The sequence below is a fragment of the Physcomitrium patens genome, chromosome 4 (genome assembly GCF_059467195.1).
Source record: "Physcomitrium patens ecotype Gransden chromosome 4, ASM5946719v1, whole genome shotgun sequence".
Taxonomy (NCBI): Eukaryota; Viridiplantae; Streptophyta; class Bryopsida; order Funariales; family Funariaceae; genus Physcomitrium; species Physcomitrium patens.
The window spans coordinates 8,458,207-8,530,295 of NC_143413.1; the positions used below are offsets into that span (position 1 = coordinate 8,458,207).

At 33.8% G+C, this 72,089-nt stretch overlaps 4 protein-coding genes across 4 annotated transcripts; 3 read left to right on the forward strand and 1 right to left on the reverse strand.

Annotated features, from left to right (window-relative positions):
* Positions 1-24,009: 24,009 nt before the first annotated feature.
* On the forward strand, positions 24,010-27,042 carry LOC112280964 (glucan endo-1,3-beta-glucosidase GI). The gene is made up of 2 exons (XM_024516961.3): positions 24,010-24,625; positions 25,459-27,042. The coding sequence occupies exons 1-2, from the start codon at positions 24,508-24,510 to the stop codon at positions 26,442-26,444; spliced, it is 1,104 nt and encodes a 367-aa protein (XP_024372729.1). The 5' UTR covers positions 24,010-24,507; the 3' UTR covers positions 26,445-27,042.
* A 581-nt stretch (positions 27,043-27,623) lies between these two features.
* LOC112281032 (uncharacterized) lies at positions 27,624-29,218 on the forward strand. Its single transcript, XM_024517163.3, has one exon. It carries the CDS (start codon positions 28,411-28,413, stop codon positions 29,038-29,040), a length of 630 nt encoding a protein of 209 aa, XP_024372931.1. The 5' UTR covers positions 27,624-28,410; the 3' UTR covers positions 29,041-29,218.
* Positions 29,219-30,103: 885 nt separating this feature from the next.
* Positions 30,104-32,748, forward strand: LOC112281033 (photosystem I chlorophyll a/b-binding protein 5, chloroplastic). The gene is made up of 6 exons (XM_024517164.3): positions 30,104-30,392; positions 30,982-31,114; positions 31,432-31,544; positions 31,779-31,883; positions 32,058-32,146; positions 32,331-32,748. Exons 1-6 carry the CDS (start codon positions 30,130-30,132, stop codon positions 32,462-32,464), a joined length of 837 nt encoding a protein of 278 aa, XP_024372932.1. The 5' UTR covers positions 30,104-30,129; the 3' UTR covers positions 32,465-32,748.
* Positions 32,749-33,961: 1,213 nt separating this feature from the next.
* On the reverse strand, positions 33,962-37,709 carry LOC112281031 (pyruvate kinase isozyme A, chloroplastic). Its single transcript, XM_024517162.3, has 7 exons — positions 36,871-37,709; positions 36,289-36,376; positions 35,922-36,115; positions 35,582-35,703; positions 35,227-35,470; positions 34,879-35,113; positions 33,962-34,782 (listed from the first exon to the last, which is right to left on the reverse strand). Exons 1-7 carry the CDS (start codon positions 37,522-37,524, stop codon positions 34,466-34,468), a joined length of 1,854 nt encoding a protein of 617 aa, XP_024372930.1. The 5' UTR covers positions 37,525-37,709; the 3' UTR covers positions 33,962-34,465.
* Between the last annotated feature and the right edge of the window lie 34,380 nt (positions 37,710-72,089).

Genomic DNA, 72,089 nt, shown 5'->3' on the forward strand with positions numbered 1-72,089 from the left:
TATCACTTATGATTATAATCTTTTTTTAAATAAAATAATTAGTTTTAAATGTATCTTAATTGGTTGACATGTTTTTGTTGTAGTCTGAGTTCGTAATCTATTTACTTAACATGTTAGGATAAACATCTTATAAGACCATGACGAGAAAATAATATAAAACATTATCAACTTTAGCTTTTTAGAATTTATTTTTCTTCTATTAACAATTGCAAGACAAATTATTAAAATTTTTACACTTGAAGAAAATCAACCTTTTAACTTTTATATGGCTAGTCTCTCCAATTATATATATATATATATATATATATACTTAAAACATCATATAACAATTGTTTTATTACAAAACTTCATATGAGCTACTTCATAAATTTAGTTTTCAAAAGAAAAAAAATTAAATATTCAAATGATAGTAGTAGGCTCTCTAACGAGATTATTGAAACATCTCTAAGTATTACTATATCATCTCTAGATGCAAATATATCTATAAAATCCTATATTTTAATTATGTATTAAAATTCTTTAAACTATTGGACTTTTATGAAAAATAAATTTTACACAAGGAAGAATTTTTTGTCTTGTAGATGCCAGAAGAGATTTTTCATTCTTCAACCAATATATTGTAAGACTTAAATGTAAACATTGAGAATTGACCATATAAGTGCAAATAATGCAAAATATGGTTTATTGTATATTTATTTTATTTATTTATCTTTACAAATATTGCAATGACTTTTGTATTACCAATATTTTCTACCATGAAGAAAATTATAATTTATCTATTAAATTTTAAGGATTCTTATTGTATTAGTATTTTGTGCCAATGCAAAAGTTAATCAGCTCTTTTTTACTTCTCTTAACACTCTCTTGTTTTAAAATTACTATGTACAGCACACACACATACACTGACACACATATTTTTTATACTCTCAACATACCTATGGAAATCATTCTTGCTTTTTTATTTTTATAAATCAATTTGAATACAACAAAATATAAAATTATAAGTTTTTATGAATTGAATTCTTTATATATTAATGCTAGTCTAAATTACTGTATAATTTTTTAAAAAATAAAATTCATATAAATATCAAGATTCCATGCTTTAAAATATATTTTTTAAAATCTTAACTGTGCTACACCTTATCAAGTTAAAAATTTATTTTCATTTAAAAAAAATAAAAAATCTTCAAATCACTATATAATAATATATTTTAAATAATAAAAATCACAGTTTTAACTTCTTATAGCAGGAAACTACTCTAATTGCCTTCATTATTTTGTAAAATCTAAAATCCAACTTCTTCATAGACCAAAATACAATAAAAAACTAATGCAATTAGTACATCTTTTTATTTCTCTAAGTTACTTTGATACCTTCAAAATCTTTTAATCACTTCATAATATTTTCTTCTATATTTTAACATATGAATCAAATTTAATATCTTATTTTTTCAACTCTACTTCTTTTAATTTTCTTTTTTCTTTTTTCATCCATTAATTAATAAGAGGTTTTAAACTCGAAATTCAAGATACTCCTCAGCAACTAAGATTTAATTGCTACCGTTACTGTTGCTATTTGTTCTAACTATTATTCATCTTATTTATGTTTATTCTTAAAAAACTTCTGAAAAAGTAGATTTTATATCAATTAAAAAAGACAGCCTCTTAATTTAAGATTTTTATTTTTTATTTTATTTTTTTATGTTATCTCTATTATCTAATTTAGATCTATCTTAATTAATAAATTCAATAATTATTCAATATTTAAATTATTGAATAAATATAGAAAGTGATATTTAAATTTTATATATATATATATATATATATATATATATATTATAACTTTTAAATTTTTTAAAGATAATGCATTTTATTTTTTGGATTAGAAAGATGCATAAATAATATTTATGAATTTGTGTATTATTGGTTATATACTATTATGTCTTTTTATCAAAGTTACTTAATTAGATAACACATTCTACAATCTTTGTTCTTTTTTGATCAAGTAATAAAAAAAACACAACCTAAGATAGTCACATGTTTAAGCAAGATTATTATTATTTTATAATATAGCTCTAAAGATATTATAAATTTTATTATTCTTATTTATTATTATTATTATTCAAAGTCTTTAAATGAACATTTTGGTTTTTAAGAATAATTTATAAGAGAGATTTTTTATTTTTTATTATTTATTTATTTTTTATTATATATATCTCATTATAATTTCAACTTGAAAATAAATTTTTGGAATGGAATATAATTTTATCAAACAGTTGTCTTATATTTTATTTTCCCATAGTAGTTCCATAGTAGTTCCATACAGAATGGAATATAATTTTTGGAATGGAATATAATTTTATTTAGTATGGAACTACTATGGGAAAATAAAATATAAGACACTAGTTTCTATAGAGAATATATTAACTAAAATAAGATAAAATAAGATAAAATAAGATTAGAAAAAAAAAATTATAATCTTCAAAAATGTTTAATCACACCAAATTCATATTTTAATTTATCTTTATATATATACTTTGTATAAGAAGCAACCCTTGAAAAAAGCTTCTTGATAATTATTCTGAAAAAATTGAATTTTTTGCATAATACATTAAATTTCATATGTCTCTTATAGAAGTGCTACATAACTACATAGATTATCTTTAGATCAAATTTAGATCATAAGTTAGATTATATTTCTAAATTAATATAATATGTTAATTTAATAAATGTTATTTTATAATATATATATATATATATATATATATATATATTCTTTTTACCTTAAATTTTTTTCACATTATATTTTTATTATTTTTTTCTTCCTCTATTGTATGTTTTGAAAAATGATTTATCTTTGAATTGCTACCTTTTTAACATAAAAGCATATCCAATTTAGAGTCATAATTATAATACCACTACTTTTATATAGTTGTTATAATAAATAAATAAATAAAGCATGGTTGTAGTCTACTTAGAAAGCCATTTATACTACTTAGTTTATTCTCTTGATAAATTAGTCAATAATTTAAAAAAAATCTTAATAGAATCAAAATAAAGAAACGAATATTCAGTAAATTCCAAAGCTTTGAACAATAACTGAAAATTCATAAATCAAAGTGAGAAGTGTGGTGTTTTAGATCTATTTCTTTGAAGTATTAATGAAGTAAATAGTATCACATACATCTATATAATGTAGCTTAGTACGTTTGCAGTAATATGCATAGAAAAAAATAAATATTAACATCATTATTAAAAGAACTTGAAAGTAGGTACGAACTTACAAGTGATGCTACATGCTTCTAGTGCTTCTGAATTTCATTTAAGCTTCTAAAATCATACATTAAGTCAAAAAGTCTAGAAACGTCTTTGCAGAAAGACTTGGAAGTCAATTTGATATCTAATAACTTTTAATAGATGAGAATGTAAGTTTACAACCAAAATTAAATTATTTATTTTAAAAAATAATCAACTATCTTTAGCATAAGAATATTGTAAATTTGTAATTTCTGATAGATTATTTAAATTTACATTTTTTTATTATCTCATTGCTGGTATTACAATTTTATAGCTATGATTGAAATGGTTGATACTAAAATATTCTATCTATTGTTTGATAGTTCAAAATCTTTTTTATTTTTATTTTTTTTTAATTTTTTTATAGAGAATAAAGAAAGAAAGTGAAAATATTAAGATTCAATAGATTTCTTATTACAAATATAAATTATAAGATAATAAAGATATTGCAAGTGCATAGTATTTTAATGTATACCTAAGTAGTCATGGCTATATAATACATAAATATAAAAGAAATTTAACCCTCCATGAATTTTAATCAATATAAATAATTATATATAATATCATTAAAACTAAATATTGATGTATTATTTGAGAAAAAAATTGATTTAAAAAAAGAAAAAGAAAAAACCTGAAAGAATTTAAATTAATATACTATTAAATGATATAATCTTAACTAATGGCTTCATTACAAAAGACTTAGATTAACACCCGAAATTTTTCAAATAAAATTCAAAGCATAATATGCCTAATAATTTTTGCAATGTATAATTTATAAGAAAAATCTATTATTTTTTATTTTAAACTTGTAAAATTCTTATAGTGATTTTTATCAAAAATAAACTTTATATGAAAGATTTTTTTTTCCTATTTTTATTAGAGTATTAAAAATATTTTTTATTATATATAATACTTTCTAGTGATTTTTTGAAGCAAAATTTATATTTCCAATAACTTTTTTAGTTGGTAGATCTTATTTGATACTAAAAAAAGAAAAAATATTACTATACAATATATTTAATTTTTATTTGTAAAGATTTTAATCACTTAATATAATGACTTCTTAATTCAAGAGATATTCACTATAAAAAATTTAAACTTAAAAATATCTATAAAAACTATAGAAAAATTTATTTTTCAAATAATGATATGTAATACTTGACTCTTTGAAGGACATCAAGAATAAAAATTTGGTTTAAAAGAAAAAAAAATCAAGTAATGACCATGACTTCTAAATATTCAAAAATCTATTTAAAAAGACTAAACTTATGTAAATTTATACAACTTAATTTGATATATATATATATATATATATATATATATATATATATATATATATATATATATATATATATATATATATAAAATCAAATTTTATTTTAAAAATATTTTAATATGTTTTATTAAAGCAAGTTCTAAGAGATAAGACTTATGCATCAAATCAACTAGATTCTAACTATAAAATATAAGATAAAATAAAATAAAAAATATTTAATATCAATAAAAACCTTATTATATATTTTTTTATTAATTATAACTATTATACACAAGTCTCATGTCACCAAAAGATTATATACTTATCAAGAATATGAATCTTAAAAAACTAAAAGCTCAATATACTCTTATGGCTAATTTATTGGCCAAATTTTTAACCTACTAATCAACTATAAACATGTATAAAGTCAAATACACATTATCAAAGACATGAATCTCAAAGAACCAAAAATTTAATATACTCTAGTACAACTTAAAATGAATAGATATTTACTCAAAACTAATATAGTATTGAAATTGAAATAACTATTGCTAAAAATAAAAAAATAAAAAAATCTTGAAACAAGACTAAGAATGAAAAAGATGTTGATAAGAGTGAAGAAGGCTTCACTCTTGCCTCTACATATACTATCTAATTAGAAGTTATATGACAACATTCTATAAGATTTTTAACACATATTCAATTTTCAAGAATTATGTCTTAACTTATAAGACAAGTTTTTTATATGTGCACCACATCATTAACTTGTACTAGAAGCTATCAATATAAGTAATACATGGTTAACTTATTGGCCAAGTTTTTAACCTACCAATGATCCATATATACATATAAAAGTGAAACCATGTCTATGAAGCTTCTAGAAAGCTTCTCTATAAGTTATTATCAAATTAGTCTACTTTTATCTATTCATAATATCTATATAATTATTAGAATAAATATGTATGTTTGTAATATGTATCTATGAGGCTTCTAAGATTCTTTGCTATATGATAATATCAAATCTCTCTCTCTCTCTCTCTCTCTCTCTTATATATATATATATATATATATATATATATATATATATATATATATATATATATATATATATTTTACTTAATACTTCTTATCTAAATAAATATGTATATTTGTAACATAAACATTTCTTTTGGGAATAAGTTCTATAAGATATGATTATCATATGTTGGATAAATCAAAGATGTGATAAATTGTATTTGCTACATACTTTGATCTTTGTTCTCTTTGGAGGTGGTTGATAGGTCTTCTCAACCATCAATAATATTCCATTTTAAGGTAAGAAGTCCATGATGTTATTTGGTTGTTGTTGAAGCCTTTGTAACTTCCTTCAAATAAAATATTTGTAAGACTAATAGAAATTATTTTTACTTCCAATAAAATTATAAGATATTAAAAATCTATTATAAAGTCTTGATATCAAATGTATTGTATTTTGCCATCTATTTGAAAAAGAGCTTGTTATTCTTAAAGGTCTCCATGTCAATTACGCTGTCCTAAAGGATGTGACAATTGCAATATCTCATTTGATAAGTCAATAAACAATAGCTCTTAAGTTGAATTTGTTGGTTGTTGGTTCTCCATCTACTTAGCACCTCAAATATACAAACAAAGATAGAAAGTAAACTGAAATCTTTCTTGAAATATATATTTTTTTTATAACAAAGATTTGATATTATTCATCTTGATTTTAATAAATGTTGTCAATAAATAGTAAAATCTTGTTTGTTGTATTTAAAATATTTTTAGCTAATTTTTATGTGTATTCATTAATATCATATCTATGCTAATAAATAAAATATTTTAATCTATTTTAGAGCCACTTTGAGTCTAAAACTTCTTTCATCTTGAATTCTTGATTATTATCTACTTCTAGGGAAGAAACATTTTTTTTTCAAGATATTCATTGCCTTATATGCCTCAAAAAGAGACATGTAAAACATAAAGATGGATTTTTATAGACTTTAATAGATATAATTAATAAAAATTAAATTTATTTACTAACAAATAGGAAATAATCCAAGCCTATGATATCAAGAAAGTAAGCCTCCTTAGGAAAGCACAAGGTCTTTGATTATAAGTGGATTGCAACAAAGCACAATGTTGTCTCAAATAAATTCAAATATAAAATAGTAATTCAATTGTTGAATACAATTTTTAGATTAATTCCTTTGTTGTACTAAGATGCAATCAATTCTTAATTCTAATGTCAAATCCAAACCTCCTATCACTAAAATATCTATAGCTTATTTGTTATTTATTCAATTTAATCAAAATTTAATTCAATTAATTTAAATTAAGCTATAAACTTCAAAATATCAAAATTAATAAACAAATTTTAGAGAAAAAAGAGCCAAATCAAGAAAAAAAATATAGCTGCTTGTTGTAGCTACAACCTTCAAAATTTCTATCAACGAATTAACTTGGATCTTTCTTGTTACAACTTCCTTTCTTATATACAAAGGCTTATTAAAAAAATAAAAATAAGATCTAACTTCTTTCAAAATCTCAAAAATAAAAAGATAAAAATTTAATAAACAACATGAAAAACTTAAATCAATTTTCAATCTCATTGTCTAAATATTTTTAGTGACTTCTTTGTAAAAAATTTGCATGGATCTCCTTTGTCATTGATTTTTTTCTTGTATGAAAAGGCTTATTGAAAAACTATCAACAAGATCTAGCTTCCTTCAAAATCTCAAAAAAAAAAAATATAAAAATCTAGTACATGGCATGGAAAACTTTAATTAGTCTTGAATCTTGATGTCTAAATGTTTTTAGCAATCCTCTCATCTATAAATTTGTATAGATCTCACTTATCACAATAGCCTAAAGAAGACCTACTTGATGCCAAAACTTTGCCCTAATCTTCTCCTAATATCCGTCTTGAATCACTATAAAGTCGAATATATATCTTAAAAGATAATATCCTCAAAGCTTGAATAATCTATTGAAGGCAACAATTTCCTATTCTAAATTCCATTAAAATTTATAAATATATTAGTATTATATTCTTCCTTCTTACAAATAATACTAATTATCCTCCAAATAATTTTAATGTATTTAAATTATGTATATCAAGACAATGATAATTCTAATTGTCAAAAAGGCAACTAATTTGATATTGTGACAAAATTACCATACATTGTTGTTAACATGGAATTGAGGTTGTTCTTTGTAATAGGTATTTATATTGATCTTTTGTTGTTCTTGTGATTCTTTTAGTTGTGCCTTTATTGTTGCATATAGTTTTAATAAATAATTTGGCAATAACTTCTCTTACAAGAGTATTATTTTTTGAAAAGTCAAAAGTATTAAATTATGGATGATAACCATAATTGACAAAAAAAGATGTTTGTTGAATAAAAGAATGTATTGTATTATTATATGCAAATTTTTCCAATGATAAAAGAGTTGTTTAATCACCTTATTGATAATTGATGATACACTTCAAATACCACTCCGAAACTTGATTCATTTGCTCCATTTGACCAATAGTTTGCAAATTAAAAACCAAAGATAATTTTATATTTATCTCCAAAATTTTAAAAAGAATTTTTAAAATCTTAATATAATAGAAGTTTTCTTATCTGATATAATATCTATTGGCAATCTATTATAGCAACAGATATTATAAAAGAAAAGCTTAATTATTTCTTCACTTGTAATAGATTTTGTACATAGTTCAAAATATACCAACATCATGAATTGATCTACTATTACAAAAATATGGTAAAAAGAACTTGAGATTGAAAGATCCATGATAAAATCTATAGAAAAAAAAGACTATAATTATTTTAAAATAGATAATAGTTGGAAAAATCCATGAAGTCAATGATAAGGAGTTTTTGATCTTGAAGAAATGTTACATGATTGCACAAAGACTTTGACTGCTTTCTACATTTGAAGCCTCTAAAAATCTCTTAATATTAGTTTCAAAATTTTATTGTATCTAAAATATTTGATTACTGAAAATTCATGACAAATTTAAGAATACTTAATCATATTTTATCTTTTGGAATGTATAATCATCTCTTGAAATAGATTAGATTATTCTTGAATTTAAACTTAAAAGTATCATGAAAAGAATTATTCTTAATATCATGAATAAAAGAATCAAATGATATACTCAATTAAACTTGTTCGAAAAAAATTAAATTAGAAATCAATGTTGATTTCATTGCTTAAAGATGAAAATGCTCTGATTTTAAGAGAATTATTTTTTATTAATCAAAAGCTATATTTTCTTCTTTTGGTAGAAAATAAGAATGTTTAAGAAGGGTGTTTGACAAACCTTGTTGTTTTTTGGATTAATAAGTCACCTTGAAATTAAATCTTGATAAAGACATGTTCCAACAAGCTTAGCAACAATTCAAAAGACATGTCAATATAAAATACTTGAGGTTCTTATAATTTGTATATATGGTGATTGAACTAAAAGTGCATTCTTATCTTGTATCAACTAATTGCTAAAATATTGCTTGTTTTTTTCTTTTATTATTTTTGAGATCTTTCAATCTATAATAATTTGAATCTTTTTAAGATCCATCATAAAGTCATCAATTGAAATGATGTATTCCAAGAAGTCAATTTGAGTAAAACAAATCCATAAGTCAAACAAATCCATAAGTCAAATTAGAGGGAGATTTTGTACAACTTGTAATATCAAATAAAAATTTCTAAAAAATGAGATTTTTTTTAAAGGAAAAAATTAGTTTTAAAAAATTAAATACTAAGTTTTAGATGGATAATCTATAACCTTCAAATATAAAAAAATTGAAATAATCTATTTAATTTTTAAATCCAATCAAAAATAATAAATTAACATTCTTGTCAAACTATCAAGGACATGAAGTTTAAAAAATTAAAAGATTAATTCACTCTTGTGTTACTCAAAAAGATTAAAAAATCATTCAAAGGTGATGTAATATTAAATTAAAATGGCTATTGCCAAAGATAATAAGACTAAAAACTCTTAAAACAAATCTAAGAATTAGAAAGGTATTGAAAAGAGTAAAGAAGTTTCTACTCTTGCCTCTATATATACTATCAACTAGAAGCTATGTAGGAACTGCTATAAGACTTCCAATATATATTTAATTTAAAAATATATATATCTTAATTTATAAAATAAGTTTTTTTATATGTATGCCACATTATTAAATTATATTACAAGCTATCTAAATCATATAGATAATTATTGGTTTATATGTATAAGTCTGTGATGGTAGATAATTTAATTCCATAATATCTTCCAAACAAATTTCTTAGAAGCTTTTTAGAAGCTTCATATATAGTGCTTTGACTTTATAGGTGACTTTAATTGACTTTTTAGATTAAAAAAATGGTCAAAAAATTGACCATGTGCCATACATGCCGGTAGTTTAAAGAACAAGCTAATTATGTGACCCACACACAGAAAACTTGCCTTGTAAGTTAAGATATGTATCCTGTAAAGTCAACACATATTAGAAGTCCTATAGAACATCGTCACATAGTTCTTAGTTAGATAGTATATATAGGGACAAGAGTGAAGTCCACTTTACTCTTATCAAGTTCTTTCTTGCTTCTAGTCTAGACTTAAGAGTCTCTAGTTTTTTGTCTTTTGGCAATAGCTATTCCAATTTCTTTTTATTATACATACTACTTTATTACTATTTTATCATTTTTTTCTTTTAATATAGATTTTCTAAGCTTGTACATCTTCTTCTAGTTCATGTCTTTGATAGTTGTCACGGCCATAATCATGTAAGCTAATAATTACATATACAAATAGGTAGAAGTAAGTAAAAGTAGGTAAAAGTAAGTTAATTCTATAATATTTAATATGGAAGCTTTTTAGAAGCTTCCTAGACGCTGCTTTGACTTCATAGGTATCTTTAATTGACTTTTTGGATTAAAAACGTGGTCAACAAGTTGGCCATGTGCCACACATGTTGTTAGCTTGAAGATAAAGCTAACTATGTGGCCCACACGTAGAAAAACTTGCCTTGTTAGTCAAGGCATGTGTCCTACAAAGTCAACACATATTGGAGGTCTTATAGAACATTGCCACATAGCCCCTAGTTAGATAGTATATATAGAGACAAGAGTGAAGGCTTCTTCACTCTTGTCAACTCCTTTCTTGCTTCTAGTCTAGTTTCAAGGGTCTCTAGTTTTCTTGTCTTTTGGCAATAGCCATTCTAGTTTCTCTTTCAATATATATACTTGTTTATATATATTTTGTTACCTCTCTTTGAGTGAAGGCTCACTTGTCTGAATTGTTTTTTCATCGAGTACTTGTCCTTGACAGATTGACAAGAGTACACTTATAATATCAGAGCTTTGTCTAATCTTGTTTAAGAGTGGATTACCCCTTTTTCTTGATAAGATATAAGCTTATTAGAAGTTAGGGATTACCCTCTTCTAAACTAATATTGTCCTTAGTATTTTCTTTGTCCACAAGTCCTCTCTTCTATTTGTCTTGAGCGATATTAGACATCTTCTCTCTTCTAAGTGTTATCATGGCAGAACTTCTTGAAATGAAGAGTGCAATGGCACAAATGAAAGAACAATTGAGGGAATTAATGCTTGCAATGCATCAACTCAATTTACCACCACAAGGAGCAACAAGATTGGTAGGAAGTGAAGATATAGAAATGGTTGGAGCTGCTTCAACATCTGCACCAAACCATGTTCTTTCTCCTATGGTGGAACGCCCTTCAAATGTTAGAGAACCAAAAATTGCCCTACCTGAGAAGTTTGATGGCACCAGATCCAAATTTCGAGGATTTATCAATCAAGTGCAACTTGTGATTGAACTTCAACTCCAAAGCTATCCAACTCCAGGATCATAAGTTAGATTCATTGGTACGCTTCTTTCAGGTTCGGTACTATCGTGGTTTTCATCTTTTCTTGAACGACGAGATCCAATATTGAATAATTTAGAGGCTTTTTTAGCGGAGTTTCGATCTATGTATGGAGAACATGATGCAATTCGTGTTGCAACCAATAAGATCCGTATTTTACGACAAGGCAATCGATCAGTAACGTTATATGCTTCATAATTTTGACAACTTGCAACTGATATCAAGTGGGATGATGCTGCACTTATTAGCCAATTTCTCTACAGATTACAATATGAGGTAAAAAAATTAATGCTCAACTTACTTGATCCTCAAACATTGAGTCAAGCAATTGACTTTGCTGTGAAGTGCCACAATCGCCTTTTTGAATTCCGATCTGAGAACTGTACAAGTGGACCTCAACGTTACTATTATTCAATGGTAATACCAACATCTCTTCAACACATACATTCGAAAGTAGAGGATATGCAAATTGATGCAGTACGTTTCAAACCTCTAATTGAGCAAGAAAAGACTCGTCGTCCTCAAGAAGGATTATGTTTATATTGTGGAGAACCAAAGCACACTACTCAACATTGTCCAAAGAAACGACGCAATCACAAAATGAGGAGTATGGCTGTGAAAGAAGATAATATGTCAAAAAATGAGTTTGTCCAGCTACAATAGGGACCGTGCGGCTGGAACCTTGCACAACTTCTAGTAAAGGTCCTATTCTCTCCTCAGAGCCCTCTCCTTGTTTTACATTAAATGTTATTTTAGGACCTAAACATTATAAAGTCTCTGCCTTGTTAGATTCAGGAGCCTCAGCGTATTTTTTAGATGAAGAATTTACTAAAAGACATAGCATATCTTTAATAAAGAAAACTAAACCTGTTCATGTAGAAGTCATAGATGGTCGTCCATTGTCTTCTGGAGATATTACTCACAAAACCCTTCCTATAGAAGTAATAATCAATAGTCATAATAGTTTTGTAGTATTTAATATCATTAGATCTTCCTCTAATCCAGTCATTTTAGGTTTATCGTGGTTAGAAAAATACAACCTTCAAATAGACTAGATTTTTCGAACTCTCACTTTCTCTGAAAGTATAACTAATAGTGTAGTTAAGCAAGTAGAGAGTCATAAGTCCAGTTCAATTAAACCCATATTTATAGGTGCAAAAGCTTTCTTGCATGCTGCTATGAAAGAATCACCATATATTATTTATGCTACACCTGTTTCTACTGGTGAAAAGACTTCAAGTGGCATTCCAAGCCAATATCAAGAATTTCAAGATGTATTCGAAAAAAAGAATGTGGATACACTCCCGGAACATCGTCCCTATGATTGCTCAATTGACCTTCAAGAAGGAGCACAACCGCCATTCGGACCAATCTATAGTTTATCACAAAATGAGTTGGCTAAACTCTAGGAGTATATTGAAGAAAATCTAGCCAAGAATTTCATACACCATTCTAAATCTCCGGCAGGAGCTCCAATTCTATTTGTGAAGAAAAAAGATGGATCATTGCGGATGTGTGTTGATTATCGAGGACTCAACAAGATTACCATCAAAAATAGGTATCCACTACCTTTAATATTCGGACTTCTTGATCAGTTGAATCAAGCTAAGATCTATACAAAAATAGATCTTCGAGGAGCATACAATCTAGTACGCATGAAAGAAGGAGATGAATAGAAGACTGCGTTTCGAACTAGGTATGGACATTTTGAATACAACATCATGCCTTTTGGACTTACAAATGCACCAGCAGCTTTTCAACATCTAATGAATGATGTTTTTCGAGAGTTTTTGGACGATTTTGTGGTATGTTATCTAGACGACATCTTGATCTATTCTAAGAATCCAAAAGAACATGAACTTCATGTTCATCGTGTGTTACAAAAATTAAGAGATGGAGGACTCTATGCCAAGATAGAAAAGTGTGTATTCCACACTACTCAAGTCGATTTCTTAGGTTACATCATTTCAAATGATGGACTTATGATGAATCCTAAGAAAGTTCAAACTATTATAGACTGGAAGATCCCAAAAATGGTAAGAGATGTCCAATGTTTTTTGGGATTTGCCAACTGCTATCGGATCTTCATCAAAGACTTCTCTCGAGTTGCAGCTCCACTTACACGTTTGACTTGTAAAGACAAACTCCAATGGAATCAAGAAGCAGAAGTTGCTTTTGAATCTTTGAAGACAGCGTTTGTTTCTACACCAATCTTGTATCGTGTTGATTTTTCTAAAGTATTGTTTATGGAAACAGATGCATCGGACTTTGCTCTGGGTGTGGTTTTATCACAAATGGGAACAGATGACAAACTTCATCCAGTAGCCTTTCATTCAAGAAAATTCTCAGCAGTAAAAATCAATTATGAGTTCCACGACAAAGAACTTCTTGCCATTGTGGATTCTTTTTAAGAATGGCATCATTATCTAGAAGGCGCTTCTAGTCCAGTCACCGTGTATATGAATCACAAGAACCTCGAATATTTTATGTCAGCACGCTTATTAAATCGTCGCCAAGCTCGTTGGAGCATGTCTTTATCAAGATTCGAGTTCATTATCACTTATCGGCCAGGAAAACAACAAGGTTTATTTGATGCCTTGTTTAGACATTCTTATCTTGCACCAAAAGAAGGAGATGCAGCTTTTGAGCAACAAAGAATGGTTCTCTTGAAGCCGAAATAATTTCATCTTCGAGCAATAAAATCAACATTGACTGTTGATTTAACTTTCCTTAAGCAAGTCCAGTTAAGAATGTCTTCAGACCCTCTTGTTCATGATATCAAGAACAATTCTTCTAAATCTCATGTCCATCTAAATTTGAATTCAAGAACAACCTACTCTATTTTGAAGGACGCCTATATGTTCCAGAAGGAGAAGCACATTTACGTGTTTTTCAAGCTCGTCACGACTTTTCAGCAGCAGGACATTTCGGATATAATAAGACTTTGGAGCTAATATCTAGGGATTTTTGGTGGCCTCAAATGTGGAAGGCAGTTAAAGATTTTGTACAATCATGTGATGTTTGCTCGAGATCGAAAACTCCTTGTCATCGACCTTTTGGACTTCTTGAGCCATTACCCATTCCAAAACAACCATGGTCTTCTGTTTCTATGGACTTCATCACGGATCTTCCAATCTCAGGTTCTTATGACTCTATATTCGTGATAGTAGATCGTTTTACCAAGATGGTATATTTTGTAGCATGTACAAAATCTATCACATGTGAAGAAACAACTAAGCTCTTTCTTGACAATATCTATCGCTATCATGGATTACCCAAGGATATTATATCAGATAGGAGAACTCAATTTGTATCAAGATTTTGGCGGACTCTTTTCAAGATTCTTAAAGTGGATATAAAACTATCTTCGGCATTCCATCCTCAAACTGATGGACAAATGGAACATGTTAATCAAGTTTTGGAGCAATATTTAAGATGTATCATTAATTACCAATAAGATGATTGGACAACTCTTTTGCCATTGGCAAAGTTTGCTTACAATAACACGGTACACTCTTCTACAAAACAAATACCTTTCTTTGCTAATTATGGTTATCATCCACGACTTGATACTTTTGACTTTTCAAAAGTTGATAATCCTGCTGCGAAAGATTTAGCAATTCATTTATCAGAGCTACATGCAACGATGAAGGCGCAGTTAAAAGAGGCTCAAGAACAACAAAAGGCCAATGCGGATGTCTATCGAAAGGAACAACCATCATTCATCTTGGGTGATAAGGTATGGCTACTTCGTCGCAATATCAAGACCACTCGTCCTTGTGACAAGTTGGACTATCGAAGGCTGGGACCATTTTCTATTTCTGCACAAATCAATCCAGTTGCATATCGTTTACATCTACCAGAGTCAATGAAAATCCATTCAGTATTCCACATGTCTCTTCTTGAACCATACAAGACAGTGGATATACCAAGAAGACGACAAGCTCTACTTCCTCCTATAGAAGTGGACAATAATAAAGAGTTTGAAGTAGAAGAAGTCTTAGATTCAAGGCGACGCCAAAATAAATTAGAATATCTTGTCCATTGGCGTGGATATGGTATTAGTGAATGCACATAGAAGCTAACAAAGAATCTTACAAATGCAGCAAAGACGGTGGAGGCTTTTCATCGATGACATCTATGAAAATCAAGATGAAAACCTTCTTTATAAAAAAAACAACATCTAGGCAAGATAACATTCTACTTTCAATTCTTGTTCGTAGCTTCGTTGTAGTACTGGCGCTTAGGAGATGGAGAACCAATAACCAGTGGATTCAACTCAAGAGCCTTCATTTGCTGACCTGCCGGACGAGACATTACGATTGTCACAACCTTCAAGACGACGCAATCGAGATGAAGATCTTCAAGAACGACATGTTCTTCCTCGAATAGATGGTGAGATACAACGCGTCTGGTATCACGATTTGGGAAGGGACTCCCGATGTTTGGTGATTTTGCTAGAGGTAGGAATAACTCTTAATGGTGTTCCAAATATTCTATTCGAAGGAAGTTACGAAGGCCTCAACAATGATCAAGTAACTGGGTGGTCTTTTTGCCCTGATATGGGACACTACCAATGGTTGAGAAGCCCTATCAATCATCTTCAAAGAGAATAGAGATTAGAGTATGTGGCGAATACAATTCGTCGCATCATAGATTTTCTCAACATATGATGACCGCTCCTCGTGGAACTCGTCCCTAGAAGGGGAGTAATGTCACCACCATAATCATGTAAGCTAATAATTACATATAGAAATAAGTGGAAGTAAGTAAAAGTAGGTAAAAGTAACTTAATTCTATAATATTTAATATGGAAGCTTTTTAAAAGCTTTCTAGACACTGCTTTGACTTCATAGGTGTCTTTAATTGACTTTTTGGATTAAAAACGTGGTCAACAAGTTGGCCATGTGCCACACATGTTGTTAGCTTGAAGATAAAGCTAACTATGTAGCCCACATGTAGAAAAACTTGCCTTGTAAGTCAAGGCATGTGTCCTACAAAGTCAACACATATTGGAGGTCCTATAGAACATTGCCACATAGCCTCTAGTTAGATAGTATATATAGAGACAAGAGTGAAGGCTTCTTCACTCTTGTCAACTCCTTTCTTGCTTCTAGTCTAGTTTCAAGGGTTTCTAGTTTTCTTATCTTTTGGCAATAGCCATTCTAGTTTCTCTTTCAATATATATACTTGTTTATATATATTTTGTTACCTCTCTTTGAGTGAAGGCTCACTTGTCTGAATTGTTTTTTCATCGAGTTCTTATCCTTAATAATAGCTTCTCACGCAACAAATGAGTAACTTATTGGTCAAGTTTTTAATCTATTAATCAATTATAAATATATAAAAAGTTAAATATGCATCTATGAGGCTTTGCCATAAGACAATATCAAATCTATCTATATTTATTTTCTATCTAGCACTTCTAATCTAAATAAATATATATATATGTTTGTAACTATATTTTTGATAATTTTTTTAATATTCTATTAAAACTTAAAATTTAAAATTTCAGTTCAAGTATTATTATCTTGTAATATAATTATTACATAAAAGAGATTAAAAAAATATTATATCATAAAAATATTTATTAAAAATTTCACATCTACACCAAATAGAACATTTATTTTGTTGATTGAAAAAAAGAATTTGTGTGAAGACTTCATACATGTTTGTTGGATAGTGGTTTTGAGATATTTAGATACAAATTGATTTTTGATAGCTTTGCAAAGTTATGATTATTTTAGATGACTTTGATTTTTTTATTATATATATATATATAGATATATTTGTGTATGTGTATATATATGTATATATATTTTGTGTGAATTTAAAAGCAAATATATATATATATATATATATATATATATATAAATATAAAATTTTGTAATTTTATAAATATAATTGTATTAAATATCCATTGTAAATCTATTTACTCTTAAATTATTGGATTCAAAGTAATTGAGTTTAAGTAACTTAGAATCATAGAAATTAGAATTTGAAGGGTATTGAAGTTTTTTAGATTTTAATCAATCTATCAATTAGATTGAAATAATTTCTTTTATAATGAAAGTTGACTAATGTGTTTATATTCTTGCAAAACTTAAGACAAAATTAATAAATTAAGAGAAAGATATAGAAGCTAAAAGTTTTAATTTAAGCTTAAAAAAAGAAGATAGCCAACATCCAAACAAATTAGAAAAAATTTCTTCAAATTTTAAAATTCAATTCTATTTAAAAATTTTGTGTTATTTTTTTATTAATCATTTGATGTCTGTAGAACTTTTGAAAAAATATCAATAGTTAATATATTAGTTATTAGGATTTAATATTTATTATAGTATATACTTAAAATTTGAGTACGATCAATCAGACTTTACATGATGTTTAATTAAGGTTTTGAATTTTTTTAGAATTCTATTAGAATTCAGTTAAAGTTTTATTAAGATTTTAACAGAATTATTTTGGAATTCAATTATGGCATATCTATAATATTTTTGTAATTTTTAAAGATTTTTGTGATTTCTTTAAGATTTTACTTAAATATATATATTTATTTATCTATATATTATTTCAATAGAATTTCTTGTGATGTTTTTAAGGATATATATATATATATATATATATCTAGATTTCTTGTGATTTTTTAAAGATTTTATTAAGACTTTTTTTATCATAATTTTAGATTTATTTGAATTTAAATTTATTACTATAAGAATATTTAGGTATTTTAAGATTTTTAAAGTGCTTTTGAATACCTTATTTATTTATTTTTTATTATGAATCTAACTTCAAGGTCAAATCATGCCCTTTTACAATTAGATGCCACATGAATTTCTAAGATGAATTTCACATAACATAACAATACTTTTAGATACAAAGCTATATATTAATCAACCATCTCAATTATAATTTTTTGGACTAAGATATATATATATATATATATATATATATAATCAAATATTATTTTTATTCAAATAGAAGTTATTATAGAATCATTGTAAAGAATTTAAAAAATATCAAGTTTTATTTTTAAAAAAATATTAAAATATTACTATAATATCAATCTTGTGACTATGTATTTAATCTTCAAGAATAAAATCAACCACTATTTGGACCAACTTATAACTTGTCATAGAATTTTTTTTATTTCTTTAATATATTATATTAATAAAAGTCTTATAAAGTACATTGTGTGACATTTAAAATTTCTTGTAAATATTTTAATTATATTTGTGAAGAACAAAGATAGATCTTTGTAAATTTTGTAATCATGATGGATACAAAAAATTAACCATCAATCATTCATATTTTTTGCCTTTGATGTCGGAATTCCTATATCACCTAAGAAAATCTAAGATCTATATTTAGATATATTTATAAAAAACTTATAGTTTAGTACATATTAAAAAATTGGATTAATAAAAGTCTACAATATAAATTAAATATGTTCATTTAAAATATAATTTCATGCCTTGAAGACTTAATAATCCTCTTTCTATTTTTAAATATTTAATAAGTAATATATTTAGTAAATTTCTAAATTATTTTATTTTATTTTATTTAAAAAAATTCTTATATATTTTTAAAATATAAAAAAAAATATACAATATATTTACTTTATATTATAAAAACTTCAAACTGTTAGATCATATACCAAGATGGATAAATGTGTATTTTCATGTACACCAATATTGACATTAATAATTAGGAGGATAAAAAAAATTAGATAGAAATATGTTGAAGTAGATTAATTTAAGAATATTATTATTAACAGCTTCATAGAAACTTTATAGATAGAGGTTTAAATTTAGAAGTATTTATGGGTAATTAATAGGTTGAAAACTTGGCCAACGAATTGGCGATATATTGCACATGTTGGAAACTTACCTTGCAAGTTAGATATATGTCTTGCAAGTTAAACACATATCATATGACCTATAGAACATTGCCATGTAGTTTCTTAATTAGATATGGAAGCAAAAAAGAGACCTTCTTTACTCTTATCAATGTTTTTTTTTTTTTTTTTAATCTAATTTCAAGAATCTATGATCTTCTTCTCTTTGACAATAGTCATTCAAGTTTCTTCTTGAGTATACATTTATATTTGTTTTTATTTACTATTATTTTTTTATCATATTTTTTAATATAATTATATATTATTTAATTAATTTATATTACTTAACTACTTTTTCTTCATAGTATTTTTCACAACTCAAGTAAATTTTTTAAGATATATCATTTCAAAGAAAAATTTACAAATGGATTGTGAGAAGTTACATTCTATTATAGATTGGACAATATTAAGACTTTTATATGATATTCTATATTCTTTAGAATTTATAGATTATAATTTTATATTTACTAAAAATTCTTCTAAAGTTTTTACTTTTCTTGCAATATTAGCTTTTAAAGATGAAATTAAAATGAAATAAAGATGCAAAAGTTGTATTTTAAGATTTAATTTTTTTTATTTTTATTTTCGTTTCTATTTTATATTGCTTGAATATTTTAAATGATTTTTATTTTTATTTTTGTAAAATTACATAGACTAAATTTAGTATTAGATATTATTTTATTATATTAGGTATAGAAGATAGATTTTGTTTTTATTAATTTTTATTTAAAAAAATTCTAATTATTGTAATTCATTATAAAATTTACAACAAAGAACTATTTACTATTATAAATTCATTCTAAGAATATTGTTACTACCAAGAAGATAATTCTCATCTAATTATAATTTATATCAATCATAAGCATCTTAAGCATTTCATGCTAGTACTTAAATTATTGACAAGCCTATTAAAGTATTTTTTCGTTGTAATTTAAAAATTATATCATATATAAACTTAGAATATAAAAAGCTTGTTAGATGCTTTACTAAAAGGTTCTTATTTTTTATATAAAAAAACATATTATGTATGATTAATAATATATATTTTTTGATATTGATGCAACTACGTATTTGAGCCATTAAGTAAAAAATTCTAATTGATTTTTTTTTTTTTTTCTTAAATAGATCAAAAGACATAATAAATTTAATACCATAAACCAAGAAGGTATTAAAAAAAGCTTAGAGATATTATTGGATGATGATACTACAATAAATAGAATGTAAAATATGTTGTTTGAAGGTAGTTACAAAGGCCAAAAAACATATCAAATAAAATGATGGTCTATTTGCCTCAGTTTGGAATATTGATAATGGTTAAAGAAACCTATCAACTACCATCTGTAATGGATGTTTATATTAATTATGTACATAGAAATAAATAGAATATAATAGGAATAGCTAGAAACACTTTTTATATATAATATCTCTAAAGCCTTTATACATACTAACTCCAAAGAAGTCTTGGAAAAGCTTCCTAAAGACTACAAGGCTTGTGGTCCAAGCTGCAAGTTGTAAGTTGCTTTATTAACTATGGAAAAATTTGACCACATTTAATGAAATTTAAGCTTAAAAAAAGAAATAATATAATAAATTCTTATCTTTTTATATATATATATATATATATATATATATATATAAGAGTAGATAGAAATATGTTGGAAAGATGATATCTTTGTTAAGAAGCTTCAAATTTATTTTTAGATATAGATTAGATATTTAGATTTTTGTTAATATACCACATAATTAAAAAGAAATCATATAAATGTTTTGCTTTTAAAGAATTACATTGGAAGAAATCAACAATTTAACAATGCCATGTTGTACATATAGTAGAGTGTAATTAAAAATGCTGTGGAAAATTATTTAAAAAGTAATAATAATGGTCACAGAGGTAATAAAATTAATAAGTGCTAATATTGCTTTTTTACAAAATAGACTTTTACTTATTTTGTACAACCATAAATGAAGCAAATCAAAGTAGAAAAGAAAAAAAGTATTATATAAGTATTATTAAGATGGAATTAAGAGTAGTTTGTAGTAAAAACTATCTTAAGAAATTAAGAATTAATACCCAGAGAGGCATAGTTGTAAACTAGGATTGAAATCAAACCTTAAGGCACAAAATTACACATCCACAATAATTCTAGGATTCTTTGTTTGATTGGAAAGTGGGATTTGATAGTAGGTTAGAGCAAGATTTTTTGAGTAATGATTTTTGAGTGATTTGAGTCTGTAATGACTTTTAGAAGGCTTTGCAAAGTTAAGATTGTTTGGAATGACGATGGTTTTTTTTTGAGAAATATAAAAATTTAATACTTTAAAAAAATTTGTGAGATTAAAATAACACATTTATACTAATAGCAGATTTGGTTTTTAATAGCTATGCAAAATTTGAGAGCAATTGGATGGTGATAACAAGAAATATTGGTATTTGGAAATCAACATTAAGGTTGGAGAAGGAAGCCAATAGATAGTTAAGTGGATTATGAGGTTCATCTTCTATTTGATTAGTTTGATCTTCTTTAAATTATTTATGCTTGATGTCAACTAAGTAATTGAAAATTGTATATTTTTTAAATCATTATTAATGATTAAATTATTAATTATTAAGATTTTAATCTATTATAGGATTTGATTAAGATTTAATTAGAGTTAGGATGTAGGATTTAGGATTTAATTAAGATTTAGATTTAAGATTTAACTAACATTTAAATTTGGGATTTAATTAGGATTTGATCAAGATTTGGTTAGAATTTAGAATTTAGAATTTAACTATATTTTGGAATTTAGGATTGGACTAGGATTTAAGATTTGGTTTGAATTTGGTTAAAACTAGTATTTAAAATTTGATTAGAATTTGTTAAAAATTTCATTACAATTTGATTAGGACTTATTTAGAGTTTTATTAAAATCTACTTAAAATTTATTAAAGGTTGTTTTGAAGTATTATTTTAAAATTAATTAGAATATAATAAGATTTATCTAGGATTTTTAAAATTTTAATTGGATGTATTTAAGATAACTGTAAGCTTATTTGGATTGTTTAAGGATGCCAAAGGATATTTCTAAACAACTTATGCATCATTTTGGATTGTAAATCAAACTTCAAGATAAGTTCAAATTCTTCTACACCTAGATGCCTAGTGCATTCTCAAGTTAGTTTTCACATTATATGACAATGCTTAGACTACAAACCTTGCACTACCTAAATAACTCCTACTAAACCTTCTTTATAACTAGTGTATATGGAAGCAATGATAAGACTACTTCTTAGTCTTGTTAACATCTTTTTTATATTTTAGTCTTAATTGAATATTCTTTGGTTTTTTCATATTGTGGCCATCCTAGTTCTTTTCAATCTCATAACTATTTCTTCTATATTTGTTTGTTTTATTTTTTATTTTTAATGTTACATAAATATATTGTCCTCTAGACTTTGTTTAAGTAAAACATCCTTGATAATAGTATGTACAACATACTATTAAAAAAAAATAGATACAGTAAAAATATGAATAATTTTTTTCATATATATATTCATGTAAAAATTCTTGAAACAAAAATGTATATTGAAAAATCCATATATGCCATGTTCTTTTCAATCTGATATCTTGATAAGGCATCATAAAAGTCATTCATTCATTTTCAAAGATGGTCTATTGTGAGATTGAGTATCAAAACCTTAGACCTTTCTTTTACAAATACTTTCTTGACAACATTGTTGAGATTAATAAAATTAATAAACATAGTTACAAAATTGGTGGTTTGATTAGTCTTGTAACAAAATTAAAATACCTATGCATTAAAATAAAATAAAAATAAGTTTAATATTAAACTCTTATATATATTTAAATAAATAAATAATATAAATATTTAATAAAATATTAAACTCTTATATTTTAAATTTATTTATATTTAATATAAGAGTTTAATAATAAATAATGAATAAATAAATATTTAATAAATGAATTTATTGCTCCCCATGTAAGGATGCATTCCTGGACTAGAATTCAAAGTCTTTGATCTACGTAATGGAGCATTCCTACTCTGCACCTCAATGTTGTCAACCGGAAGCGGGGGGGGGGGGGGGAGACGCCTTTCGGTTCTAAATAACAATTACGATAACAAGAGTGTCATTCTTAATAATGATCAGGTGCTTGGTCTCTGTCGATGGTGTCTGTTGGGTGGAATTGAGTCAAAACATGTTAACGTGGTCTGCCGCACATCCAGTTCCAGGGAAACCAACAGTCAGTTGAGCTGTTACTTTTCAAGTGTGTGCAAATGCCGAGCATGAGTTAACGTTATGTCTCTTGGGGACTACGACGCGCAACTCGCACCTGGCGGTGATGTGCGGGAGTAGAATGCGTGCGCAACGCTGCTGCTGCTGCTGGCTGGGAAGAAACGGAAAGAGCAAGGAAGGAAGGAAACCCCAAAGGCGGCATCGTAAGCTCTCGGGGGTTTCAAACAAGGGCCTGGTAGCATACGGACTGCCTGCAGGCGCCGCGTTTATGCACAAAGATCAGGATTTGCAGGAAATAATATCTCGGGTTTATTAAATCCTGGCAACCAAGGAAGGACCCAACAGTCAGCTCCAACGTCTCTCTTTGCTACTGGTCGATTACCTTCGCAGTTTTCCCCAATTCGCATGAGTCATGATGCCCAGTTCTTCCCCCAGTTCGTCCTGGGCTGTCTCATGCACCCTGTGAAGCTTATAAACGCTGCTCCTCCCACTGCCCTTGTGTACATCACTCCCTCGATTCCTGACCGTGGCCCACTCAGTTTTCACTACCTGGTCGCACTCTAGTTCTAAATTTAGCCGGTTCGGTAGGGTTGTTTGCGGGCCCCAATTTTGGCTTTTTCTGATTATGCACTGCATCATTAGTGTCCATGGTCAAGTGAAGTGAGCGTAACTGGGTCGTGTTTATTAACGCTTCTTGGGAGAGACAGTCTGCTATTGATTTGATTAGTTGTGCATGACGCAGTGCTTGATATTTCTCCTTTCTTGAGTTTGTGTGGCGAGAGTTTTCCAGTTTCTGAGGTTTTTGCTTCCTTCCCGTGATAGCTTCAACTCCTCCATTGTCTTTCAAGAGTCAGTCCGTGTTTCTGGAAGAGGGCGGGTATTATCTCGTAGGGAAGTGCAGAGTTGCTAGAGCTTGAACTCTAGGGGAGTCATTCCCATGGACTCATCCATGAACGAGTACGAGTCGCGGAAATGTTGGTGTGGAGTCCATGCCTACCGGTTGATCATCATTGGAGCCTTGTGCTTTTTACTTAGCGGCTTGGTTGCTGGTACCAGTAAGTTGTTCTGCTCCTCTCATGTTTGAAAATTTGGTGTGTTGTAGTTGAGGTCGATCGGAAAATCTTTTAAACTCACGGCAGATAAGAGACTTTCCTGAAATCTTTATCCTCTTCTTAATCTCGCTTGTCTCTGAGGTCTGTACTCCTTGGTCGTAGGTGCGAAAACATGTTTGATTTTGATTTTGATTTGATTTTTTTGATACACTTATCCCCTCGATTTTGTAACTATGGGGTATGTCTTGCCTCTGCGTCCACTTCTTGGCTGCGAGGAATTGCCTTTGAATTGAAGTGGATTACTTTTAGATTATAGCGGCGCGTGTCAGTTAATGGAGGCACAGTGCTGTATTGTTCTGTCTCCAACTTACCCTACTCCTTGTGCATCGGGAATGCTTTTGGATTGATACAATGAATTTGTCCGTCTGGATACTCCGCGAATGTTGATTCCTAATTCCAGGTATGGTCGATAATGCCTGTAGTTAAGAGCGGCGCGTGTCAATTAATGGCGGCACAGAGGTGAAGACCAGTCTCCATTTCACCCAAAATAATTGTGTATCGTTAGTGGAGTTGGTTTGGTGTAATGGTTGTGCCCATCTGGATGCTCTGGAAATGCCCGTTCCGTGGTCTAGATAATGTAGATGTCACCTGTAGTTTAGAACGGCGCGTGTCAGGTAATGGTGGTACTGTGCCGTTGTTCAGTCTCTTTGCTATTGACAGCTTATGCATCGGTAAAGTTACTGGATCAATATCATGATTGTGCTCGTCTGGATGCTCTGCGTATGCTCATTCTCGTAATCCAGATTATGCTGAAGCAAATTGATGATTTCTTGCAGATGCCGCAACAATCGGAATTGGCTATGGTACGAGTGGAGACAACCTTCCGCCAACCGAGCAAGTGGTGCAGTTCCTCAAAACTCTCAATGTCACTAAAGTGAAAATTTACAACACGGATGCGAACGTTATACGAGCATTTGCGAACTCAGGAATGGACCTCTCCATCACAGTGCCGAATGGAGACATTATTCATATGGCAACAGACATGACGTTCACTCAGAACTGGGTCATCTATAACTTACAACCTTTTGTTCCTGCTACAACCATCACCACCATTGCTGTCGGGAATGAGATCCTTACCAGTGACACAGCTGATACAGATAACCTCGTACCTGCAATGGTGAATCTTCATTCGGCACTCGTAACAGCCGGTCTTGGCGACATCAAAGTCTCAACTCCGCACGCGTTCAGCGTGTTGAACGTATCGTTTCCACCCTCTGCAAGCGTTTTCCGCCCTTCATTTGCAGCCTCGGTAATGAAACCTCTACTGGACTTCCTGAACCAGACAGGCTCCCCGTTCATGGTAAACATATTCCCTTTTTTCAGCTACATGTTCAACTACAACACCATCAACCTTGACTACGCCCTGCTGAACCCTAACGCACCGCCTGTCAACGACCCCGGGAACGGCAAGATATACACAAATCTTTGGGATGCTCAGATCGATGCTATCATCTCTGCCATGGCATCCTTGGGGCACCCCAGCATACCAATCGTGGTGACGGAGTCTGGATGGCCTTCAGTTGGTGATGTTACTCAGGTGGGTCCCAGCGTAGCAAACGCTCAAACCTACAATAACAATCTGGTGAAGCTTGTGCTTGCAGATCCGCCCAAGGGCACTCCTCTGAGACCTGGAGTTGCAACTCCAACCTACATTTTCTCCCTCTTTAATGAGAATCTTAAGACTGGCAAGATTACGGAGAAGAATTGGGGTCTGTTCCACCCCGACATGTCGCCCGTCTACACTGCCAGCTTGTCGACATAAGCTGTGCCAGGCTTCTTCAGGTGAGCCCAGCTATATTTTTCCTACACAAGTATTGCATCGAAGGAGTCAAGATTTTCGGTGAAGATCAGCCTTCAGATATTGCACAACTTGTGCAAGCAGTGATGAGTTAACGATGTCGTCTAGTCTAGACTTAATGCGCAGTCCTTTATTTTGCAATTTTTTGTGTCTTAACGAGTGTTGGTTTGTTACCATCTCATCGTCTATTAGTAACATAATTTGTGCGACCAGCATATGCTCAACACAGTTGAGCTGCTGAGGAGAAGGCCTGATATCATTTTCCACCTGTGGGGTATCCACTGGGTAGTTAGAATGCCAAGCTTGTTTTGTTTTGTTCTGGGCAACCCCAAGAGTAGCAGGATCGTTATAACAGGATATGACACCGTCAGCAACTGGATTGCATTGACTGAGACCTGTAGATATAGTTGTCTATAATGTGGCTTCAGTTGTGTCAACCCATGATTTGATTCGACATGATGAGAAATTGAGCAAGTGCACTACTCAATTGTTATTTCTTTTTTCATTTATATATATATATATATATTGCGCTGTTGATCCAGCCCAAAACTATTCTGTTTTCTCTGCCTTAGTGGAAATAATTTTATGCGTGGTGCAGTCTCTACGATCGGATAATTAAACTAGATCTGCAATCTAAGCATACATACTAACTTAATAATGATGATGATTAGAGAATAATAGTAAAGAAACAGTAAAATTCTGTACAAATACATCTCATGTATAACGTATACTGCCAATGCCACCACAATTTATGTGACTGTTACCACAATCTGCCACGCGCCGAACATATATCTTGACATATCTTATTTTCTTATTCTTTTTTGTAACTAAATTTTTTAAAATCATTCAAATGGTTTGGAAGGTACAGAGAGAACATGGTATGTGGTGGGAGGATATGTTGACGGTACGAAAAAATTATAATCTCATTAGAAACATTCTATATAAAAATACACGTACACAGATAATTTAGAGTTATTTTACTCATTTTCAAAACAATTTCGACACTGTCAAACATTTTTTAGGCCAGGAAGGGCAGAAGTCGCAGACGTATAGATGAGACCGACCTGTCAACGGGTAGATGGGCAGGGCACTCGCCAAAAGAGGGGCTCTGAGCAGAGAGCAGTCGTAGGTCCTATCCGCGGTGTCTTCTCCCTACCTTCGACGGCCCACTCGCTGCCCTCTGCGCCCTCTCTCGCACCCTGTCTCGTTTCCGCTTCTCGCGAGCAGCTCGGCGACATTCCCCGATTGGTCGGACAATTTGTCCACTTCGTTACAAACACAGATTCACTGCGTGCATTCTCGAACGTTCCACCATTATGAGTCGATGCCTGGAGGAATTCTTTTTTTGGCATGTGTGGCGAGAGAGTGCGAGTGAACAAGACAGAATTCAGTTCGTGAGTCTGTATTTTAGTGCGTAGTAGCAGAGGAGGTGAGGAGAGCGTGCTTTTCTGTTTGCAGCGCTTGAGTTTTATTTGACTCAAGAGGATCTCGACTCGGTGTTTTGAAGGAGTGTTGGAGCGATCTTCGGGGATGTGAAGCGGAAGGGTTTTGTTGGTTGGGAGAATCGGGCAATGCTGTTGAACTTGTAGAGAAAGGCGAATCTTGGGGTTTCGTCAGTGCTATGTTTTGTAGTTCTTCCGAGAAGACTAGTTGTCGATGTGGCTCAAGCTTAGATTTGAGGGATGATCATTATAGACCCAGCCAAGATTCATCGAGTTTTTGTCGAACCTAGGGTTGATCTTGTCCTTAGTTCTATGGATTTCAATTTCAGGATTTCTTGACGAATGACTGCGAACGCGGAAGGCTGTGTACGAGAAAGCTAATTTTTCATTTTAGGTGGTGAAGAGCAACAATCGGGGTGAAGCTATTGAAGAAGTGTGAAGGAAAGGACCTGTCTCCCTCGATCAAGGTTAACGAAACTGAGTATGCTATGAATTCGAAGACAGAGATAGCACATCAGAAGTACAGGGCGTCAGAGTATGTCGAGGCACTTAAATTGTACACAGAGGCTCTGAATGCAGCGACTCTACTGAATCACCAAGTCGCTCTTCATAGCAATCGTGCAGCATGTCACCTCAAACTTCAGCAGTACAAGCTGGCAGCGGAGGAATGCAGTGCAGTGCTGGAGCTTGATGTCAAGCACGCGGGAGCGCTGATGCTGCGAGCCCAGACCTTTGTGGCAATGAAAGATAATCACTCCGCCCTGTTTGACGTAAACCGATTGCTCGAAACTAATCCCAATTCTGAAGTTTACCGTAATTTGCGAGAGCGACTGCGGACGCATATAGCCTTGAGTCCTATTCCAGAAGGAGACCATGAGACTCCTCCAGACTCACCCACTCACCAACCAATGCAAAGTAAGTTGCCTGTTCTTGCAGGTCCTCCGAAGCCGGAGGGTTGGGCTGCAATTCCCAAGCCGAAGGGACATACTGGCGTAGATTACTCTCGCTTTGCCAACTTAGGAGACGACATCAGCAGTGACGAAGAGGAAGAGGAGGAGCAGCCTCAATACCGATACCGACTTGGTAAAGTCGGTTTGAGCAACTTCCGAACTGTGTAAGATAGCCACCAGTTTACACTCGAGACTTTCTTAAAGTTAGTGTTCTTCAACCATTTTACAAACCTGAGATTCATATGTAAAGTTACACAGTTCAACTGAGTTTCAAAGATCGCTTAAGATTTTGTACCGTCAATGGGACTTTAAATCATGAAAAGAAGTAGCTCACTTCATTGCCGAAGGTGTCAGTTGAACTTCTGCGCTTTTGTTTGAGGATTCTTGTCCATTCCCTTGTCTTTATTCTTAGAACAGTTAGTTTTAACGCTTCACAACGCTCTGCTAATGTTGAATTTTTAATTGGATTCTATTCACATTCTTAGCATGAAACCTAACAAAGATGCTTCAGTTCAAGCACATCTAAACCGATGATTACTTGGGTATTCTCTCGTGACATTGGCATTGCAAGAAATTGTCTACTTGAGGCGAACCTTGAGCAAGAGTTTTATGGATGGATTTTTGGAGTTGCTAACATGCTTGATCTTTCAGATATTCTTGCCTAGGTTCAACAGCTTGGGATCCGAAGTTCCATTAGTTAGGTTCCTTGCCATATTATATTTATCACTTCAATTTATTTTTAAAATCACTTTGCATCTATTAGAAACTAACCAAAAACTAAAAAGTAACCTCAAAATTCTATTTATGCAAGATTCTACTTGATTATGTTCTAGTTTTTTAATTACTGAAGAAAAAAGGCCATAAATGAGGAAGCCAAGGTTTGTTTGCATCAATATTGCCACTCAACTACTATCTGCACAACAAACACATTGGTTACAACATCAGCACCTTAGAACAAATCTCGAACAGAGAAACATTTTTCACCAGAAAAACTAACTTCCTTCATTGGGAGAACAAAATTACAACAGTGTCGTGGCTGCAGCACTTGGAACAGGTCGGGGACCCAGTTCCGTAGCTATATTATCCACTTTCCACGGCAATAGAGGCGAGTTGGTGGTGGGCCAGCAGCGGGGTTCGAACCCGGGGCGCGATCATGGGGTCCCCTTCCAACTCCAGCTTCCCATTCCCACTAAGTCCCCGGAGGAGGAACCAGGGCCGCACACAACCAGCAACGAATTGTCGAGAGATTGTGCAGCTATGGCGCTGCTCTACTCTGTTGTTGCATCTGCTGCTACCACTCTAACTGCGGCCGCGTCGAGCATTGCGCGCCCGAGTTCGGCTCGGAGACATGGCGAGTTGCGTTTCTGCGCGCCTGGAGCTGGTCGAATTGTGAAGGTGCCGGCCGGGAAATGTAGTGCTGTGGCGCAGGCCGGGACGGCTGGGGAGTCTAGCGCTACGGTTGGTGCGGAGCGGCCCTTGTGGTTGCCAGGAACTACTCCCCCAGCTCACCTCGATGGAACGTAAGTTTTAGATTCCTGAACCCTCTAGCCTTTCAGGTGATGTATTAGAGCCCCGAGGCTCGGATTGTTTGGTTTTTTCTCATCTAGTCACTTTTGCTTTTCGTGCTCTGCTACTGATTCTGCGCAATGCGGTGTTCCGAGAATCTTTTTATTAAGAATTCTTGGAAGGATGCCATTTAGACGTCGCATTGTGCAATTAGTTGGATGTGAGGGATCTGGCGTCATTGTTGTGTATGGTTGTTCAGTTGTCTCAATGCGTGACCTTAATCGTACTGTGATAGCCACACCTCAGTCGCATGATATGATTCTTGCATGATGCTAATCGTGCGAATCGTGCATCTTTGTCTGTGTCTGTTTTAACCTCTCAATGTCAAATGAGAGGTTAAAAGCAGTCTTTCAGGAAGCTCTAATGCTCTTGAGTCGTTCACCTTGTTTCATGAGTCCCATTCTCCAGCAAGAAAATAAGCTCTCTTAGAACCTAAGGATCCTACTATTCCAACTGTGCAATGGAAACTTATTGCTCAGTATTTTGGCCAAGCATGGTAACCAAGTAAATTTACCTTGAACGAACGAATGTGTTGGTGCGCAGATTGGCAGGTGACTTTGGATTTGATCCTTTGGGACTTGGGCAAGACCCACAGGACTTGCGATGGTACGTGCAGGCTGAGCTTGTACACTCTCGCTTTGCCATGGCGGGTGTTGCCGGCATCCTTTTTACTGATGTACGTCTCCCTCCTGAATTTCATGTCCCTAAATTGAACATTCAATCCTTGAGTCGTGAGTTTTACTAGTGTTTATTTAAATGGAAAACGTGTTTTGTCAAATTAGTGGCATTAGTCTCGATTTCGGAGACGTGTTAGGATTTCAATGAAGGTTTGCTAATTAATTGTCTATAATGTTGGCCTAGCATCAAATTTATGCCGAGTGATTGTGAGCAGATTCCCTCTTGCGTAACCTATGTTGCATCTCAAATCGCCGTTATGGTATTGTGGTTCTACCCATTGTTGGCTGTATTTTTACAAAACCATTTTCTGTACAGCTTCTGCGCGCCTCTGGACGCACTGATATTCCAGTATGGTTTGAGGCGGGCGCCACTAAATTTGACTTCGCAGACACCACAACGCTTTTCGTAGTGCAACTTATTCTGATGGGGTAACACTCAGACCTGTGCGATGTTTTCTCCAGATGAATTTCAGTTTATTTAAGTTTTAAACTAAGGTTTCTCTCATTGCAATAAGAGCTTGATCGTCCATTGATTGTCCAACTCTATGTTATGACATAATCTTTCCATGTGGGTTCTTTGAATATATTTGACTGCGTTTACGGACAAGCGCTGGAGTCTTTAGCGGTGAATAGGTTTCTGATCCCTTGTTATCTGTCCTTCAGGTTTGTAGAGACAAAAAGATGGATGGATATCGTTAAACCTGGTTCTCAGGCAGCAGAAGACTCCTTTTTTGGTTTCGAGGCTGCCTTTGAAGGTTTAGAGACTGGGTGAGAACGCGTGGGGATGCAATTGAAATCTACAATTTCGATTGATCCAGTCTTGTGAGGCTTATGCAGAACTAATTACTGCACCGTGCTTGAAGTGGCTGCTCATTATGAATTTTTCTTGGACATGTATAATGTGGAAGTGGAGCCACTGTTTCATCGTTCTGTTCTTTGCAGGTACCCTGGCGGTCCACTTTTCAATCCTTTGGGCTTCGCTAACGACCCTACCAAGCCTCAACCCTTGCGGTGGAAAGAGATTAAGAATGGTAAGTAGTCAGCATTGTCTGCTGCCAGAAAGAGGATCCAGAGCTTAAGTTTTCGTTGTCAGATGGCTGTTGCTAACATGTCTCCTAGTCCCATGATGTGAAGATTTTGTGTAGCATTAGATAGCATAGTCCGCAGTTGATTGGGTGCAAATTATTAACTCTACATGTCTTCACTGATGTGCAGGCCGACTTGCCATGGTAGCGATGGTGGGATTTATGGTTCAAGCTTATGTTACAAAAACAGGCCCCATAGAAAACCTCTTGACTCATCTCTCTGACCCGGTGCATAATACAATCATTCAGAGGATAGCAAATTAATGATTAACGATTACTAGTATAGTTTCAAACTCATTTAGGTCGTCCACACTGCACAATTCACAGTTCAAGGAGAGCAATCCAGTGCGGTCAAGCCCTTAATCTTGCTAATAGTAGACAGCTGCTCTCTTTGAAACAAATGGGGCAAAATTTAGGAAAGTTTCAGGCCTTTTTCGTCTGCCTAGCATTTACCGAAAATCTGCAGAAATATCAAGAGTCGCTATGGTTGACAATCTAGGTACTATTTATTTATTTATTTTATTTATTTATTTTATTTTGAGGAAGAATCTGCTAGCATTTGGTGCCATCCATGATGAATTATAATTAACCAGATGCTACAGTTTACGGGTTAGTTGTAGCAATCTTTTTCTTCTAGGTCCACCCAAAGCTTTGCTGGGAAGATATCAGGTGAAGGTACTACTTTTGTGGATAAACGAAGTGTGTAGCATGTGAAATCACCGGATGATGGAGCGCAGGGATTTTGTTGGTATCTGCCTCTTTTATCTCCACTTTCCTGTTTTTCATTCCTTTCTTCTGTACCTAAAGAAAAATTCAGATTGGGCATCGTTTGTAATCGCTGAAGATATAGGTTTTGCAGTTTTCGTGGATTTGGGTGAAACTCATGATTTGTTTTCCAATTGGAGAGTTTTTGTTTCATAATCTAAGTTCACTTCTTAGATATAAAAATGGCTGTTCCACCGTGAAGTGTACACGTGCGCTTATGCTGAGGTATGGTTTTTGTGTCGTAACCCACATTCACTACTGTCATCATTACTTTTAAACTTATGGGATGTTGTGAAATTGTGTATATATTGTATCGTTGCAATCACGGATAACTTTCTTACTGTCCCACTGATTTATGTACAAACATAAAACTACAAAGTACTATAATTAGTAACAAATATGGAAAATGTCAAAAACTTTTACTGTGAAGGGCTTACATATACTATTGGCTACAAATACATACATCTTGGATAAATTGGAAAATAATACATCTGGGAATAATGAAAATTCAGGGTGCCAACGTGCAGAAGCATAAAACTATAAATGGTACATTATGTACTAATCTAACAGTAAATAAACAGTATAATTTAACCAATGCTATTGGGACAGACAAATAATAAGATGAAAGAAATAACATTATTGTGGTTAAAATGTATAGATAAATAGGTGTGGTTAGAAATGTATTTTTAAATTTAGTGAAACAGATATAGATTGTGTCACATAAAAAATTCATATTTCAATGTTTCGTTTAGTTCCAAAATAGGGTCACTTTAAATTTGAGTTACAATTACAACGGCAGATCCTTCTGTCAACAGATAACTAAGACCACTTCACAGTAGGTGACGAACTAAGAGGGTGCAAAACATCATAGCTACATACCTCGGCGTTGTGGTCGCAAGATAAGAATAGACGTCGAAAGCATGGGCTACAAGCATAAACTACAGAAACTCCCTTCTCCCCTATCGAATGTCAATCAAAAGGCACTTGTAGAGAATGTCATGAGAACTGCTCAAATCGAAACAAGCTGGAATTTCACATTAAAATCGATAAGGACAACATAACAGAAATCCTAATCCAGTGATATTCCTGCCTTGAGCGATCAGCTTGAAGCAGGTGTTGTCTATGCAACAATCAATCGATGTTTGCCGCTTACCACGAAGCTGGTCTCACGCACTTATGGCAACCAGCCAGGAAACCCGCCTATTAATGTTACTACCGCATCTTAACAATTAATTCCAGCTCTATCTCAAGGGAAGCATCACTAAATCCAATCAAGAACTTCACCTGCAGAATATCACAGCTGACTAATTACCTGTTCTCCCTTTCCATGCCTATCAATGCAAAAACCCTTTCTATGAAGGACCCAATTGCAAAACCAGCACAACCCAATACTAGAGTTGGAAGGACCTCTCTGGTCCATCCACCCACATCCAGAAAATTTAGACGTAATATTCCTGATGAGTCTTCTGAAAGTTTGTTGATAAAGTCTGGAGTGAGCTCTCAAGGGATTCTACGGACCTGAATGGATTGCATGAAATCGGAAGTGGAGATGTCAGAGACGGCGACTATGAGGTCGCCCTTCTTCATCATGCCACGCGCTTTCAGAAGCGCAAACGTCCTCCGAAGGTTGCTCTCCATATCCCCGGAGAAGTCCAGCCGGAAGGGAATCAATCCCCATTGCAGGTTCAGCCGTTGCCGCATGGACTTCGTGTCGGTGAAAGCGAAGATGGGACAATCAGGCCTGGCCCTTGACAAAAGAGACGCCATGTAACCGCGTCGGGTGTACACGAAGATGGCGTCGGCTCCCAGTCTGTTGGCTGCATTCGGTGACACCAAAGCTCAACAAACGACCTCGAGTCCTCGGCGGGGAAGGCATGAAAATACGAGTAATTTTGTGAGGATGCGTCGCTTACCCATCTGAGCAGCAGAGCTGCAGATGCTCTCTGAGATACGATCATTGAGAGCTGATGAGAGCTCTGGAAGTCGATCGGATGCGTGCTGTTTGTTCTCACGACACCACTCCTCCATACGAAGACTTACAGTCCGCAGCACGCTGAGCGCCTTCTCTGGAAACAGGCCCATGGCAGACTCTCCAGACAGCATCAAAGCGTCAGCTCGCTGTCTCACAGCCTCTGATACATCTGCCACCTGCAGCACAGTGCTTGCAAAAAATTCAGAATGAAACATTTCAAGCGAACTAGAATACTAACGAACATTTGAAAAGCTTATATTGAATAGAAAGCAGAACACGGTGTTCTTACTTCCGCTCGCGTAGGTGTGGGGTATTCGATCATGGACTCCAAGAGCTGTGACGCTACAATAACTGGCTTGTTAAGCTCCCGGCATAGATTCACAATTCCCTGCTGAACAGACGGCACTTGTTCTAATGGAATTTGGGCACCTAAATCACCTCGAGCCACCATAGCCCCATCAGAGACACGAATAATGTCCTCTACGTTCTTCAAAGAGTCACTGCTTTCAATTTTGGCGAACACTCCAATTGAACTGTTGAGGGATTCATAAACATCAAAGAGTGAGCATGCGGACAAAAGGAGTGCGAAGGAAAGTCACCAAAAATGAGCTAGTTGCCTACAAAAAGCAGTCAATTACTCATACTCGTTAGGTGCTCTTGCATTAATGTAGCTCTTCAAATGCTTGATGACTTCAGATGTCTTAACAAAGGAGACGGCAATAAAATCAACCCCTTCTGCAATTCCGAAGTCGATGTCAATCCAGTCCTGCAAAAATTACAGAAATCCGCCATTTCAGAGACGGCCAGAGCGTAATCTACTTCAAGTTCATTTACAAGCTCAAGAAACCTAAATCTCTCCAGTAGGACCCAAAATAGGAAAACATTCGTGAATTATCAGGAGCATGAATCAGGAGCAAGGAATGATGGAGTTTGAAAAGATCCAAATTGCAGCGTTTAAGATTTTTGGTTTAGGATCCAGCTCACCTTAGATGAAATAGTGGGAAGCATTGCATTGAGATCACGCACCAGCCGCCCTTCCCTCCACATAGTCAGATTTGCACGAGGAAGCAGGAGTCCAGGATCAGTGCACTTGCACTTGACATCAGGACCGATCTTCTCGATCACTTCAAATCGCACCATCCCTCCGTCTACGAGCAATTCATCCCCAACCCTGACATCTGCCAAGAAGCATCGATGATCACAACAATGATTAGGTGCATACAGGATAGCAAGACAAAAGCATGCGAAGGATCCTATACTCAACAATATCGTGTAGAGTTCCAAGTTGCAGCCATCTCTGTCTCATTCGAATGATTGAGAAGAGGGCAAATTGTACACAATGCCAGGATACCTTCAGCAAACCCGTCGTAGTTGACAGTAGTAGTGCGCTCTGGAAGGCTCTCCAGTGTGCGGACAGTGAAGATCCATTCTTGACCATCCTGATCGACAGACATAGAAACAATAAAAACGCACACCATAGTGTAAGAAACTAAAGAAAACTCTGCGCACAAACAGGAAACCTCCAACCTCGAAGTTTCGGTTAAGGAGGAATATCTTCAAACTTATGCTTTGATCCCTCGATCCCCTGTATTCTCGCAGAGCATAAAAGGGAACAGACAAGGTTTCGAAACGAACTTCGCAACAATTCCATTCACGAGCAGAATTCCCTAATCACCAACCGTGTTAACTTCGTCATTGAGTGCGGCGGCAGAAACCCTTGACTCGAAACAACATAAAGAGTTCTTTGAAGATTCCCAGGTTTCACAACTAGATTAAAGCTTTTGCATCACTTGATGAGGTCAACAAGAAAATTGCAAGCATTACGAACTTCGCGATGAATCTTGATTGAAGTTAACATTAGCGAGGACCTTCTCAGCAGAAGACTTCTCAAATCTTTGAGCGCGACGAGTAAAATCCTACTACAATCACGCACCTCGGCCTTGACGGACGGGGCGCCATTGAAGTCCCCCATGTGGATTTCGCTACCTTCGGTATCCATCATGATAGCCACAGAGTAGCCTTTCTCGGAATTCAAACTGCGCACATTGCGAATTACTTGCTTGTGCCAATCCCGGGTGCCATGGCACATGTTCAGGCGGGCCACATTCATACCCCCCATCGCCAACGCCTCCAGCTGCTCCGGCGCGCATGTGGCAGGGCCAATGGTGCACACCAGCTTCGTCCTCCTCGTGCTCCGGAACCCGTTCTCCTTCAATTCAGCTTCCGTCACAGCATCCACCTCCATGGACGGGACCTGCGCTTCCCCCACCGCGCCATGCTTCGCCGACGGCACTCCATTCACCTTCGAATCCGCGACGCCCTTCTTCTCCACGCCCAACGCCGCCTCGATTGTCACGCTCGACACCGCGACCTCCCTCTGCACCTTCACGGAGCCCCCTCTCCCCCCCTCCCTCCTCCTCAGGTTCTCCCTCCTCACGGTCGTCAGAGGCGACGATAGCACCGGCGCGCCACCACGGAACGAAACAGACGAGATCCTGGCCCCGGATGAAGCCAATCCAGCGAAGTTTCCACCACTCACACCGAACGCGACTGAACACGACTGCAGCGCTCCTTGCGCCATCGCCATTGCCACAAACACACACCTGATCCCTGCGCTGGTCCGCTTCACTCCCTCGACTACTCCTCCAACAACAACAACAACAACGTCGCAAAACCCAGAACCAGCGATGGGTCTGAACGCGGCCGAGCGCAACGCAGCGCAACGAAACCACGGCAGTGGAGGCTGCTGCTAGGTTCCCGCGCGCGTGCGAAAGGTCGACGATGCGGGGGCTTTGGCCGGAGGGCAAGAGTTTGGACGCAGCGACCACTCCCCGTTCATTCATCAGTAGCTATGTTCATCTGTTTTGGATGAATTATTCCATCCGTCGACCACGGAAGAACGACCTTTTTATCCTTCTGTTCTGGACCACAGGTCAAGACATCATACTCACGTTTTTATAAAATTGGGAAAGGATAACAGAAGGATAAAATCAAGGTCTATAATTTCAGCTATTCTTTAAATTATGACCTAGATCTATAGTTTATCTTTTGTAAACTAAAATATATGTGTGTATTGAGTACACATCTTAAATTTTACTTCATATTTTATGTTAGATTTAAAGGTATTAAAATTTTAGTACAATAAGTTACTTGTTGATAGCTTGAGGGATTAGAAGAGTCTCAAGCTTGTATAAAGCTCTATCAACTGGATTGAGCTGCAAATTAGTCTATCAATAAATGGCTTAAAGAAAAAGACTTTTAACAAATTTGACTACAAACTGTCACGGACACAGAAATACAGACTCAAGATCTAACAAGAAGTTCAAGAAGAACTGGTAAGAACTAGATTAATCAGATGAATACAAGAACAACACCAAAGAGGTGAGCTAGAGCTCTAAGGGATGTGTTGTCAAGACTGAAAAACTCTTCAGCCTCGATTCCAATATATACTCATGTTTAGGAAGCTTCTAAAGCAACTTCTATCAACTAGGAAGCTTCTAGAAGGTTCCAGAGACTTGTTTCTAGAAGGTTCTAGAAACTTATCTCTAGAAGGTTCTAAGGACTATGTCCCTAACATCTTCTACCAACTAAGAAGCTTCTAGAAGGTTTCAAAGACTTGCTTCTAGAAGGTTCTAGAAACTTGTCTCTAGAAGGTTCTAAGAACTATGTCCCTAACATCACCCCCTCTTTTAGCTTCGAGGTCTCTGAGAAGCAATGTTGTTATTAATCAGTACCAACACAAGAAAATGAAGATCTGTCGCATAACGTCTGTTATGAACTCCAACTGTTGTTCACGAGGCAAGTAGTTCATCGACCCTTGAAGCCAACGGTAGTGGCCCACTCCTTCAACTTTTGACCAAGTATGAACTTCTGTGTCTTCATTGTGAAATTGTCTTGCAAACACGCCTTCTGGCTGACCATCGTAATCAGGCTCGGACTCAAATACAATCACCAGTGATCAGTTACTCGGTATCCTCCCTCGTCGTCGTGGTGTAGGCGGTTCTTCATCTTGGGGTCGCCTTCGTGAGCTAGTCGATTGAGATAATCTGACTGGCATAGTATCTATCTCTTGGCTATCCATATCAAAAGACCAAACTATGGCTACTGAAAAAATTCTATTTTATCTTGGAAAAAATAACTACATCAACTACGAATTTTGGTGGTGCTCTCTCCCTTTCTTATATTCTCGGGTGAGCAAGCTTCAAAAGGAAGCTATCGTCAAACCGGCTTAGGTTTATGAAGATGTTGTTGATAAAACTCTTGTACCTTTTGTGACGAATTGGCGAGATTTTCAGCTGGCTCCCACGTTCACTCATTAATGTCGTAGCCGCACCAATGAACAAGATACTCCAACTTGCCCCACCTTCGCTGTGAATCCAGCACCTTTTCAACCTCGTATTCCTTGTGGTTCTCGATCTCAATACTAGGTGGTAGACATTGCACTCTTCCAGGAAAAGACGACTCTCAATAAGGCTCCAATAGAGAAATATGAAAGACTAGATGTACCTTCATAGAAGCCGGTAATTCCAGACGGTATCCCCACTAGATTGATTTGCTTCTAGATGATAAATGGTCCCAATCTTTGATAGTCCAATTTATCACATGGTCGCTTGGTCTTAATATTCTGTCGAAGAAGCCATGCTTTATCTCCAATTTTGAAAGTAGGTGCTTGATTCCGAAATCTATCTGCAGACGCCTTGTAGGATTCTTGAGCGGATTGTAATTGAAGCTTCAACGTATTTTGAAGCTCTGATAGTTGTTTTGCATATCCTTCAGCTGCTGGATTGTTATTTGTTGACGGATTCAATAAATCAAGCTTCGGATGATACCCGTAGTTGGAAAAGAATGGTGTGTATTGAGTCGACGCATGGAGGGTGTTGTTATATGCAAACTTGACTAGCGACAGATATGTGGTCCAATCGTCTTGCTGATAGTTGATGCTGTATTGTAAGTATTGTTCTAAGACTTAGTTCACCCGTTCTGTTTGGCGATCAATTTGAGGATGAAAAGCCGAAGAAAGCTTGATATCCACCTTTAGTATCTCAAAGAGAGATCTCCAAAATTTTGATACAAACTGGGTTCGTCGATCTGATACGATATCATCTGGTATTCCATGATATCGATACACATTATCGAGAAAGAGCCTTGCTGTGACTTCACTGGACGATGTCTTCTTGCAAGGGACATAGTGCGCCATCTTTGTAAGCCGATCTACTACGACAAAGATGCTGTCAAATGAGTTCGATGATGGCAAGTCCGTGATAAAGTCCATGGAAATTGAAGACCATGATCGACGTGGAATCGGCAATGGCTGTAGGAGTCCATAAGGGCGATGTCGAGGATTCTTGGATCTTGAACAGATGTCGCAGGAGAGGAAAAAATCTTTCACATCCTTCCACATTTGGGGCCACCAAAAATCTCAAGAAATAAGCTGCAAGGTCTTGTTGAATCCAAAATGTCCCATAGCTGAAAAATCATGGCGAGATTGAAGAACTCGGAGTCGTGCTGGTCCTATTGGGATATATAATCGCTCTTCAAAGTATAAAAGATCTCCTTCCACCTTGAACTTGTCGTCATTGGTACGCTGCTTAATATCAATGGCTATTAAATCTTCAATGGTCATGGCACGTACCTGATTTAGGAAGTCAGCATCAATTGGCACAATAGTAGCGCAAAGCTAAAATTGCTCTGGCTTCAACAATGTCGTACATTGTTGATCAAAAATGCTGCTTCTCCAACCTTTGGTATAAGATACGATCTCCTCGATAAGACATCAGATAGTCCTTACTGCTTTCCAGGTCGATAAGTGATAACAAAATCAAACCTAGATAGCAACATATTCCACCAAGCTTGACGTCGATTTAGAACTCGAGCCGACATGAAATATTCCAAATTCTTGTGATCTGTGTATACGGTCATTGGGTGTACAGCTCCTTCAAGAAAGTGATGCCATTCTTGGAAAGAATCCACTGTAGCAAGAAGTTCCTTATCGTGGATCTCATAATTGATTTCAGGAGCAGAGAACTTTCGAGAATAGAATGCAACCGGATGGAGCTTCTTGTCTTCTCCCATTTGTAAAAGTATAGCTTCCAAAGCAAAATCCGAAGCATCAGTTTCTAAATAAAAGGCCTTTGTAAAGTCTAGATGTACCAAAATTAGAGCCGTAGTAAATGCGGTCTTCAGATCTTGAAACGCCTTCTCCGCTAGAGGTCCCCATTCCAGCTTATCCTTGCATGTCAACCAAATGAGAGGAGCAGCAACTTGAGAGTAATTCTTGATGAAGATCCGATAGAAGTTGGCAAAACCAAGAAAGCATTGTACGTCTCTAACTGTCTTCGAAACCTCCCAGGACACGATTGCTTCCACCTTCTTGGGATCCATCTTCAAGCCTTCCGTAGTCGCAACGAACCCCAAAAACTCCATCTTTATTTAGTGAAATAAACACTTCTCCAACTTGGCATATAGTCCTCGCTTGCATAGTTTCTCCAAGACCAAACGAACGTGCTTTTCATGCTCTTCCTCATTTTTGGAGAATATCAAAATATCATCCAAATAGATGACAACAAAATCGTCAAGGTGCTCTCGGAAAATATCATTCATCATATGTTGAAAGACCGTTGGAGCATTGGTAAGACCAAAGGGCATGACATTATACTCAAAATGGCCATACCTTGTACGGAACGCTGTCTTCCACTCATCTCCTTCCTTGATTCGTACAAGGTTGTAAGCTCTTCTTAGATCAATTTTTGTAAAGATCCTTGCATGTCCAAGTTGTTCTAAGAGACTAGAAATCAAGGGTAATGGGTAACGATTCTTCTTTGTTACGTTGTTGAGGCCTCGATAGTCCACGCACATCCGCAATGAGCCATCTTTCTTCTTCACAAATAAGATGGGTGCTCCAGCTAATGATTTTGAATGACAGATGAAGTTCTTGGCTAGATTCTCGTCGATGTACTTTTGCAACTCCGCCAACTCCGTCTGCGATAGATTGTAGATTGGGCCAAAAGGCGATTGTGCTCCTTCCTGCAAGTCTATGGCACAATCATATGGTCTGTGTTCCAGTAGCATGTCCGCATTCTTCTTTTGAAACACGTCTTTAAAATCCTTATATTGCTCAGATATACTTGTTGTCGAGATCTTCTCCCCAGTAGTTAGAGCCGCATAAATGACAAACGGTGTGCCTTCCTTAGACGATCTTATAAACGCTCTTGCTCCAATGAATAAGGATTTCTCTATTTGGGGTTTTCTACTAGGCTTGCTCTTGGGTAGTTTTGTAGAAAAGGTCATCTTGCGCAACTTCCAATCTATAGATGGGTTATGCTTTTCCAACCAGGAAAGATCAAGAATAACAGGATTTGATGGGGTTCTAATAATATTGAACATAATATGACTACTATGGCCCTTAAACGTCACTTCTATAGATTCTAATTCATAGGTGACACTACCAGACAATAAAGGTCGCCCATCTATGACCTCAACGTGAACAGGTTTGGATTTTTGTACTAAAGAAATCTTATGATGCTTCACAAATTCTTTGTCTAAGAAACAAGCAGATGCTCCTGAATCTAATAATGCTAAGGTTCTCAGTTTCTAAGGGCCAATAAACAAAGGGATTGTAAAGCAAAAGGCAGGTTAAGCGGTGTCGGGGTAGAGAGGCTTTGCCTCAGAAAGCGTTGGGCTTCTGGCTTTCACTAGTTGCTCATTCAAGCTTAAAATAAGGAAACCCTAATTTTATATATATAAGTTCTCTTTTTGGGACAATAACACTAAATACTTAAGTCTTAAATAACCAACAACACCCAAAATATGGTAGAAGTACTCTAAAACCTTGTAAATCCTTGTGTGGAAATTCTCTCGAACCTCAACACCTCATAACTCTTGATCCAACCGTCGAAACATTATCAAAATTTACATAAAGTACTGATATGTTGTTATTAATTTGTACAACAAATTTCAACCGCAAATTCGTCGCGGATCTTGAGATATCTTCAAAACCGTAATAGTCGCTTCAAACCCTAATCTTTATATACCCACGCGCAATTTTCTTCATATCTCACAAACCATAAGTCCAAATGCCACGAAACTTGTATAGATAGCTTTTTAACACAAATTTTTACATTCTTCCAAAGTTTGAGCCAAAATTGTATTCGAAAACTCAAGTTATGGCTCCTAACACTACTTTGAACAAAATCGCTCACTTACTGCCTTTGATTTGAATGCGCTGTCTTTAACTCCCTATAAGTCCTTCATATAAACTCCAAATGCAAAATTTCCTTCAAAAAAGATGTATGTCTTGAAGTTGCCCTTTCAGCCGCACCTTCCGATCTCCAAAAGCTTCCATAAGACTCCTCTTAAACTCAAAAGAGTAACAGTAGGTCTCAAATTGACACCTTAACTTCAAACGGCTATAACTTATTCACCCTAACTCCAAACCCTATAAAATTTGCACAAAAATTGTAGCCAAAACCCTAAAATTTACAACCCTTGCCTTTGATTTCCTAATGGCCTCTTTGAAGTCGCCGAAACCCTTATCAAGGTCGCGGGCAGCCTCCTAAAAGCCCATTGGGCATGGATTTCGACCAATGGGGATGAAGATCCTTATTTCTACCTTCATCCAACCATGCCTTGGTTTCATTCCTTCCAATTAACCTCCTATTAGTTTAAATCTTCATCTTTAGGCTCCTATCTCCTCTCAAGGCTTCATACTTAACATTAAGGTTCTATAACTTTTATATACTATAATCAAACTAAGTAAGGAAAACAAAATAAAGTTTTTTTTTTACCAACTCTTTTTAATTTAATCTATTAATGACTTTAACACACATTTAGATTTATTAACATATAATATGTTTTAACTAATTTTTACATACTGTAAGCATTTACAGTACGACAGCGGAAAGAAAAGAACCTGGTTGTTATTGCAATATTTCACTGTCCAGCCACACGGTTCCTACTGTGGCTGGGCATCCTCGTTTTCCTGAAAAAACGTGCCCCTAGTCGTGACAATACGTCAATTTTGCTTCTTGGGGCAGTTTCCAACTTTGTGGCCTTCTTCACTGTAATACAAGCATAGACCTTCCTCCATATGCCGCTTTTTTTCTTCTATGGTAAGGAATTTGACACGTGCCGCATCAATTTGCATGTCTTCTACCTCTGAATGTGAATTCACGGTGCTTGCCGACATAATTGGGGCGTGGCAAACCGTATGTTGTCTTAAACGTTGGTCTTGGTGGCGTTGAAATAGGCGGTTATGGCATTTCAGAGCTTGGCTAATAGCTTTGTTGAGCGTTTGTGGATTAGAAAGAGTTAACAACAAATCTTTTACATCATCTCTCAAACCCTAATAGAATTGACTCATCAACACTTCTTCGTCCCAATTGATGTCATATGCTAATTGCTTGAAGTCCGATGCATAGACTGATGTAGAGCGCATCCCTTGTTGTAGTGACTGGATCTTTGTTGTAACCCATCGAACCTTGTTGTGTTCACCAAATGCTTCTCCAAATGCATCCAAAAAGGTTTCAAAGTTGTTTAGTATGGACGATCGTTTCTCAAACCAAGGAGCAAACCATGTTTGAGCTTGCCCTGTAAATAAGGTTCCAACAAGCCCAATACATGACTCCTCCGTTGGATAGCGTTTGGGCTGTAAAACTGTTATCAACTTGATTTGATTGACGAATCCTCAAAATTTAGAACGCATACCATCAAACTTGTCCGGAAGGCTAACTCGGGGCTCCTTATGTTGTAGAACCAGTGGTACTTGTCGAACCTGAGGCAAAGTTGCTTCTCCAAGTGCAGAAGTTTGAGGTTGGTGGAACCTAGATTGTACCATCCCAAATGCTCCATCATTATGAAGCCATGCCACGACTCCTTCAATCTCTATAGTTCTTTGCGATAACGTAGCGAGGGCATTCATGATAGCATCTAACTTGGACTCCGAACTTTCCATCATATTAATGTCTTGGCCTCCGGCCATTCTAAGAGAAGGACAAAAATGACTCTACAAGAAGACAATATTGGTTTAGAGGAGGGTACTCCACAACTTCTAAAATGCCTTAAGAGCTTCAAGAAAAGGGGCAATCCACTCTCTCCAAGAAGAATAAGACTCCAATATTGTAACAAAAAAAGTATCAATTTAGAGAAGGGTAATTTGCAACCTCTAAAATGCTAGTATACTTCCAAGCAGAGGGGTAATCCACACTCTAACGAGGAAGAAACTAACTCTGATATCTGAGGTGAGTGAAGTCTCGACAAACTGTCACAGACGCAGAAATACAGACTCGAGATCTAACAAGAAGTTCAAGAAGAACTGGCAAGAACTAGATTAATCACATGAATACAAGAACAACACCAAAGAGGTGACTTAGAAGTCCAAGAGATGTGTTGTCGAGACTAAAGAACTCTTCAACCTCGATTCCAATATATACTCATGTTTAAGAAGCTTCTAAAGCAACTTCTACCAACTAGGAAGCTTCTAGAAGGTTCCAGAGACTTGCTTCTAGAAGATTCTAGAAACTTATCTCTAGAAGGTTCTAAGGACTATGTCCCTAACATCTTCTACCAACTAAGAAGCTTCTAGAAGGTTTCAGAGACTTGCTTCTAGAAAGTTCTAGAAACTTGTCTCTAGAAGGTTCTAAGGACTATGTCTTTAACACAAACTAATTAGTAAAAGAAGAGATTCATAGTTAGAATTTTTTGTGAGAATTAAAGAATAAAGTTGCTTAACATCTAGAAAATTCTTTGATTATTTTTTTCAATGAAATTTCTAAGACAATTAAGGGTTTTAAGAATTATTTTTGAAATTTCTTATTTTTAATTTTAGATTTAAAAAAACTTTCCATAATCAAATATTCAATGCATTTATAAGCAATAATTTATATAATACAACAACTTTTATGGTTTTTATAAAGCTTCTACAAGACTATTGTTGTAGCTACTTGTCATGGATATACATATTTATTCCAATAATTACCTATGTAATTAAATAGAAGTAGATAAAAGTAGATTATTTTCATAATATATCTTAGAAAAGCTTCCTAGAAGCTTTATAGATACTGCTTTGATTTTATAAGTATTTGTAGTTAATTAATAGGCTAGAGACTTGGCCAACAAGTTAGTCATGTAATACATATATTAGTAGCTTGTAGAATAAACTAACTATGTGGCATATATATAAATAACTTAAATTGTAAGTTAACTCATATATCTACTAAAGTCAACACATTGTCATGATGTAATATGACTAATAGGTGAAAGAGTGTAGAAATTATTATAATGTAGGAGATCTTAGTTCAAAGTATTAGAGAAAATTATCTTAGAAATATAGTTAATAGTCAAAAGGGTAGTAAAACTAAAAAGTACTAATGCTGCCTTTTTAGAAAGGTGACTTCTACTTACTTTGTAGGACCATAAATAAGGCAAAACAAAGTAGATTGGAAAAATAAATAATATAAGCATCTTTAGAAGGAAGTTAAGAATAAATTCTATCAAAATTTACTTAAAAAAACTAGATATTGATACCCGGAGAGGGCCGGTTATGAACTAGGGTCGAAATCAGGCCCTGATGCACAAAATTGAGTCTCGATGACAACTTTGGGATTCTTTTGTAGATTAGAGAGTAGAGTTTGATAGCAAACTAGATAGGGTTTCTATGAGCATTAGTTTTGGGCAATTTGGAGTTATTATGTCTTTGTAAGAACTTTATAAAGTCAAGATTGTTTTTAGTTGACTTAGGTTTTGTGAAATAAAATAGGGTTGACATTTTTAGTGATTTCAAGAGTTTTGTAATAGATCTATAAGTGAAATTTTGTGGGTATAATGGTCATATTTGTGCTTAATGTGTGTTGTAAATCTTAGCTCAATCTAACGACTGAATTGAGGATTATTGAGGTTTAAATGGGTCAAGATCTTAGAAAGTAGAATTTTAGGTCCACTGAGAGTTTTTAAGATTTCTTTCAATCTACTAGTTGGATTGGCAAGAAATTTATGTGAGAGGATATTAGACTTGTTTTTCTATGTGTAAGAGAATTTTGAGATCAATCAAATAGTGAAAAAGAGAGATATTGGCTCTGGGAGATTGGCATTAAGGTTGGAGAATGAGGCCGGCCAATATCTAAGCACATTTTTGAGGCTATTTTCTATTTAGTAATTTTGATTCTTTTTAAACTTTTTTTTGCTTGTTGTTGACTTATTTGTTGAAAAGCACACAAATTTTGAATTAAGATCAATAGTTCATTCATTAGTAATTGAAGTGTAAATCTGTTGTAGAAATTACTAGGATTTGATTTAGGATTTAAGGTTTGGTTTATGATTTGGTTAGGGTTTGGTTAGGATTTGATTTAGGGTTAGGATTTGATTAAGATTTGATTTAGGATTAGGATTTGGTTACGGTTTGATTTAGGATTACGATTTGGTTTAGGATTTAAGATTTGGTTAGGGCTTGATTTAGGATTAGGATTTGGTTTAGGATTTAGGATTTGGTTAGGGTTTGATTTAGGATTAGGATTTGGTTAGGATTTGGATAGGATTTAGGATTTGGTTTAGGGTTGGTTAGGATTTGGATAAGATTTAGGATTTGGTTTAGGGTTGGTTAAGATTTTATTTAGGATTAGGATTTGGTTTTGGGTTTAGGATTTTATTAGGGTTTGATTTAGGATTAAGATTTGGTTAGGATTTGATTTAGGATTTAGGATTTGATTTAAGATTGGTTAGGATTTACTTTAGGATTTGATTTAGGATTTAGGATTTTATTTGATTTTATTTAGAGTTTAAGATTTAGTTAGTTTTTGGCCTAAAGTTTGAATGAAGTCCAATAGGATTTTAACTAGGATTAAATTAAGATTGAATTGAGATGTATTTGAGATATATTTGTAATCATTTTAATATTTTCTTAAGATTTTTTTATTATTTCTTTGTAATTACTTTGAGGTTTCTTTGAATTTGATTAAAGCTTGCTTAGTGTTGTTATGGTCTAATTAGAGTTTAATTAGAGTTTAATTAGTATTCTATTAGAGTTAGGATTTTGTTGTTGTAATTTCTATTCTACCTTCCACAGTCAAGTGCCTAGAGCATTCTCAAGTAAGACTTCATGTATTACGACAGCGTGTTGGAGGTCTTATAGAATATCACCACATAGCTTTTAATTAGAGAGTATATGGAGGCATGAATGAAGCCTTCTTCACTCTTGTTAATACTTTTCTAGTCTTCAGTCTTGTTTCAAGACTTTTTAGTCTTCTTGTCTTTGGCAATAGCTATTCTAGTTCAATATATTACCATCTTTGAGGAATTTTTTAGTCTTTTTGAGTAACACAAGAGTGTATTGAGATTTTTCTACTTTGAAATTCATGTCCTTGATAGTTTAACAAGATTGCTAATTTATTATTCTTGTCTTATTTTAGAAGTGAATAGATTATCCAACTTCTATTCTTGTATTTTGAAGGTTATAAATCATCCATCTTTAAATAAATTGTTTAATTTTTTAAACATTGATTTTTTTTTAAAGAGAGCAAATTATCCTTCTTTGTGGAAATTTTCATTTGACATTAAAGATTGTGGATTAATTTCCTTTAATTTGACTTGTGAATTTTTGAAGTTGTTCAAAGTAGAAGAAAAAATTATACATGCTATACTTGGTAGAAGTAAGAATAGATTTGCAACTATTACAAATCTTCAAAAACTTATTAAAATTTTTAGGATAGAAATTTTACACATAACTAATATCAATCATAAAAATACTAATTCTATGCCCATGGAAGAAGTTTAGAGTCTATGTCAAAAAGTTATGCAATTGAAGGAAGTAAGTAGATCGACCTTACAACCAAATCCAAGAAGTTTTGCTTCTACAAGTATAAAAAGGACAAGGATTAATATGCCGAAGAAGTTTAATGGAATGAGATTAAAATTTTGAAGATTTTTACAATAAGTGAAGCTCTATTTAAGGTTGCATCTCTTCTAATATCTTAATGGATTTACTCAAGTTGGGTTCATAAGCATACTTCTAAAAGTACTTTATTTTAGTTTGTATCTTTGACGAAAAATGATTCATAACCTATTTGTGATTTGAAATCATTCTTAGAAGTGTTTATGGTTACATTTGGAGAAAATAATCAAAAAAGAGTTGAAAAGTTAAAGCTATTATCTTTATAATAAGGATTATGGTTAACCACCATATATGCTGCTAAATTCCAAAACCTCACTTGCAATGTGGATTAGAATGATAAAGCCCTTATCAATCAATTTCAATATGGATTAAAAGATAACTTCAAATATTTCCTATTGATAATGCCAAAAATAAAATTTTTGGAATAATTTATTCTTCAAACCATCACATGTAACAATCAATTATTTGAAAGGCATTAAGAACAAAAACTTAATTATAGAAAAATAAGTCAAATAATGATGGTAGCTTTCAAGTTTTCAGAAACTTATTTATCAAGGCTAAAACCAATGCAAATTGCTATGATACTTTTTAAATTCTTCATAGAGTAAGAAAAGAGTTTACATTGTTAAAAGAGTTTGTACTTATATTATCGAGAAGTTAAGCACATTGCTCAACATTATGCAAAGAAGTAATAAAATCATAAAATAAGGAGCATGAAAGATGTCAAATAGTATTCTTAGCTTATATCAAGATTTTTAAGATTTTTTAAAAAATATATATATAAATATTTTTTTAGATCATTAATTTTATGATTGTTCAATTAATTTTTAAAAAAGATCTCAACTACCATTTAATATGATCTATAACTTATTGTAAAATGAGTTGGTTGATTTAAAAGAATACATTGATGAGAATTTGACTAAAAACTTTATATGCTATATAAAATCTCCAATAAGAGCTCCTATCTAATTTGTAAAGAAAAATGATGGATCTCTATAGATATGTGTAGACTATCAAGGATTTAATAAGATCACTATCTAAAATAGGTATTTTCTACTATTCATTTCAAGATTTTTTAATCAACTCAATCAAACAAAGATTTATACAAAAATAAATCTATAAAGAGCATTTAATCTGATCTATATGAAAGAAAGAGATGAATAGAAGACTACTTTTCAAATTAGGTATGGACATTTTGAATATAATATCATGGCTTTTGGATTTACAAATGCATGACATATTTTTTAATATTTTATAAATGATATTTTTGTGAATTTTTTAATATATATATTTTTTATTATTTATTTAATATTTTTATCTATTCTAAAAATATAAAATATATAAACTTCATGTTTGTTGTGTATTAAAAAAACTTAGAAATGTAGAATTATATTCCACAATAGAAAAGTATGTACTCTATATTACTGATGTTGTCTTCTTTTAGATACATTATTTTTAATGAAAGGTTAATGATGAATTTGAAGGAGAATCAAATTATCATTGATTGGAAGATCCTAAAAATAATCAAAGATGTATAATGCTTTTATGAATTTATAAATTATTATAATATCTTCATCAAGATTTTTTTTCAAATTATAGCTCCTCTTATATGTTTGACATGTAAAGACAAACTTAAGTAGAGCAAGAAGCTAAAACATCTTTTAAAGCCTTAAAGAAAATATTTATTTTTACACCAATTTTGTATTACGTCAATTTTTTCAAGGCATTCTTCATGGAAATAAGCACACCTAACTTTGCTGTAGGTATTGTTTTATCACAAATGAGAGCATATAACAAGCTATACCTAGTAGCTTTTCATTCTAGGAAATTTTTAGTATCCAAAATTAACTATGAGATCCATGGCAAAGAACTTCTTATAATTATGGATTCTTTTCAAGAATGACATTATTATCTCAAAGGTGCTTCTAATCTAATAATTGTATATATAAATCATTAGAATCTCAAATATTTTATATTAGTATTAACATATTAGAAAGTAGTATAATATATAAAAATAATATAAAATATTATAAAATTTTGAATTATAATTAAAAATAAAAAATAAAATAAAAATAAATAAAATATTTATTTAGTTTTTTTAAGTTTGTAATTTAATTTTAATAATTAAAGATAGAAGTTATAGGATTTATTTATGAAGAATTTAGATGGTTTTTTTTTTTTTTTTATCAAAGATATAATATTTTGACTCTTAAGCCATTTCATGTGGGAGGATAAGGTGAATGATATAGAATTTCATTTCCATTGATTGAAAGTCATACCTAATAGGCTTTGAGATGTTGTCTAAAACCATACTAGAGTTTGAGACTAGTTTAGGGGGATCCATTTGAGGCAAGGAAAACCATTCAAGGTAAAGCAATACATTCAAAGTTTAGAGGTTGGATTTAGAAAGCTTATTTTTTAGGCTAGAAATTGGATAGAAAAAATATATAATTTAGAATTTAGATAAAGAAGATATGGTTGATTGAAGTTAAAGTGTGAATTTTGTACATACTATTATGCTTTTAAGTATATAGAGTGTTATAAAAAAAAATTTAAGAATCAAAAAGTGAAGTTAGAAAGTTGACTTGAAGAGCTATATTTTTTATAAAAAAATTAATATATTCCAATATAAAACAAAAAAAAAAACTATTAGAAGTTAGTATCTAATTATTAGATTCTAACTTTTTGAGTGTAGTATCTAATAATTAGATATTTGAGTGTAGTATCTAATTATTGGATTCTATCAATTATTCAATATTACAACATTCTATCATCATTGTATTTATTATGAAAATATTATTTTAATCTAATGACATCATTAATGCTTACTTGCAGCTATAAAAGTACTATTCTTAATCACAATTCTTAGCATAGACATGTTCTAAATTATCACATTTTAGGACCTTCTAGAATCTTCTACAAATTTTTAGAACCTTCTAGATATTTATAAAATCTTCCACAATCTTTTAGAAAGTTCCATATGCTTCTAAAAGTCTCTTTAGACTTCTAGAAACTTCAATAGAAAGTACCATAGACTTTTGTAACTCTTATTATAATATAAGTAGGAGTCTTTGGAACCACTTTGCTATCAATCTCATTATTTGTCTTTAATCTTGACATATTTTTTTGTCAGATTCTTGTGTCCTTGATCATTCCTTGAAAAACTATGAGACCTATTCCCCACTCTCTCCAAGACAACATCACGTTTGCTCTTCTTTATTCTCAAAAATCTTATGGCCAAATTTCTTCTTAACTTGGCTACAATAAAACTACTATTTTTAGGCTAATAAAAAAGATTATTTTTAATAGAGATAACCTTAAATTAGGTAGACCAAAGAAGCTTGCTATAATAAATAAAAGAGCAATCATTTGTCAAATCAATACTAAAAAAATTAAAAATATTATTGAGATTGCTAAAAACCTTAATATTATTATTAATAATAATGTGTCAATCTAAACCATTCAAAATGCTCTCAAGGAATAGAATATGAAAGTTGTGGTGAAGAAAGAAAAGCAATTATTATCTACTCACTATCAAAAATAATAATTGGATTTTTCTCTAAAGTAGAAGGAATGGACTATAGAAAATTGGAAGAGGCTTATTTTGTTAGATGAGACAAAAATCAATAGATTTGGATCAAATGGTAAAAAGTGGATGTGGAAACAAAAGAGTTAGTCATCACTTGATAAGAAGATCCAAAAAACAATTAAGCATGGAGGTAGAAATATAATAGTATGAGATTTTATGGGATAGAATAAAATTGGAAGGGTGGTAGAGATTGAAAAGAAGATGGATGCCAAGAAATTTAAGGAACTTCTTAAAAAAAATCTGCTTCCTAGCATTGAAGAATCTAATATTTCTCAGAAGTATGTGATTTTTTAGCAAGATAATAACCCTAAGTATAATTCAAAACTATTATGGAAGTGATTTGATCATCATGGAATTAAAGTAATAGATTAGCTTACTTAGTCTCCTAATCTTAATTCCATTAAATCTCTTTGAGAGTACGATAAATGCCAGCTCAACATCTTGAAGATAAAACCAAAGGAAGTTTAGAAATTATGGAAAAGAATAGTTGTGGAATAGAATAATATTGAAGTAGTTTTGTACCAAAAGTTAATAGAAAGTATGCTTATAAGGTTGAAAGTAGTTATCAAGGCCAAAAGAGGTCCTACAAAGTAGTAATATATAATTAGATAATACACTCAAAAAAAATATTTCAATACTGTTTCAAATTAGATTGGTCATAGCTCTACAATTATCTAATAGATTCTTTTCAATCTATACTCATTTGGTAGCTATAAAAGAGTATTTTATTTACTATAAAAATCACATGTCATTATTTATTATAATTCATCTGTAATATACCATTCTTTCTAAAATATGTCAATATTGAAACATTTTTTTGAAGCATTGTATATAAAAAATTCATGGCATTTAAATATTAGAATTTTGAGATATAATGGAATTAATATATGAGTACATAGAAATTGACATGTTTAGTTCTTATTAGTAATTAAGTGATATTCAAAGACTTATAATGAATTTATAGTTGATTTTTTATATGAAGGTAGTTAAAGATATAAGTTAACTTATAGAAAATTTTGAATCCAATTAGACAATTAGATTAAAAGTTATTCAATGATACATATATGGAAGAGATCTCCATAGGAGTAGAAGTGGTTTTAGGACTTATATATTTGATGTAATTATCTTCTTAAACATAAGATATAAATAATATTTATATTTTATAAAATTACAACATATTTAACCAATTAGTGGAAGTTAGAGGCTTAATTCTTTTTAGAAGCAAATTCTCTCTACCATGACATATTGATACTTCCATTGAGAGAGCTTTTAGGCACTTAATTTTTCAACAAGTCAAGATGGAGGATACAAAGTAAGGAGGCTCAAATGATGGAGGTGGTCAAAAGCTTATAGATAGAATTTTAAGGGCCATGCAAATGTTCATAGGCTAACAAGTTGCTAATACAACTTTATAAGAGGCTACCAAAGTATTGAAGGATGTTATTAGAAAAGTGGGGAGGTTTGATGGAAAGAACATCACTAAATTTTTGAGGATCTATACTTATAAAATAAAAATCTATTAAGTTCTAGAAGATAAGATGATTGAGTCCATTGATTTAGGAATTGTCTCATAAAACAAAGAAAGGATGAAACATCTATATGAGAGCATTGTTATAAATACATGGGTTAGATTTTAGGAGAGATTGAAAGATGAATACTTTAAAGAAGATATTGAAAGGATGAGTAAGAGAGATTTCTTTGATTGATTAGAGCAAAAACTAAGCAAATATATGGAACTAAATGAACTACTTAGGGAGTTTAAGAAGAAATTTGGACAACTTCCATTATCTAATAAGTGCCTTCTAGAAGTAAAGGAATTAGAATTATTTTTATAAGCTATAGATGAATTATTAGAAAATAGATTATTTCTTCTTTATTAAGATGAGGTAGCAGAAGGTGGTTTTATCATTGATTAGAGAAGGTTGGAAGAGGAGGTAGAAAAATCAGCTAACAAAAAAAAGTCCTCAATCTATAAAAATATTGCTCTAGGACAAGAACTAGTAGACAACATAAGGTAGAAGCAAAAAGTAAGGCCTTTTGCTTCATATCTAAGAACTAATATTCTACTTTAAAAAAAAAATAGAAGAATAGAATGGATAATAACAAGAGCAAAGAGAAAGAAGACAACATTAAGAAAAAGATTAAGGCATTAGTTTATGAACTTTAATAAGATATTGAATCCTCAATTGACATATAAGACATCTTAAAAGATAGGATTTTGGATGCTAAGATTGAATTTACTTTGAGAAAAATTCTTAGTATTGCCAAAAAAGGATTTCATAAGCTTATCATTAATGTTATTAAGAAAAAAAAGCAAATAATAGGTGAAATAATATTGATAAGAATACTAGATACTTTGATGGCTAAAAAAGAAGAAAAAGAGATTAGACAAGCATTTGCTTTGATATGTAATAATATGGATAGTAGTGACCAAATTAAAAAATATGGAATCATTTATAATAAGATTAAAGACACAAAATTTGAAGTTATAGAAGAAGATTTACATGATCAAATATTTTTATATGATAGAATAGCCAACATTAAGGTAGAAAAAAGTACTAAGTAGAATAAAAAAGAAGGAATTATAATGAAAGCCAAAGTATCTCAATATGAGGCTAATAAGATATAAAAGAATAAAAAGGAAGCTTTGATAACTTATACTTATTTATTTTGAGCAAGAACTACTACAAAGATATGTTTGAAGATTGGAGGCTTTGAAGAGCTAATCTTAGCATTGATGGATCATGGCTTTGAAATCAACATCTTATCCAAAAATATTTATGAAAAAATCAAGTAATCAATTAAAACCAATCATGGATGGATGTTGAGGGCTTCTATTGATGAAAGAGGTAGTCTTTATGGAGCATATCTAACAATAGATATCAAAATTGGTGATGTGTAAGTCGAACAAAACTTCCTTGTGTAAAATCAAAGAAGTTATCTAATCATTTTAGAACAACCATATATCACTACAACAAAGATGGAGACCAAGGTGTTAGATGATATCTTTTACTATACTAGAACTCATAGCCATAATAGCAAGATATCAGTGTAGTTTCTCATAGTAAGATTAGATTATGAGAAGAATAGAAATCTACTTAAAGAAACTCCCAAGGACCATGAATATGATGATTTTTTGAATTTCTAGACTGCATATGTGAAGCATGGGATGCCACAGGTGCAAAAAAAATCATCTACTATAGCATGTCTTAATGTGTAGAGAAGAGTTTATAAGGTTTGGAGTTTAATAGATGATAGATTTATGAGTTTTTAAAATATTAAAGATTTGGATTATAAGTATAGAAGATCAATTAAGAAGTTTTAAAAAAAATTTAAAAAGAATTGATATAATTTTTAGTCATAAGTTTATTTTTGGAATTATTTAAAAAAATAATTTTTAAATGATATTTTATAAATTTTAGAGACTTTGTAAATAAAAAAAATTACACCTACTAATATGATTCATTCAAGAAGATTATATGAAGAGATATTAAAGATAGTTATTGATGCAAGGTTGGTTGAGAATTATGGCTTAGAGACTAAGATAATTGTGAATACCAAGTATAAGACTGAGGCAAAGAAGGTGAAGCTAGTGGCAATACAACTGCCATTGAACTCCAAAGATCATATCAAGAAGATTGAAAAAGAATCTAGATTAAAAGAAATAAGAAAGATTGGATATAATTTTACAAAGGTGACATTGGCTAAGCTAAAGATCAAAAAGAATGAGATCTTAAAAAATCTTGAGAAGAAAAACTTTCAAGAAATGATTTTTAAGTATAGTAAGGCTTATATCTTTTCATCAAATGATATTAGAAGTATTAATCTAAGAATTGTTGTATCAATGGTCATTTTTATTATTCTATATGTACTTTGGGATTTAAGTCAATTCTTATGCTCAAGGCTTTATTACCTAGCTTGGTGAATCTATTAAAAAAAAAGGTAAAAATAAAAATACTTGAACCATTTATGGCTCCATATTCCAATTGATGATTCACAAAACCAAAATATTTTGGGACTCTGAGGTTCATTCAAGACATGCAATCAACCAATAAGGTAATAATTAAAAACAAGAAATTGAGACCAATTGTGGATGAAGCTTTTATAAGACATGCCATCTATTCTATTGGAGATCTTTATTTTGGTTATAATTAGTTTTAGCTTTTATGAAAAAGTAGAAATTTGACAATTATAAAGATTCTATTGAGACTTATAAAGATGTATACTTTGCTTCAAAGTACTACTAACTTAATAGCTCATATGCAAAATGCTATAAACCAAATCTTGAGGGATTTTGTTCTAATCAAGACTATTTCTTTTATAAATGATATACCTATAAAAAGCTACAAAAAGGAGGATAGAGACTTGAAATTGAATATTGATGGATGTAAAAGATTTGAGAAGGATCACAATAAAGATATGGAAAAGATTTTGAAGAGGTTTTAAGAGATATATCTAATCTTATCTAGTCACAAGTCCAAGTTTAGAATCAATGAGATTGTAGTAGTTGGACATTTATATAGGAGATATGGCAAAAAATCTAATTATAAAAAGATTGATACTATTGCTAAGATAAAAGTATATAGTAGCATCATTAAAGTGAAGAGGTTTGTAGAAGCTTGTATCTTCTATCCAATTTGGATTCTTCATTTTATTCATATAGCTCAACCATTATATAATATCTTGAAAAAAAGAGATAAATTTAAATAAAAGCAAAAGGTAGAGAATTTGCCACCATATTTGTAGCAAGAATTTTCATAGATAGACAAAGAATATATCCATAAGTAAAGAGGGAGCTTTTGGAAGCACTTACAGCTATGAAAGTATACAAAAATTACTTAATTGAAGCCAATGTGGTACTAGAGACTAACTACTTTCTATTATTAGATAGAATTATTAATTTTTTTATTCTTAATATTATCATATTAAAATGGATAGCCTATATTAAATCACTCAATCTTATGTTGGTGTATATTTTTGACAAGAAGAATTTTGTGGTTGATATGCTATCTAGAGTTAGATATATTTATGAAGAAGAGATGGAAATAGAAGAGATTGATGAAGATGATGAAGATGAGGACTATGGCTATGTGTTAGATACTATTGAAATGAGCATAAGTGATTAAGATATAGTTTTTAGAGAAGATCTTTATAGAGATAAGTTGACAGACATTGGCATCTATTTGAGTACCATAAAGAGACAAGAAGACTAATCAGATAAGGCCTTCAAAGACATCAAACATTATTCTTATGACTATATTTTGAGAGATATTTTTTTGTAGAAGAGGCCAAAGAAGAAAGATGGAATTTCATTGAGGGTGGTAGATGATGCAAAAAATAAGAATCAAATTGTCAAAGAATTTCATGATATACTTTGAATAGACCAGAGAGAAGTTTGAACTATCTACCATAAGATCAAAGAGCAATATTGGTAGAAGGGCTTCTACAAAGATATCGAGGAATTTGTGGCTTCTTGCATTGAATGCCAATTGTAATTCAAAGTTAGATTTAGAGATGAGATGCATTCTACCTATCTACTTGTTATGCATTTTTAGTAGATGATTGACTTGGTGGCTATGCCATTGAAATTATAGAGAATGAAGTATGTTTTTTTTAGCAAAAAAAGAAATTTCAAATTATATTAAAGGAAGAATTTTGAAGACCAAGTATCAAGAACATGAACTAAAAGATGATGCATAAACCAATGAAATCCGTATAAAAAAAAGAGTGAAAAAATAAAAATAAAGAAATATGTATATTAAAAGAAATTGGAAAGGCTTATTGCCAAAAGACAAAAAAACTTGAGACTCTTAAAACTAGACTAGAAGCAAGAAAGGAGTTCTCAAGAGTGAAGAGGGCTTCACTTTTGTTTTTATATATACTATCTAATTAGAGGCTACATGGCGATGTTCTATAGGACCTACATTATGTGTTGACTTTGTAGGACACATGCTTTGACTTACAAGGCAAGTTTTTCTATATGTGGGCCACATAATTAGCTTGATCTTCAAGCTAACATGTATGGCACATGGCCAACTTGTTGATCACGTTTCTAATCCAAAAAGTCAATTAAAGACACCTATAAAGTCAAAGCAACATCTATGAAACTTTTAAGAAGCTTTTATAGCAAATATTATAGAATTAACTTACTTTTACTTACTTTACTTACTTCTATCTATTTATTCTATAGCAAATATTATAGAATTAACTTACTTTTACTTACTTTTACTTACTTCTATCTATTTATACAGGTAATTATTGGCTTACATGCATTTGTTTATGACATTACTCCCTTTTCTAGAGACAAGTTCTAAGAGAAGAGATCATCATATATTGAAAAAATCTATGATGCGATGAATTATATTTGCGACATACTTAGATCTTTGTTTTCTTTGAAGATGGTTGATAGGGCCTCTCAATCATTGATACTGTCCGATATTAGGGTGGGAAGATCACCCTATTATCTGATCGTTGTTGAGGCCTTCATAACTTCTTTCAAATAAAATATTTGAAACACCATCAAGAATTGTTCCTACTTCTAGTAAAATTACCAAACATTGAGAGTCTCTTCCAAGGTCGTGAAATCAACCGCATTGTATCTTGCCATTTATTCAAGAAAAAGTATTTCGTTCTTGAGGATCTTCATCTCAATTGTATCATCTTGAAGGTTTTAACAATCACAATGTCTCGTATACGAGGTCAATAAATGAAGGCTCTTTAGTCGAATGTACTTGTTCTTGATTCTCCATCTCTTTAGTCTCACAATAACAAAGAAGCTACAAATAAGGATTGAAAGTAGAATTTTATCTTGCTGTGATTGCTCATTTTACTTATTCCAAATTAATCTAATGGAAATAAATCTGTATAGCAGGATTCAAATATGGGGAATGACTAGTTGCTTAAGCGTTCACGTTAGGGTCACACAATCAATTACATCCTGAATGTATCATCTCTATTTTCAATATCTGAACATACAAGGAAACTATAATCTCTTCCTTCACCTTATCGATCTCTTCCTTACAACAATTCAGTCATACCAATAACTGCTATTTCTACTAATATATTCACCCTCATAATCTCCAACTGTAATATTATGCCCTCACAGCTTTCAGTATACAATTACCTTCATTTCAATCACTGAAATTCTTCATACAGAACTACCATTCACATTACGGTGTTTCACACAAACACAGACTCATTCTCTCTGCTGAACTACAATTAGATTTCAACATTCAATCTTTCTTCTTCTCAAATAATACCAATCACATTTCCATTCCATAATTCACTTCATAATATTTAGAAACTCTCAATCCTCTTATTCAAAGAAAATAACAAACAAAAGAAAAGAGGTAGCACCAAGCTTATCCCGGTTCACAACTATCACAGCGATGGCACCTTAATTAACTTCTACAACTTCTATATACTTTCCCCTGATTTTCTAGATTTTAACCGTAATTCTATAATTAACCACTTTTAAGAACTAAATCACTCATCCGTCGTCTTGAATTTCCTATTATATGGACTATTAATATATATTATCAATATCTTTCAAAAATGAATTAATATCTATTCTACATAGCCTCACTCTTATCTGTGCAGTGTCCTTGCAAATACTCAATTGATACCTATCTAAAAATTATCTAACAAAATTCTATAAAAATTACGATCCCTCTGGCCTACCTAATTAATCATTTGCCGCATTATCTGTTATTGGTTCCATCGATTTTGGTTCCAACTGTAAATCTTCTTCTTCTTCCTCCAGTCCATCGACTCCTGCTTTAATTGAGCTGAAAGGTCTTCATTGTACTTGCCAAGTTCACGAATTTGAGCTTCCAATTTCAGGATCTAGGCATCTCTCAATTCCAACTGGCGCTGAAAGTGACTCCTCTCTTCTCAAACTTCAGAAATTGGCAACATCTATACTTGTGCTTGACCAATATTGACTAAATTCTTTGTCAATCTTGTCACCTTGGCGTTCAAGGCCTCAATTTCAGCCCTTAATCGCTCCGTTTTACATCTGTATTGGTCACTCAATACCAATTTTTCTTGTGCCAATAACTCGACTTTTTCTCGTTCCATTATCAATTGACCCTTCGCTTTTTCCAGTTCCAAAATTGAATGACTGCGAGCCCAGAATAGTTCTTGCCTATGGATCACTACCATGCGTTCTCTTTCTTTGTTCCAAGCTTCATGTTCTCCAATTTTTCGCTCCAATAGCAGCTTGGATTCTACATTTGCCTAGATGATTCGTTCTTGCTCTTCAATTCTTCGGATCTGCTCCGATATCACCTTTTTGCTTGCCTCTAATTTCTGTTTACCACTGCCCTCTACATCCAATGCTCGTATCATACAATGTATTTGTAAAATGTACTTCAATAGAACATTTTTAAGATGTATGCCTTCCGTTAGTCGGCCTTGTGGAAATGCTAATTGATTGATATCTAACAATGTCGGGACTTCATTCTCCTCCTCTACCACCAAACGAATTGGATCCGGTTTTGGTGCCACTAGACGACTGAATTTCCTAATTTCATGTATTACCTCCGTTGTATTGACATTCTGTGCTAAGAATTCCGTTCTCATTATGGAGGCACTGGCATTGGTTTAGAACTTCCCTCTACGGGCGATATTTGCCGCAATGTGTATGCAATCAGAACATACACATAATTGGAATATAGCAACGCTGTAAACTTTCCTATTTTACGCTTGGCTCCCATTTCCGCATGAATACGGGTTGCTACATAAGCTGCCCAATTGAACACCATCCCTTCAAACATCCCTACCACTGCAAACATTAACCGTCTTGACATATATGTATTGTATTGATACAACCCTAGACGCCTCAGTACAAAGTGCAATCATTCTATGAGCTCTGATATAATTGCCTCAACCGTCCGCCAATCTTGATTCTTTTCAAATAATGACATGCCACCTTTCAAATAACTTCCTGGTCGGAAGTCACTGGACTCCTCAACATCCACTGCAATCTCTCCAACTGGAAGAAACAATACTTTTTTGAGGATCTTCTCATCAATACCGATAACGTGTCCTTGTACTATGCTCAATCCATTCTGTGGGTCATAGTTTGCGATGTATTCTTCCACTAATGCCATATTAATTGAAGGCAAACTATCTGACCTTTGCAAAAACTGAAACATTTGCGCATTTCAAAAATCTCATATTCTCCTTGGCGTCCAGGAAATCTCCAACTTCATAGGCTCCACATTGGTAATGGTTACTACAGATGGTGGTCCTAAATTGCATTTAGCTTTCACATTTCGGCCACTTTCCTCTCTGTCCATAGCTCTCTTTATACTCTTAATCTCCATGACGCACACTCTTTCAAGCTCTAACCGTCAATACTATGCTCCAGTACTCTGAAACACCCGAAATTGTAACACTGAAAAGAAACAATAACAGAATGCGACACCTAAGAATGACTGTAAATGGGTGCCTTACTCCTATTCTTTTACGTAGTAGTTATAACGACAACATGTTATCCCTACTGTCCGTTTCTCATCTCCGTCCCATCTGACACATTAGTAATTACTAACTATCATTTCAGCCGCCTCTACATCCTATCGCACTTAATTAGGTCTATCTTAAGTACATTCGACATGACCTCCTCCAGAAATTGAAAATCCATCCTGGATTTTATGTATGATATAACCATAATCGGTTCCAATTAATACGAGTACTGAATCGATGACCCATGAAATCCTCTAATTGAACACACCCATTGAAAAATCCTTCAATCACACGATATGGCCCATGCCAGTGAACTTGAAATTTGCCCGAAAAATGATTAAACCTGCTATCATACAACAATACCAAATCATTGGGCATAAAATTCTTCAGACGCAGTTTACTATCATAGTAACTCTTCCGCCATTTTTGAGTTGCTTCTATGTTGAAGAGAGTTGTAGCCCATATTTCATCCAATTTATCCAACTCTGCCAACAGATATTGGAATGATTCCTTATCTCCAAGATGTTCATCCAACGCAATGCGCAAACTCTGAACTTTCAATTCAATAGGTAATATTGTTTCTTGCTTGTATACCAATTGGAATGGTGTGGAATTGGTAGTCACTTTATATGCAGTATGATACGCCTACAATGTCGCAAAAAATTTAGTATTCCAATCCGTTTCCATGCTCGAAATTATTTTGGTTAAAATCTTACATAGAATACCATTGGTCTTTTTCGTCTACCCATTGGCCCGAAGATGATATGGTGTTGTTTTCGTGTGCTTGATTTTTTATGTATTTATCAAGGCTGCTATGGTAGCATTTATGAAATGGGTGCCGCGATCGCTAATCAATTCATTCGGACATCCAAATCGAGTAATAATATTCTCGTATAGAAAAGTGGCCACCGTACTGGCATTATCATTGTGGGTAGCAATAGCCTCCGCCCATTTGGTTACATAGTCTATGGCGACTAAAATATACTACTTTTGTCCATATCTTGATGTTGGTGCAATGGGTCCAACAAAATCAATTCCCCATTTCTCAAATGGTACCTGTGCCAAGATTGGTACTAACGGCATCCCTGAAGTATCCATGGGTCAATCAATCCATTGATAGGGATCACAACGACGAACAAATTAGTGCGTATCAGAAAACATTGTGGGCCACCAATATTTGGCCATTAAAGCCTTACGAGCAGTACTATCTCCTGCAAAATGTCCACCACAACTATCTAAATGATATTCCTCTAGTATCGATTGTACTTCATTGAGAAAGATGCAACTGCATAGAATTCCATCCCGGCCTTGCTTATACAAGGCATCTCCCATCATCGTATACGGTGCACTTTTTAAAATCAGTCGTTTCTTGAGTTTCTCACTATATGTAGGTCGGAATGTCTGAAATGTCAGATATTAAATCAATTCACTATAGTCGATTGTAATTACTTTGACAGCAAATAACTGTGCGTTAGGAAGTGCATCATTAATAGGCTTATTACCCATGATATTGGACAATCGAGATAAGTGATCTACATTAACATATTTCTGTCCTAGTTGTACATTGATAATAAAATGAAATTCTTAAAGTAATAACACCCATCGAGCAATGCATCCATTCAATTGAGGCTTATTAATCATGTATTTGAAGGCATCATGATCTACATAAAAGACAAATGAATATCCAAGCAAATAGTACCAAAATTTCTGAATCGAGTATATCATACCCAACGCTTCTCGTTCAGTAGTAGTGTAATTACGTTCGACAGCCACCAATTATCGACTAGCATAATAGATAGGATGATCCAAACCCTGGTCATCCTTGTGACTTAGCACCGATCCAATAGCCATATTGGATGCATCAACATACACATGAAAAGGCTCAGTCTAACAAGGGGCTACTAATATTGGTGCAGAGACTAATTTTGACTTCAATACTTCAAAGGCCACGGTACACTCCATGGTCCAGATGGGACTAGTCCCATCTAATGGAGGTTTCTTTAGTAAGTTCGTTAAAGGATGACAAATAACTGCAAATGAACGAATAAATCGTCGATAATAATTGACATGGCTGATGAACCCTCGAACATCGAAGACCGTCTCTAGTCTAGGCAAGTTCATTATATGTGTCACTTTGTCCGGATCTGTAGCGATACCATGCCTAGAGATGATATGTCCTAATAATTTTCTAGACAAAATACCGAATTGACACTTATCCGAGTTCAACGATATCCCAAACTTAGCGCTGTCATGTTGTAACACGAGTATACAGTGAAAATAAAAAGAAAGGGGAATTTTATTAATATTCAGTTACCTCGAATATTGGGAGCATCGACCAACTCCAGTACAAATACTGAGTGGTCAGGTTCAGTGACTCCGTTACAGTCAGCCGGAGCATACTGAAATGCCCCGTTCGATTCCAATAACGGGAGTCAGTAGGAAGAGAAGGACCAATTCACACGACGGGTTCGAGGAGCTAATTGGATCCAATTTCGATAATCCAATCCGGGTCCTCTTACCCAATATGAGACCTGTATTGGTGGGGCAACCCAATGCAGTCTAGTTAAGGGAAATCCAGGTCTTACTACGGGTCTTAGCCAATCTGACGCGAGGACCAATTTGACCCAGTTACGGGAAATCCAGGTCTTACTACGGGTCTTAGCCAATCTGACGCGAGGACCAATTTGACCCAATTACGGGAACATCCAGGTTACTACGGGCATCTTTCCCAATATAGGACCTGAATTGGTCGGGCGACTCAATGTGGTCCCGATTACGGGGTTCGATTCTGTTTCAGGCTGTCCTGTTCTGTGTGCCGTCTCAGGGAACGTTGTTTTCGGTAAATGGATTTCTTAAAGGCAAAAACGGAGGAGAAAGCTTGATGGCGAGAGCCAATTTCGGATCCAAGCTTGAGGTGGGAGCCAATTCCGGATCTAAGACGGAAGATTGAAGAAATTCAGAGGATAAGGTTAGGTGGGATATAGTTTTGGGAAGTGGTTTTTTTTTTGAGGGAAATCGAGGGGGGAGCTAGTTTTCAAGCTTCTGCAAGGTTACCAGTTCGGTTTTCATTGGAGGTTTTTTGAAGATCAGGGGAATTAGAGAGAGGAGCTTCATGCTTCGGGTCGGGGAAGGAAAGACATAGAATTTGGATTTTTCTTCTTCGTAGAGTTTTGGGGAAGACTGAGGCAATCGCTGCTGAAGTCAGTGTTGTAATGGTGAATCGGGATTTTTAAATGAAGTGGGTTTGAATACTCTTGACTGTTTTGTGAAATCAAGTTACGTCTGTGATTGAAGGATTAAAGGGGTGTCTATAGGATTGAGTATGCGGAGTGAATGAAATTTATTGGGTTAATCTAACAGGACAGTCAGTGGATACAAGATCGTAAGTACAAAGGGGTATTGAAGATTAACAGTTTGGGTTGTTCGGGGTTCTCTATAACGTCTAGAGACCTATCAACTGGGGCAAAAAGGACTTCGACAAGCAGTCGAAGAGCACCCATATAGATTTACTGTACATTGTTGCAGTCGTTTATATTCCAGCAGTCAAAAACTGATAGACTGCGTGACTATCGGGGAATCTCCATACTACCTTCTACAGCCAGACGCCCGGTGCGTTCTCGAGTAGGAAAGCACGTAATACGACATAAGTGGTGAACCCGACGTGAAAGCTTGAGGTAGAAGGTATTGGATTTCGGTTGATTTTATCTTTATTTATATGGAAAACGAAAATAAAAATTTTGAAGGATTTTTGGGAGAAGTTTCTGGTGGGGAGTCTTCTAAAGGACAAGGTATGCACATGGATCTGTCTATTGCTAGTTTGTTTCAAGCCTTCTCATTGTCAATGCAGCAACAGCAAAGCAATGATCGAAAGGAAGCTTTGGCAACCAAAGCATTGCAAGCAGTGGTCAATAAAATTGATCAATTTGATGGGAGGAATATTTCAAGGTATTTAAGATGTTATGTTCGTGAAATGGAATTAAATCGGGTTTCTGAGAAGAAAATGGTTGCACTATTTGGACTTGCCACGATACCGGAGATAAAGGACCACATTACATCGATTACGGATCGTTGTGGGAATTCATGGGAGGATTTTTTACATGCATTGAAAGACGAATATTTCTTGGAAGATGCTAATCGCGTTACTAAGAAGCTATTTCTGGGATGGATTGAACGGCCCAATAAGAATTTGCAAGCAACAGAGCTACTAAGGGAATTTGAGAGGCAGTACTCTCAATTATCGAAGGTAGAAAAATTGACATTGGAGCCGAACAAAGTTGATCTATTTCTTCAAGCTGCTGATGGAGAATTGCAAGAGAAATTAGAACCCCTTCTTGAAGACAAAGAAGAAGATGAAGGATTGACAACGAAGTGGAAGAACGTTGAAGATGCAGTGGGGTTGCTTACAAAAAAAGAAAGGAGGAAGGATAGGAGTAATATTCCGAAAATAGTACAAGCACCCAAAGCTCCAGTACGTACAACACCACCGACAATGCCTACAGTTCAACCTTCGACATCCTTGTCAAAGAAAGCAGATATGGGTATGGAAGAAATTATATGAGGAATGCGAGATCTTCAAATCAAATTGGCAAGACTTGAAGAGAATACTTCTATAAACAATTCGAAGAATGTTTGAAAACAAGGATATGTACAAAGATGCATTTGGTGTGATGATGCTTCACTCACTAGAAAAGATTGCAATGAATTTAATAATATGATACGGCAAGGAATTATTTGCTGGAAAGATGGGAAGATAGCATTGAAAGATAGGGAGGATCTTCTTCAAACCAATTTTGGCAAGGGAGGAATGAGAGCATTGGTTCAAGATTACTTAAAAGAGCATGAAACAGTAGTACGAGAAAGTGCAAGTTATGGTGCTAGAGTAGATGATGAAATTGGTGGAAGTACGGAAACTAGTGAATTTTGGGCTTCTGCCGTTTCTACAATGCAAGAAGGGAAATTACCTCGAGAAGTGTTATTGAGAACTGCAGCTACAATACGAGGAAGAACAGGTTGGGAGGATCCCGTTGAGTCTCTTTCAGTTCATGCATATATTGCTAAGAGCCAACATGAAGCTTTGATGGAAGAAAAAAGACGAGGAAATTTTGATGATACTAGAGAAGGAAATTCTTTTAAAAGGCAAACTCGAGGAGACAAGGCTCGGGAGGCAGCTTCACAAGAATTGCATGTAAAGGATACCTCAGCATCATTGGGAGAAAAAAACAACGGAGACAAAAGATAAGGGCAAATCAATTGCTTATAAGCTACTTTCTGACATTGAAGCGGCAACAAATTTGAAAGGGGTGTTGGAAGAACGTATATTAAACGCTAAGGTGGAATTCACATTGAAAGAAGTCTTGAGAATTGCAAAGAAGGAGTTTCATGATGTTATCATTGACAGCATTAAGCGAAAGAGGCAATTAATGAGCGAAACTGGAATGAGTCATGCTATTGATGCAAGAATATGTGGAGATGAAGAAGAGGTTGATATTGGTTACAAGCAACCAACAAATGAAAAGAATGGGTATTATCAGCGAGTACATTTCGAAGATTCTAGTGATAAGGAAATGGAAACTTTGAGCCATTATACTCGAAAGCATTGGGCAAGGGCAACTACTGAGGTATTGGTGAAGGTAGGAGATATAGAAGAACCAATAGTTGCCTTGGTGGACCATGGTTCTGAAATAAATCTCATGTCTAAAGATCTTTATAAGAAGCAAAAATGGCCAATTGATATGGAACATGGATGGGCAATACGAGCAGCTAATAACACACGAGGCGAATTATATGGAGCTTGTCCAGATGTCAAAATTCGGATTGGGGATGTTGCGATGGAGCAAAATTTCTTCGTTCAAGATACAACGTCTTATCCGTTGATTTTAGGACAACCTTATATCACGGCAACATGGATGGAAACAAAAGTACTTGACGATGGTTCTGCTTATGCAAGGGTACGGAGCGAAGATGGGAGGAAAGCTGTACAATTTCTAACAGTACCTCCTAACCATGAACGGAATCGAGATAGGTTGAGGGAGAAACCATTGCCAAAGATTGTTGAAGGATTTAAGGATTTTGGGGAGGTACCACTGTAAAGCGAGATTATGGAGGTACAAAAGAGGAGGTACTCTCGCGAGATGAAGGTACCTTTGATGCGAGTTTTATTAGTATATTGGAGAATGGAAATATTATGTATAAGAAAGTTGAAGATTTTAAAAGAAAAGAAAGAAAAAGATTATATGATATTGAAGGACAGTTACGCAAGATAGGTAAATTGCAAGATGATGAGAGGATTTTGGGTGTTTATGAAGAAAATGGGCTGGAAGATTCATTGGAATTGATTACATCTATTGGGTTAGGGGATAATGATAAGATTGTTGAGATTCATTCGAGAGAGGTTTATACCATGCTTGAATCTTTTCAAGCACCAGAAGTCACAGTAGAGACGAGATATAAAACGGCAGATAAGAAGATAAAGCCTGTTGCCGGACCATTACTAGAAGATTCTAAAGAACAAATGGGAGAAGCATCAAAAGAAGCAAGTTTAAGAGATCCAATGAGTATTGGACATCAGTTTACTGAAGAGACTTTTGAAGAATTGAAGATTGGTTCTGATGGTTCTTTATTGCCGGAGGAAATTACTTGCTTCAAAAAAATGTTAGCTAAACAAGGTAGATCGTTTGCCTTCGAATCTCATGAAATTGGGTGTGTGGATCCAAATATTATAACACCTATGGTTATCTTCACTGTACCGCATGTACCTTGGAATCTAAGGCCGATTCCAGTACTGAGGGCACATTTACCTAAATTGGTGGAACTATTGAAAGAAAAGATAAAGATGAAAATATTAGAACCTTCATTTGCGCCGTATTCTAATCGATGGTTTACGGTACCTAAGAAGAATGGGTCACTACGGTTTATTCAAGATATGCAGCCGATGAATGCTGTAACTGTCAGGAATGCAGGAATTGGACCTATTGTGGATGAATTTGCTGAGGCGTTTGCTGGAAGGGCGATCTATTCAATGGGTGATTTGTATTCAGATTATGATCAATTTCAACTTGCCGAAGGAAGTAGAGATATGACAACGATGAGGACACTGCTTGGATTGGTTAGAATGTGCACTCTTCCTCAAGGCGCGACCAACTCAGTTGCGCATATGATGAATGGGATGAATAAGGTATTGAGAGATTTTATCCCGGAAAAGACTATGCCTTTTCTGGATGATGTTCCTATAAAGGGGTGCAGAGAAGGAGACAAGGATGAAACTTTAGATACGAGGGGGTGTCGCTGATATGTTGTTGATCATATACAAGATTGTGAAAAGATTTTAACTCGGCTTGGAGAAGTTCATCTTACATTATCGGGTATGAAATCCGTATTTGGAGTACGAGAGGTTGTAATTGTTGGACATTTATGCGGATCTTACGGAAGAAAACCAGATCCGACTAAAGTTGATGCAATTAGAAGGATGAAAGAGGATTGTGGTTCTTTAACAGAGGTTCGCAGGTTTTTGGGTGCATGTGTATTTTATCGAATCTGGATCCCTCATTTTGCTCACATAGCGGATCCATTATATGAATTGTTACGCAAGGGTTACCGATTTGAATGGAAAGAAAGGCATATTCAGGTAATGCAAAGATTGAAGAAATTATTGATGTCACTTCCAATATTGAGGAAGGTTGATTATAAGTGCAATAGACCAGTGATTCTTACTGTAGACGCTAGTCCAATTGCCGTTGGATGGGCGGTGGGTCAAGATGATTCGAATGGGAGTAGATTTGCAGTTCGATTTGGGGCTAAAGTTTTAAGTATTCGTTAGCGTGCATATTCGCAAGTCAAAAGAGAACTTTGGGGAGTCGTTTCGGCTATGAAAGCTGAAAAGGACTATTTGATTGGGGTAGTAGTAGTAATTGAAACAGATTGCTTGCCATTGCTTGGAATGATTATTAACTGTTCAACGCCAGATATTGCAATGTTGAGATGGATTGCTTATATTAAGTCACTAAATCCAGAATTTAAGCATATCACTGGAAAGGACAATTTAGTAGCAGACATGCTATCTCGAGCAAGATACGAGAGGGATGACGAAATGGTTGAAGACATTGATGATGTCGGATTGAAATTCTATTCAATATCAAATCTCAACAGAGAAGACAAGCTATTTCTTGAAGAATCTTATGAAGGAGAATTATTGGATATTGGTCATTATTTGAATACCTTGTCTAAGGAGGGGAATTGGTCTACAGAAAAATTCAAACAAATAAGAAAAAAAGCATATGGATTTTTACTTCGAGATGGATTCTTATGGAAGAGACCGAAGAAAGGAATTGGGATGCCACAACGAGTGATAGGCAAAAGGGAAGAAAAACTAAAATTATTAAAGGAGTTTCATGATAGTTTATGGGCAGGGCATAGAGGAATCTGGGCTACTTTTGCTAAACTCAAGGAACGATATTGGTGGAAAAATATGTATCGAGATGTGCTCTCATTTGTAGAGTCATGTGAAATCTGTCAATCGTATTCTAATATCCGACATCGAGATGGTCTTCATCCTACGTATCCTCTGGCTATTCATTTTAAATGGGTTGTTGATTTGGTTATTATGCCGGTTGGGTTATGGCAGATGAGATATTTGGTTTTAGCTCGTGAAGATTTATCAAATCAAGTAGAAGGAAGAGCATTGAGGACAAAATCTACAGAGGGGATTTGTAGGTTTTTGCTTGAAGATGTCATTTGCCGTTACGGGTGTGTAGGAAAAATCACTGCAGATCGTGGAGAATTAAATGCACAAGAAGCTCGTAAGTTCTTTGAAAAGTGTGGAGTTAAACTATCACTGACTACTGCTTATAATCCAGAAGGGAATGCGAAAAGCGAACGCGGTCACCTGCCGATTGTGAAAGCATTGGTTAAAGCTTGTAATGGGAAGGTTAAAGAGTGGCCACGGCTTTTGTCATTTGCATTATGGGCTGATCGAACAACACATAGTTTGGTGATAGGATATATGCCAATAAAACTTATGACAGGTCAAAAACCAATTATGCCGATTGAAGAAAAGGTACTTACTTGGAGTATGCTACCATGGGAAGATGGATTGACAAGAGAAGAACTTCTGGCTATTAAGATTCGACAATTGGAGCAAAGAACGGAAGATGTCCAGATAGCATTGGAAAGGTTAAAAAGAGCAAGGTTACAAAACAAGGCGCGATTCAATAAGCAACATCGATTGAGACCAAAAGCAATCGAGGAAGGTGACTGGGTACTTGTTTATGACAATAGTCTGGATAATCAACATAATACTTTGCAGAAATTTTCAAAACGTTGGTTTGGACCATATGTTGTAACAACTGTTCATGATAATGCGACTTACTCATTACGGGAGTTAGATGGTACAAAATTGAAAATACCAATTGCAGGGAAGAGAGTAAAAATATTTAAACAAAGACACACAGAGATGAATATGGAAGACCTTAATGAAGGTACAGAGATTCCGCAGCAAGAAGATGAAAGTGATATGGATAATGAAGGTCACGAAGACGAACTCGACAAAGATGTAGGGGATATATTTTGAATCAAACAACAATTGGGTAAATTGGTGCATACCGGAGGATGCACAGGTTCAGAGGGGGTGGATGTCGTGTTGTAACACGAGTATACAGTGAAAATAAAAAGAAAGGGGAATTTTATTAATATTCAGTTACCTCGAATATTGGGAGCATCGACCAACTCCAGTACAAATACTGAGTGGTCAGGTTCAGTGACTCCGTTTCAGTCAGCCGGAGCATACTGAAATGCCCCGTTCAATTCCAATAACGGGAGTCAGCAGGAAGAGAAGGACCAATTCACACGACGGGTTCGAGGAGTGAATTGGATCCAATTTCGATAATCCAATCCGGGTCCTCTTACCCAATATGAGACCTGTATTGGTGGGGCAACCCAATGCAGTCTAGTTAAGGGAAATCCAGGTCTTACTACGGGTCTTAGCCAATTTGACGCGAGGACCAATTTGACCCAGTTACGAGAAATCCAGGTCTTACTACGGGTCTTAGCCAATTTGACGCGAGGACCAATTTGACCCATTTACGGGAACATCCAGGTTACTACGGGCATCTTTCCCAATATAGGACCTGAATTGGTCAGGCGACTCAATGTGGTCACGATTACGGGGTTCGATTCTGTTTCAGGTTGTCCTGTTCTGTGTGCCGTCTCAGGGAACGTTGTT

Excerpts from the sequence above, each read along its gene's own strand:
- LOC112280964 (XM_024516961.3), top strand. The coding sequence starts at position 24,508 with ATGGACTCATCCATGAACGAGTACGAGTCGCGGAAATGTTGGTGTGGA. Across the intron at positions 24,626-25,458 it reads CGGCTTGGTTGCTGGTACCA|ATGCCGCAACAATCGGAATT; the intron begins GTAAGTTGTTCT and ends GATTTCTTGCAG.
- LOC112281032 (XM_024517163.3), top strand. The coding sequence starts at position 28,411 with ATGAATTCGAAGACAGAGATAGCACATCAGAAGTACAGGGCGTCAGAG.
- LOC112281033 (XM_024517164.3), top strand. The coding sequence starts at position 30,130 with ATGGCGCTGCTCTACTCTGTTGTTGCATCTGCTGCTACCACTCTAACT. Across the intron at positions 31,115-31,431 it reads CCGGCATCCTTTTTACTGAT|CTTCTGCGCGCCTCTGGACG; the intron begins GTACGTCTCCCT and ends TTTTCTGTACAG. Across the intron at positions 32,147-32,330 it reads GTGGAAAGAGATTAAGAATG|GCCGACTTGCCATGGTAGCG; the intron begins GTAAGTAGTCAG and ends ACTGATGTGCAG.
- LOC112281031 (XM_024517162.3), bottom strand. The coding sequence starts at position 37,524 with ATGGCGATGGCGCAAGGAGCGCTGCAGTCGTGTTCAGTCGCGTTCGGT. Across the intron at positions 36,116-36,288 it reads CTACGACGGGTTTGCTGAAG|ATGTCAGGGTTGGGGATGAA; the intron begins GTATCCTGGCAT and ends GCTTCTTGGCAG. Across the intron at positions 34,783-34,878 it reads CAGCTCTGCTGCTCAGATGG|CCAACAGACTGGGAGCCGAC; the intron begins GTAAGCGACGCA and ends CACCGAATGCAG.